The sequence below is a fragment of the Lolium perenne genome, chromosome 2 (genome assembly GCF_019359855.2).
Source record: "Lolium perenne isolate Kyuss_39 chromosome 2, Kyuss_2.0, whole genome shotgun sequence".
Classification (NCBI taxonomy): Eukaryota; Viridiplantae; Streptophyta; class Magnoliopsida; order Poales; family Poaceae; genus Lolium; species Lolium perenne.
The window spans coordinates 236,342,596-236,414,684 of record NC_067245.2 but is presented as its reverse complement, the minus strand read 5'-3'; the positions used below and the strand labels follow the sequence as shown (position 1 = coordinate 236,414,684).

Sequence of the window (72,089 nt, the reverse complement as noted above, 5' to 3'; positions counted from 1 at the left end):
GAATTTACACAACATATTAAGCTGCCCTAATCCATTTCCCATATATAAAAATGGAAAAAATTCGAGTGTTGATGAATTAAAAAACACATGAGTAGCCAAAAGTCGAGCAAAAATGTTACTCGCTACTGCTAGCTATGGTATACCACAGGCACTAATGTACCAATTCCAAAGACAAGACATACTTCCTCCGGTTCAAAATAATTTCTAAAAGATAAATGCATCTAGATATATTTTAGCTTATAGATACATCTATTTTAAAAAAAATATTTAAAGCTGGAGGAAGTACCATTTTTTGAAGAAAAAGAAATTATGTACCATTACATTCTCGCTGCTAGGATAATGGTATAGTTTGACGAGAACATAATATGAAACAAGGGAATATCTAGGAACCAACGTGTGGTTTGATGTTAGGATGGCCGTGACACCTTTAGCTCACAATAGTTTAAATCTCAGGTTTAATACTTTGGTGTCTAATAAAGACGAAATATTCTTCACTACGAGGCAATGTTCTCATCGATAGCGAAATCGATAGCGAAGTGCATGTGATGATTTCGTCAATCCCCAAACCCGCCAGATCAGTTTTTACACTCATCCTCTCCAATATACTCATAGGGGTATAGTGCGTTTATAGGAGTGAGTGTATGCACATAATTCTTAGCGTCTGCGTCCATGCTGTGTTTTTTTTTTAAATTAGGCCGTTGTTTGGATAGAAAAAGTAGGGGCCAGATCTACCCACAAGGAATACCTTGATGGGTGATGCTAGCTTATGGTCACCCAGCTGAACAGTTAAAATTCGGACTGCCCATAGTGACATAGGCATCCCAAATGGGCCTGCTGAAGATAGTACCCGGGGTTTGCTGAAGGCCCACTACCCGAAGAATAAGAAGATTCGGGAGCCCAAGATATATTAGGAAAGTTAGAGTTGTAATAGGAAGTGTTATTTGTAATCTGGCGGGATGAATTAGAAACCGTCCCGGACTCTGTAACTTGTACAACATGAATCCCTCGGCTCCGCCTCCTATATAAAGGGGGAGTCGAGGGACGAAGAGATCATCGAATCATTGTTTCAAACCCTAGTTTTCATAATCGTCGAGTACTTTTCGGCTGAAACCTTCGAGATCTACTTGCCCTCTACTTCTAACTAAACCCTAGCCTACAATCCATAGGCATTGACAAGTTAATACCTTGTCAATTGGCGCCGTCTGTGGGGACTAGAGGCGTAAGGATCTGATCTCGATGGCACGTTCAAGATCTTCGACATCATCAACCGCAAGCAACATAGTGGATCGAGGTAAACAGATCGCTGCTGGTCTTGTCGATTTTGTTCCTCACCCACCCTCCTGTTTGGATGCATATGCGTATCTGGCGGAGCCTATGGAGATGACGTTCGGAAGGTTTCGCTTTCGCGTCAAGAAGGAAGGATCGTATCGTGTCGAAATTCCGATTTCGTCGGGATCGTCGGCGGTCGATTCCGATTTTTCAAGCTATACATCGTCAACCGAATCAGGAAAAGACGAAACTTCGTCGACACGCTACGTCAGCGCCAGGGCAAGAGAGAAACTCGCCAAGATCTTCAGCGACATGTCGTTTGAGTCATCTGCGGACTCATATATAAGCGATGGCTCAAGCAATGTCGACAGTTATGACTTCATCGACAAATCTATCACAGTGGGCAAGGTCTTCATCAACCTCAACGATGATGTCACCAAACCCAACATAGATCTGAATACAAAATACCATCAGATTTATGCTATTGAAGATCAAGAGGAAACATCTGAGGCTTTCGACGATCTGGGAAATCCATACGTCGATCCCTCTGATCTGCGACGAGGCCTGGGCAATAAATACGTCGGGCCACAGCCGCGAGACAGAGTTCAACTTTCGCAAGCAGCGTGGGATAGAGCCGCGAGAGCTATGAACGGTACAGAACCAATGGCTACCACGGCCACACCAGAGGAATTACAAGCATATCAATATAGGCTCGCACGAGCTGCCAGAGAATTGGAAAAACAGACAGCTGAGTTAAACAGGAGAAAGGAGGCAGCTTCTGCATCCAGCAGGAGAAGGGCAGATCTAAGTCGACAATCTAGAACTTCGGGTGATAGCCACAGGGAGGCTCGGAACAGAGGGAGATCAAGGTTACAACACATATCCGAAGCAGAAAGAGAGCACTTGGTCCAAAACCTCGACATGTCCTTTATATCGATAGACACAAGAGGGAACATCATCCCTAAGACACCAGAGGCCGGGTATATGGCGACACAAGCTTTTATCCTCGCATCTAAACCACCTCCAGGAGATCCAAGAGAAACACTATACAATATGGCGATAGCAGGAGTTGGAGCTATGGGGACAGCGTTTGTATCAACAACTCCCGAAGGAGTGGCAAGGCAAAATAGTCCACGACCTGCAGCAGCAACAACGGCAGCCCCTGAAGGACCAAGTGGAGCAAGAGACACGGCAGCACAAGCAAGGGTCGACAGAGCGCGGCAAGGCAGAAGGGAACATCGGCAATCCCCAGAACTTAACGACGAAGATATGTGTGGTTTGCCGTGCTTCACGAGGAGAGTCCGAAAAACTCGAGTCCCTTCAGGATTCAAGTTACCCGACAACTTCAAGAAATTCGACGGCCTTCAGGATCCAGAGGACTGGTTAGTTGATTATCTCGAGACGGTGAAGCTCACAGGAGGAACTAGGGCAACAGCTATGCAAAGCATCCAGGTGCATCTGAGTGGAGCAGCACGATCTTGGATAAAGAAACTTAGCCCAGGATCTATCGACAGCTGGGAGAGCTTCGAGGACGTGTTCGTCAAGAACTTCCGGTCCACATGCAAAAAGCCTGCGTCGTTGGAGGAATTAAGAGCATGTCGACAAAAGCCGGACGAATCAATGAGAAAATATATCCAAAGGTGGAACATCATCAAGAACTCAGCAGAAAATATATCTGACGAGAGAGCGATAGATGCGTTTGTCGCAGGAATCGGACGTGGAGATTTTGTCGAGGACTTGGGAAGGACCAACCCAAAGACAGTATCCGCGTTAATGGAGATAGCCAACAGATGGGCAGACGGAGAAGATGCTGTTCACAACAAACGACACAGGTCACCAGAGGAGGACCGTGGTCGAAGTTATCAGCCGAGGCGACGATTTCCTCGGCAGTACCCGAACTATGACGCTCCAGGACAAATTTCGGCAGGTTTTCGGGCAAACACAGGAGGAAATAACAGAGATGATTATCAGAGAAGCAGCGAGCAGCGAGGCGATAACAGGGACGATTCTCGCAACAACAGGCAAAATAGCGGGCCTAGGTTCCCGAGGCCTTTCGTGTCCCCCGAAGAAATGATGAACGGGCCGTGCCAGATGCATTTTTTCCTCGACAGCAACGGAAAAAGACAGTCAGGACACCTGCAGAAAGATTGTCGCAATTTCCAGGCAATGTTAAGGTATGCAGAGCACGCTAACGCTCGGGCAGCACAGAGAAATCCTCGAGAACCCAGGAGCGAGATTCACTTGCCACCTCCTCCCGCGATTACAGACGACAATCGACATCAGCTCAGAATAGCGGCAGCACCTCCACCGCCACCTTATGTTGATCCTAATTCCAACGGAGTGGTGTCGATGATTCAGAAGGGAAGGCCATCTAATAGAGCTCAGAAAGTAATCTCACGACAAGTGTTTATGGCAGAAAAAATGCCTCCACCAACTGTCGAATATCTTAATTGGTCAGGGCAAGATATTGGCTTCACCATAGCAGATCACCCGCAGCAAGTTCCTCGACCAGGGCAGTCAGCACTTATTCTACCAGCAGTTATTGCGGGATTTGATGTCTCTCGAGTGTTCATAGACGGCGGCAGCAGCTTAAACCTTATGTATGCAGATACATTGAGGAAGATGAACATATCCTTAGCAAACTTGAAGCCAACAGACACAAGGTTCCACGGCATCACACCGGAGAAACCAAGTTATCCATTGGGGAAGATCAATCTCGACGTTCAGTTCGGAACCCGTGAAAATTATAGAATCAAGAGGCTGGAATTTGAAGTCGTGGATTTTCCGTCGCAGTACCACGCTTTGTTGGGACGACCAGCATATGCTAGATTTATGGCGGTGCCACACTATACATACCTGTTGTGGAGATTGCCTGGACCAAAGGGACCAATCACAGTCAAAGGAAGCTTCGCCTTAGCTGATAAGTGCGACAAGGATTTCCATCGGCTATCAGAAACTTTCGGGATGCAAGCTGAGTATTTAGCGTCAAAAAGTATGACTGACTACGACGTGCTGCCAGACGTTGGAAGGTCAAATAAAGAATCAACTTTCAATACCGAGAAAAATTCTAAGGAGGTGCCGATTCACCCGACAGACCCGAAAAAGACGACGTCCATTGCAACAAATATGGATATCGCATAGGAAAGCGCGCTCGTCAAGTTCCTCCGTGAGCACTGGAAAATCTTCGCATGGTGTCCAGCTGACATGCCAGGAGTACCCAGGGAACTTGCCGAGCACCACCTCAACTTGGATCCTCTCGCGAGACCAATCAAACAACCCTTGCGGCGTTTTTCGGAACCAAACCGCAAAGCTATGTTATCAGAAATAGATCGACTTAAAGATGCTGGTTTTATCAAAGAGATATCTACAGAAGCCACATGGGTAGCTAACCCAGTGATGGTGCCGAAGAAACACACGACAGTCCTTCGCATGTGCGTCGACTTTACGTGTCTCAATAAACATTGTCCTAAGGATCACTTTCCCCTCCCAAGGATCGATCAAATCATCGACTCCACGGTAGGATGTGAACATCTTTCCTTTTTGGATGCATACTCTGGTTATAACCAGATCAGATTAAAAGAAGATGATGAGGCCAAAACAGCGTTTATTACACCTTACGGCGTGTTTTGCTACAAAACAATGCCCTTTGGTCTAAAAAATGCGGGAGCAACATATCAGAGGATGATGCAGAAGTGTTTGGCGACACAGATTGGGAAAAACGTGCAAGTATACATCGACGATGTCGTCATAACATCAAAAAAGGGGGCAACGTTGATCGAGGATCTCAAAGAAACCTTTGACAACCTCGACAAATTCTGCCTAAAATTAAACCCGACGAAGTGTTCTTTTGGCGTCCCAGCAGGAGAACTTCTGGGGTTTCTAGTTTCAGCAAGAGGGATTGAAGCAAATCCCGACAAAATACAAGCTATAATAACAATGAGGAAGCCAACAAAGTTGAAAGAGATACAACAGCTAACTGGGCGAGTCGCAGCTTTGAGCAGATTCGTCGCCAGGCTGGGAGAAAAAGCGTTACCATTTTACGCTCTGATAAAACAAGGAGATAAATTCCAGTGGAACGAAGAGGCCGACAGAGCTTTCGAGGATTTGAAGCACACAATTTCGACACCACCAATTTTGGTGGCACCGAAGGAAAAGGAACCTCTCCTGCTGTATATTGCAGCCACGCCCCAAGTAGTTAGCACAGTGCTAGTTGTCGAAAGAGAAGAAGAAGGAAAACTCCATGGAGTGCAAAGGCCAGTATATTTCATCAGTGAAGTTCTGTCGCCCTCCAAACAGCGGTACCCGCAGTACCAAAAACTAGCATATGGAGTAATTGCAACTGCAAGGAAGTTGCTCCACTATTTTTCGGCACACCCGATAATAGTAGTCAACGAAGCACCCCCTTCAAATATACTAAACAATCCAGAAGCTACAGGGCGTGTCTCCCTTTGGGGAATAGAACTTTCCCCTCGGGACATCACGTATGAAAAAAGAAAGGCAATCAAGTCGCAAGTTCTGCCAGATTTCATTGCAGAATGGATGGAGCTACAAAACACGGGACCCCCAGATTTATCGAGAACCTGGACCATGAATTTCGATGGGTCCAAGAGAGTAGAAGGAGCTGGCGCAGGAGTAGTACTTATATCACCTGAAGGCGACAAGTTGAAATACATCCTTCGGATGACGTTCCCTAACGCATCTAACAATGAAGCAGAATATGAAGCCCTCATACACGGGATGAAGATGGCAAAAGCTTGCGGTGCAACTCGACTAAAAATCTTTGGCGACTCACAATTGGTGGCTCAGCAAGTTATGAACCAATGTGACGCAGTCAATGATAGCATGGTAGCATACAAGGAGGTGTACAATGAGCTCGAGAAGCTATTTGATGGATGCGAGGTAAATCACATCAGTAGATTGAGCAACGATGAAGCCGACGTCCTCGCAAACATCGGGTCGCAGTGCCTCTCAATCCCGCCAGGAGTATTTTGGGAAGAAATAGCGGAGAGATCCACGAAGCCAAAAAAGGTGCATAAAAAAGCAAAAGAGGAGAAAACTTCGACGATTCTCAAAGAAACCACGGAGGATGAAGAGGACCAAGAACTTGTGATGATGATACAAATTCCATGGATGCAAGCATATATATCATACATCCTCAGGAAAGAAATACCCGACGATCCAGTTGAAGCAAGGCGAGTTATTCGACGATCCAAAGCTTTCACAGTGATCAAAGGGGAATTATACAAGCGAAGTATTTCAGGCGTCCTCCAAAGGTGTGTCACACCCGAAGAAGGAAGAGTAATTCTGAAGGACGTGCACGAAGGGATATGTGGCCACCACGCAAGTAGTCGAGCTATTGCAGCCAAAGTCTTTCGGGCAGGATTCTATTGGCTGACAGCAATCGAGGATGCCAAGGAAATAGTAAGAACTTGCGACGCGTGTCAAAGATTTGCCGCAAAACCTCACTCTCCAAGCCAGAACTAGCACCAATACCATTGTCATGGCCCTTCGCCCAATGGGGACTTGATATGGTGGGCAAGCTGCACAAAGCTTCGCCAGGAGGATATGAGTACTTGCTGGTTGCTGTCGACAAATTCACCAAGTGGATAGAAGCAAAGCCGATAAATTCACCAGATGCAGCATCAGCAATAAAATTCGTGAAGGGCATTGTTTTTCGATTTGGAGTACCTCATAGCATCGTCACAGACAATGGCAGCAACTTCACGTCAAAGGAGTTCAAGGCGTACTGTGCAGAGGTAGGCATCAAATTGCACTTTGCGTCAGTTGCACATCCTCAAACCAATGGTCAAGTCGAGAAAGCCAATTGCATCATCTGCAATGGCATCAAGAAACGCCTGTTAGGACCACTGGAAAAAGCTCGACATACCTGGCCAGAAGAACTACCAAGTGTGTTATGGAGCATCCGAACAACACCAAATACAGCGACACAGGAGACCCCGTTTTTCCTTGTCCATGGAGCACAGGCAGTACTGCCAATAGAAATAGAGCACGACTCCCCCAGAGTCACAGAGTATAATGAAGAAGCTTCCAGGAAAGCATTGGAAGATGACGTCGACGCACTCGACGAAGCTCGAGACGAAGTATTATCAAGGGTAACCAAATATCAGCAGGACCTGAAAAATTACCACAGTCGACGTTTGAGACCAAGATCTTTTCAAGTCGGAGACCTAGTTTTGCGACTCAATCAAGAGCGCACTAAAAAACTCGAGTCGCCATGGCTTGGCCCCTACGTCATAACGGAAGTAATTGAAGGAGGAGCGTACAGGATAAAAGACAAGAAGACAGGGGTTCCCGAGAAAAACCCCTGGAACGTAGCACAGCTCAGGCGGTTCTACGCCTAGAGTCGAAATATAGTCCTTCTCTTTAAAAAATACAATGTACTGAAAGCCCGCGAGTTTTCAGACGCACTCTTTTCCTTTTCGGGGCACCGAGTGGGGCCGGAAAGGTTTTTAATGAGGCGGGCTCGCGGTGCTGCAATATAATAAAGATAGTGGAGATATATTTCTTATTCTTCGACACGCTCGGGGGCTCAACGCCTTCAAGTTTCAAAATACGTACAATATAGACATATTAGACTTACCAAAATATTTCGCCTTGGTACACTAAATACCTCGCCAAATATCGGAAGTTAATCATAAACATAGTGTATGCGCCAAAGAAACTTACTGCTTTGATCTAAGAACCTCGCAACAAAAATATAGAACTGTGATACCACGACACTCGGGGGCTACTCCCATCGGGAGCGCTGTTCGCGCACCCGAGAAATTGTAAAACTCCGGGAGAGAAAGGGAAATATGTCGGCATAAGGCGTGGAGCCTACACCCAAGTACAAGTCCTTGGCTGTAGCCTCGGGGGCTACTCCCATCGGGAACGCTGTTCGCGTGCCCGATGAAATTATAAAAGAAAGAAAGACAGAGAAAAAAGAAAGATAAAAGAGCAAAAGAGTATATTTCGAGTTATAACTAACTCTACATATACTCCCATCGGGAGAACAATATAAGTCATATTTGACTCGATAAAATGTGCCATTCCAACAGCCGGAAAAGCACTCGACAATATATTCTCAGAACGCCAAAGTTGCGATCAATTTCTGAATGCCGCAAATTTGCGAAGGTAAGACCCCAGATCCGTTCTGCTGGGCGTGGCATCGCCGAAGAATGCGCTCTGCTACTTTTATCCGTATCAACAGATACGAAGAAAAATCCTAACGGACGCGTTAGGTACCCGATAAATTTTACTGGGACTCGACAGAATGGTAAGACCTTAAGCGGCACCTGTCGAAGTTTACACCAGTATCCCGAGGTCATGTCCAGGGACGTGATCTTGAAGTAGGTTTTGCGGATTGCCACTAGAGCAGTTAACTAGTACCTGATCCGTCAGATGAACTAGCCCCAACTACCATTATCCCTGTACAATATAGAATTTTATGTAAAGAAATATAGAAAAGTTGAAGTTGTCGAATAAAAGTAAACAGTGGAGATTTTCCCTGACTCTACGATTCAAGAAAAATCTCGGGGGCTACTGACATAGGCATCCCAAATGGGCCTGCTGAAGATAGTACCCGGGGTTTGCTGAAGGCCCACTACCCGAAGAATAAGAAGATTCGGGAGCCCAAGATATATTAAGGAAAGTTAGAGTTGTAATAGGAAGTGTTATTTGTAATCTGGCGGGATGAATTAGAAACCGTCCCGGACTCTGTAACTTGTACAACATGAATCCCTCGGCTCCGCCTCCTATATAAAGGGGGAGTCGAGGGACGAAGAGATCATCGAATCATTGTTTCAAACCCTAGTTTTCATAATCGTCGAGTACTTTTCGGCTGAAACCTTCGAGATCTACTTGCCCTCTACTTCTAACTAAACCCTAGCCTACAATCCATAGGCATTGACAAGTTAATACCTTGTCACATAGTGCGCTTTTCTTGTCGGAACGGAAATGGGAGAAAGAAGAAGGCCAATGCCACCGTCGACCCTAGAGAGGAGGGGAAAGGAGCGTCGCCGCTGCCACCAAACTCCGGGCCTCTTCTGCCTCCGCAGCCAAGGCCGCCCGAACCGGCTGCCATCGCCACCCGTGAGCGTCTGCCATCGCCACCCGCGAATGCTACCTCACTGCCCTACCCTTCTTGAACCGCCACCTCCGCCGGTCTACCACCGTCCAGGCCATCCCTCTAGGACCAGAAGTCTTGTTTCTTCTCCGGCACCGGCAGACACTCCCGTCCCATCCCTAAGTTTTCTTCCTTGCCTCCATCGGCGCCGCCACCTCTGGCTCGGCCCATCCTCGCCATCGCTGTATTTACCGCAGATGGCCGTGGCGTCACCGGCTCCAGCTAGTGGACGGTTGTTGGCCTTCGCTTCAAACTCCGGTTACAGTCTCTCTCTCTCACGAGAAAGAAACGAGAAGACTCATGGCGGAAGAGATAAGGCGGGGAAAAGAGAAAAACGTGACCAAGTTGTTAATTAGGGGAGAGGAGAAAGGGGCCCACACAGGGAGACGCGCGGTCGTGCGCTAACCGTGCCCACAATAACCCGGTAACAGAGCTTGTTCTTACCTTGACATGGTTTGACATGTTAACAAGTCATGGTTGGATGGTTAGTAAGGCAGTGACACCTTACCTACAAGTGTGTTTGACACTTTAGTGTCTGATAGAGATGAAATATTCTTTCAGTGGGATACGGTGATCCCATTGATAGCGAAACGTTTGTGGTGACTTCGTCAATCTAAAGATCCACCGATTATCAGTTTGTTGACTCAGTCTCTCGAAGGTGGTTATAAGACAGGGCATGTCTGTGTCCGTTTATAAAAGTGAGTTTATGTGTGTATTTGTGAGCGTCTCCGTCCGTACTTTGTTCCAAATTAGTCTCATGCAAAGATCCTTGGGATTTGGGAGCATGGCGGAGAAGGAGTGAGCGGAAGGACGATGATCGTGACGGAGGCACGGAGCTCTGCCCGCTGACGAGGTTCTGTCCTGTGGTCAAGCAACACCTCGACAAGGGTGGCTAGTCCTTGATGAAGCTATCAGCTACATAGTTAGGCCTTATTTACTTCTAGTGTATTTGATGAGAGGGGATTATTTTGTATCCCGAAATCCCCATTAGTCTGTTTACTTCGCTGGTTTTGAACGAAATAATCCCGAGATATCCCTCTCATCCCCACATTTTTTGCCTACATTGAAAACTCTTCATCATATTAGTGTATTTTTTAAGAAGGGTATTTTAGGGGATTAGAGCATCTCCAGTCGCGTCCCCCAAAGCGTCCCCCAAAGGGATTTGGGGCGCGTCGGACAAAAAATGCGTTCCAGCCGCGTCCCCCAAAGCCCATTTTTGTCCGGCTCGGCCCGATACGGTGTCCGGCGCCCCGAGCCCGTCCCCGTCCCACAGGGGACGCACCGGGGACGCCGGACACACCAAAAAGCGAGGCGAACCGACGCGGGCCCGATCCGTCAGCGGCACGGAAGGCTAAAATCCCGTCGCCTACCTTTGGTCAAGCGACGTTAGTGGCGTCCCTGTTTTCCCAGGCGACGCAGGGACGCGTCTCGTCGTGCATGGCCGCGTGGCCGTCCGCGCCGGAGTTATTGCGTGCAACCACCCGCTGCCGCCGCTGTTTTAAGACGCCCTGCAGTTCTCGCCGCTCACAATCCTTCTCGTCGCCGCCGCCTCCCCCCTCCCAGATCTTCTCCTCACAAAAATGTCGAGCTCGTCCTCCCGCAAGATCGCCGCGGCGAACGGCTTCGGCCGCGGCAGCCTCACCGTGCCGGAGGCGTGGGCGCCGTACCACGCCCGGTATCCAGTCCCGCCGGACATGCGGCTGCCAAGCAGCGGCGGCTAGAAGATGGCCGTGAACGGCATTGGCGTTCCGCTGCCGCCGAAGCCGCGCACGGACAAATGGAGGGACGCCATCAAGGCCCGTCGGGCTCAACACACCGCCGAGGAGCGGTTGGATCCGACGTGGGCGGTCAACGACAACGACGCCTGGTGGACGACGTACTTCCAGGCGAAGTACAACGTCGAGATGCACATCACCGACAACCTCGTCGGCGGCCCCAACAGCTGGAACAGGGACGGCCGCGCCCTGTTCAGGGGCGTTCCGGGGCGCACCCTCGAGAACGTCATCCGCGGCATCCGCAACGGCGCTCCAAGGCTGGAGATGCCGTCGTCGCCGCCGCCGTCTCCTCAATGGCAGCCGAGGAAGACGACGTACTCGTCCTCCTCGCACTCTTCTTCCTCGGGACCGGCGCGATCGACGCCGTCCTCGTCTTACCGGTCGGCGCCCTACACCGTCCCCAAACGGGAGGTCAAGGAGGAGCCGGCGACGCCCGTCAACACGAGGCGTGGCGGCAGCGGCAGCGGCAGCCGACGGCAGCAAGGGAGGCGCGGCGGTGCCCTCCTCATCCCGAAGTCGGAGGTGAAGGAGGAGCCGGAGGAAGCGTCGCAGGCGGCGCTGCTGGCGGAGTACGAGCGGCAGCAGCGGCTCATCGCCAGCAGCGACGACCCCGAGAACTGCCCAGGGCTGCGGGCGACGTTCTTGGCGTCCATGGACGACAAGGACGCCTGGAGGGGCGACCTGGACGCGGCGATCGCCATGTCCATCCGCGACTCCGGCAAGCCGCTGGTGAACCTCTCCGACGACGGCGAGGCAGGACCAAGCGGCTTGGTGAAGGACGAGCCCGTCGACGAGCGCGTCAAGCAGGAGGTCGTCACCGACGACATGTACAACTTCCAGCAGTACTACGACGCCTCCGACCGCCGCAAGTGGTTCTAGATTAGGTTTAGTTTAAATTTAGTCAAATTTCGTTCGAATCTATGTAAGTTTGGATGAATCTAATCGAATCTCGTTAAGTTTAAAATTTCCGAAATTTTGTTTGGGGGACGCGACTGGGGAGCGACGTCCCCCAAACACGGCACGAACGAAACACGTCCCCCAAACGCTCAATCCGGCGCGGTTTGGGGGACGCGACTGGAGATAATGCTACGTACACTAAATCCCCTTCTATTCCCATACCGGGAGAAAAATACGAGAGAAGTAAACAATGCCTTAATAAGTTCTGACAGTGACAACGTTGCAGGCAAAGGAGTCAATCCCCTCGGACAGTTGACTGGAAGAACACCACCACAAAATTCCCCATCTCGTGCGCGCCCCTAGATTTCCGCACATCTCTGCACCACGCCGCATGTAATCTCCACCTGCAACCTCTAGATTTGGGTCGACGACCCGCGAAAATGGCTGGCGGCGACCTGCGCAGCCTGGCGTTGGTCTCGACCGTGGTCACCGCCGCCATGTGCTACGTCCGCTTCGCGGCGCAGCGCCTCCGCCCGGGCCTGCCCCGCCTCGCCGCGTTCCTCCCGGTGCTCGCCGTCCTCCCCTTCCTCCCCCTCGCCTTCCACGCCACCCATCCGCGCGCCATCTCCGGCTTCTTCCTCGCCTGGCTCGCCGAGTCCAAGCTCCTCCTCCTCGCCGCGGGCCAGGGACCCCTCCACCCGTCCCTCCCGCTCCCCGCCTTCGTCGCCGTCGCCTCCGGTCCGGTCCGTCTCCGCGCCGCCAAGGCCGCCCAAACGTCGTCGGGCCTCGGCCTCGTGTCCTCCGCCGTCATGGCCGCGCTGCTCGCGGTCATCGTTTCCCTATACCGCTACAAGGAGCAGATGAACCAGTACCTCCTGCTCACCCTCTACTCGTTCCACGTCTACCTCGCCCTGGAGCTCGTCCTGGCCTCCATGGCGGCGGCGGCGCGCGCCGTGCTGGGCCTGGATCTGGAGCCGCAGTTCGACCGGCCGTACCTCTCCGCGTCGCTGCGGGACTTCTGGGGTCGCCGGTGGAACCTGTCCGTGCCCGCAATTCTCCGGCCGTGCGTGTACCGCCCCGTCCGCGCGTGGCTCGGCAGCGCGCCCGCGGGGGTGCTCGCGACGTTCCTCGTCTCGGGCATCGTGCACGAGCTCATGTTCTTCTACATCACGCTGCGGCCGCCCACCGGGGAGGCCACCGCCTTCTTCGCGCTGCACGGGGCGTGCGCGGTGGCGGAGGCCTGGTGGGCGAGGCACGACAAGTGGTGGCGACCGCCGCCGCTGCTGGCGACCCCGCTCGTGCTGGCGTTCGTGATGGTGACGGCGTTCTGGCTCTTCTTCCCGCCCATCACGAGGCCCGGGGCCGACAAGGTGGTCATCGCCGAGTGCGAGGCGGCGATCGCGTTCCTGCGGGACGCCGGGGCCTGGGCGGCCGGCTTCGTCCGGCCGGCCTGAACCGGTCGCTCGTAGTGCGGACGACCGGTGCCTCACGCCTGACGCGACCGCATCCAGACAGATCATTTCTTGGTGAATTGGCGTGGGCACTACACTGACCAGCGATGACTGTTAATTACTACCTCGGTTTCAATAAATAAGATTTATGTTCTTTCTAAAAGTTAAATTACATAAATTGGATTAAACTTTACTTAGTCTAAGTTTTTCAAAAAAATGTACTGATTTATTATATGGAACGAAGCAAGTATAACACTAGGTAGGAAAGCGCTTGTTTGGCAAGTAGCTACGAATATATATTTTTGAAAAAAATATAAACTACATATAGTACAAACGATTATTTAACAATAAGGTAACAGTATGTTTTGTCAATCCATAATAGAGGTCAAGTTGAATCGTACATGCACAGAGAGGTGACCAAGGCAGAGTGTACGCATTCTGTTGCGTTGATAATCTCGCACAACACCAAAAAAGAATATTTAATTATACATTTCTGCTAATTCATAGCTAGCTGATTTGTAATTCGTCCACGAAGACTTTTTTTTGTCCGTCCATCTATCATTAAGATTCGGGTGGGAGACTCAAATGTCATTGTCATTCCGGGTCGGCTTTTTTGGGCTTTGGGTGTAAGAGCATCTCTAGCCATTGGGGCTTCCCACGCCATCCGACGATATTTTCGTTCGGATTGGACGAAAATTTGGTCTGGGGAGGCCCATTTTCCCAGCCGCGAGCCTAGGATGGATGTAAGTAATTTGACGTAATACGGCGAATTCAGACAAAATTGGGCGAAGCTCGTTCAAACATAAGCGAAATTTAATGATATTTAACATATAGAGGCGAGTTCGTACATAAATAGGCCGAATTCATACATATATTTGAATTCGGCGATTGGCAAACTAAAACTTAAACAAAAAAGTGGCCTCCTACATGCCGAAATGGCGGTAGAAGGCCGTGTAGTCGCCACCGTCATCGTCGTCGCTCGAGCCGGCGTCGTCCTGGGGCGGCGGCGCCTCGTACCAGCGGCTCGTACCCTGGCCAGCGTCGCCGGCGCGTGGCGGCGACGGACGGTAGATGTCGTCGTCGCTGCTCTCCTCCAGGTTGATCACCTCCCTGGGCGCGGCGTTCCTACCGGTGGATGGTGCGGCGGCGCGGGCGGCGAGATGACGCGCGGCGGCTAGATCCAGCAGCCGCCGCTGCTGCTCCGCCTCCTCGCGCTCCCAGTCGCGCCTGGACCACTCCAGTGCGGCGTCGATGGGGAGGCTGTTGTCGGCGGGCACCAGGTCCTTCAGCGACCTGGCGATCGCCTCCGCCACCGCGGCGTCCTCCACGCTCTTCGCCTCCTCCTCGGCGAGCTGGTTGGCGGCGGCCGCGGCGGCCTCCTTCTTCGCCGACTTCCTCTTCCGCCCGCGCTGCGGAGAGGAGGGTTGGTCGCGGATGACGAGGGCGCCGCTGCTGCGCCCTCTGGTCGGCGGTGGAGATGCCGGCTCCTTCTTGACGCGCGCCGGTGTCGACGGAGACGCCGGCTCCTTCTTAACGAAGACCGACGTCGAACCGCCGGACCTGGACGCCGACCTTGACGCAGACGAAGAGGAGGACGGCGCCATCCTCCTCAGCAGCCAGGAGCTACTGCTCCGGCGTGACACAGTAGCCGCCTCCGGCGGCAGCATTTGCAGAACGGGGGAATTCCCGCCCTCGATGTGCGCGAGCACATTCGAGAGGGTGCGGCCAGGCGTGCCCCACCACCGGCGGCGGCCGACGGCGTTGTTCCTTGCCGGAGGAGGAGGAGGGCCGTCATACGCGGCGAGTTCGCGCTCGTACCTACACCGGAAGAACTCGCTCCACGAGTCGTACGCGTCGGGGAAGAAGCGCGGCTCGGCACGCTGCTCGTCGGTGAATGTGGCGAGCACTGCTTCGATCTCGTCGTCCATGGCGCCCCAACCCATTGGCGGCGGGATCGGCACGCCGCCCGCACTAAGTCTCCATCCTCCCGGCGCGCGGAAGTCCAGCGGCGCCGGGTAGCCCGCCATGTGGAGGAGCCGTCCCTCCCATTGGTGGAGAGAGCGGCGGCCGAAGCCGTTGTTGGCCGCACCGTCGTTCGCCATTGCTGGTTCGTTCGAGATCGGGGAAGATTTGGGGGAAGGCGAGCGAGGTGAATATGGGGCAGACGCGGTAGTTCGACGATAAATAGAGGTAGGCGTGCGTGATACCGAGACGACGGCATTAACTCGCCGCGTGGAAGCTAAGCGGCCGGCGAATACTGACAGGCTTTTACAGCGCGCGGAACACGATGCGATGAGGACGACGATCGGTGTCTCTCGCCGACAAGTTGGGGCCACCAGACGCGCGGGAAGTTTCCTCGGCGTTTCCCGCGCTTTCGTTTCCTCCGGACTCCCCGAGCGCTCCCCGGGGGGCCGGGGATGGCGTGCGCTTGCCGGATGGATGAAGGGCCAAATCCGGACGAAAACGAGGAATCGGGGGCGCGACTGGGCCGAATTTCGCCGTCCGGATGACAAAACGCGGTCCTGGGGGCCTCGTCGGGGAGACGAGTGGGGATGTTCTAAGCCCGTTGGACTTGTTTCTTCTTTATTTTTTTTCTCAATTATTTTGAAGCGGGCTTCACCGCGTGTTTGTTTTGTTAGAACGGATAGGATCGAGTAGTGTGTAGTTCAAAAAGAGACAGAGAATTCAGCAGAAGAAACACGTGAAGGAACAGAGGAGCGAAACCTCGCCATCTTCATCCCCCTCAAGCTTCTCCGAAGGCTAGAACCGGAGGCAGGAGGGTTCCACGGCGACGAGGATATGTCTCCGCCCAACGCCCCCTCCACCATGTCGCGGGATGCGGCCATCTTTATCTTCTATTGTGTTTTTTTTGCATCTTCCGTAGCCAATTCGATACCATGTTCCAGAATCCAGCTACCTATAGGTCATCATCATCCGTGACGTCATCCTTTCTACCAACAACACCTTTCAATTTCCTCTGTTTTCTCCGGTGCATCTTTCACCTTATCCTTATATATCTTCTTCATCAAATCCATCATTGACAATGGCGTAGTGGTGCTGTGATGACCCAGCGTACCACTGCATGGTGTAGTACACAAGTCGTTGACATAACACAAGTGAAACACCGTTCCACTCATATTACATCTCTCAGAGTGGTACAACAGAAACATATGCGAGTCCAAGGTATGTCTATAGAAGTACACACGAACTGTTTACATAAGATCAACATAGCCTCCTACTTTACAGTGAGGTAAAACTTCAAATAAAGCTCCAGAAGAACGACTCGTAGTCTATCTGATTGCTAACTCAAGCTTAAGAGCTACTTGGCTTGCTATAGAAATCTAGCTACTTAGGTGCTAGGATTAGGGAAAGGTTCCCTTTTATTACTAGTCTAGGTTTCCATCATAGCTGATGCAGAAGTTGACTCCATTGACTTCTTTGACTGGATTCTTCATCTTGTTGCAGTTGACTCCTTTGTCTTCGAGTTCCACGGTAGTTTCTCCTTCGGTGCCTTGATCTAAGAAGGGGGTTCAAATGAGATAGAATGAGTACGAGCGTACTCAGCAAGTTCATATTAGGAAATAGGTGTATCATGCACTAGCTACAGCCATAGACCAGAAAGTCATAGGCCAATGCAAGTTTTCATAAACATTTCTTCAAAAGGTTTATTTTATTCTGAAAACTATGCCGTCGGTCTTCACGAGGTTGACTAGAACTTCGTGGAGTTCCTTTCTGCCCGCGTTCGCAGTTCCCTTCCCGGAACAGGGAGTGACAGTCACAATTCTTGATACCCTCTGCAGAGGTGCGTTACTTTACCCCACAAGAGATCTTAACTTTGTTGCCGGCCGAGAGTATGTCCCCGTCCACACTTCCTTGGGTGTGAGGCCCAGTATAAGATCCAAGCCAATCACTGCCTTCTCCGCGACCCTACAAACCCACCCTTTTGTCCAACCGTACACCCCCAGTAGACTTCTCCCGATAATACGGCTTTACTCACGGTGTACTCCGGACAATCCTTCATAGATCGTAGAGCTTATCATCACTAATGGATGGGGATTTAAAAGGATATCCCAACCTATTGCGGCGGTGCCTCCAACACCCCACCGGCTCTACAGATCCGTTGGCGTGCAGAAGGGAAAAGATACGGTGACTTCCCAGGCCATTATAGATCTTATGGATAACGCGATATGTACGACGCTAGAATCACTGGACGGCATTGGTACTTAGTCCTAGATGAGTAGTACCCATGCAATGGAACCTCCACCATATCAACACATACCATGGTTCCATTGCCCACCACATAGTCATATTCATAATTGTAAAATAATACTTTGTTTTTCAATGCATGAGTGATAAGTATAGTACTTTGCATATAGTTTGATACAAATAATCAAATGACATGAGCAAGCGATGAACTTGCCTTTCTTGACTGCAAGATTATGCAGGCAAAAGCTTCGATACGTGAGAACTCCAAATTCTGAAATACCATCATTGTCCGGTAAGGACAATGTTTAAAGAACTGGCAAAGATGCTATAATGCATAGTATGAGATGCAATCGTCCCGAGCGTAACCTAATCTCGATGATTTAGGATTGATGAGTTGTAAAGATTTCTTTAGGGTGTGTTGCACTTTTAGAATGGTTCTCAAACAAGGTTATTATTAGGGTTGATGATATTAATAGCATAAACAAGTAAGATAATGCATTGTAACAAGCATACACATGAATGACTTGTAGTTGAACAATATGTAAAGAGCAGTTGTCAATTTTAAGTTCTACAGAACATGGTTGATGATTACTTAAACTATACTTCAAAAGAATAACTTTTGAAGAACATGTTGTTTAAGGAATAATGAGTATTTCAAAGAAGAATTAGGGCTTCTAAGATTTTGATTGACATTTGTACTTTAAAAGAATAACTTTTGAAGAACAGGTTAAATAAGAATATATGCATAGGAGCTATGTAACTCTAGGGTTTACTATTGGGTTCATTTAGTTTACTAATAGGGACTAGTTGAGTTCTTAAGTAGAAGTGATCTACATGTAGCAAGTATTAGTAGGTTTATTACCATGGTTTCTCCTAGACATTATATCAAAGGATGGTCCAAGGTAATGCTATGAGTTAGGTGTACTATAACTTCTTATTTGTTTTACTAAAGAATCACTAATGGCTTCTAAACTAGGTGGTTTATTACTTCCTAAATAGGTTTAGTGGAATAGGAGCATGTGATGTGAATTGTTACACAAGGTTGGTACTAGGGTTTGATGATTGAGGTTGATTTCAATGGTGTGGTATGGTGATCAATGGTGCTAACATATTAACAAGCTAGGGTTTGCTCCTAAGTGACACTACTGGATCATATAGGTTTTAATTAAAAATAAAGACATGAAATGATAACCTTATGTGAATTGGTTGTATCCTAATGGATCATGAGCATGCATATATTGGTTACTTATCAAGGTTCTACATGTAAAGGTGAAGTGGATATGATCATATGGGCTAAACCCCTAGGATTTTAGGATTGCAACAATTAAGGATGAACACATAAAATAAAGGGGTTCAAGGTCTTACTTATCTTAGAACTAGGGTTTCTAAATTATGGTACAACTTTTAAAATGATAATTGACAATAGAAAAGTGGTCACTAATTACTTTGAAACAAAATTAATCATAGTTGGACATTTTATTAATTTTCACAAGAATTAATAATTAGGTAACTCCTAATTAAGTTTAATTAAAAACTAGGGTTTAACAATTGTTATTAGGTTTTAGAATAATTAACTTGTTAACTAAAGATGTTTGAGTTCACAATACTTAAGCTACCAAATTAATATTGTCCTTTAATATTTTCTTGATTTATTATTATCCAAGAAAATAGAAAATAGTAATTTGCAAATTAGGGTTTAGGAATTACCACTAATAATTAAGTTCATGCAAATATGATAAATAAAGCTAATCTTAATATTTTATTTAGTTACTGAATAGCTAATATTTGTTTTTGAAACTTCACTAATTATTGAATTCAAGTTGTATTCAAAACAATTGAAAAGGCATAATTAATAAAGTTAAAAATAAGTGAATTTTTATTTTGACACACATTTTTATTTTATATTTTATTTGAATAGAGTTTATTTTTGTGAGCATTTTGATATATTATTTATATTTTTATGAGTTAAAATGAATTTTACAAATTTTGGCAAAGTTTCAGATATTTCTGGTTTTAAAATTAAAACAGAAATACTATTTGTACCGATTCAGATCTACCCGCAGAGATAGACATGTGGGCCTGTTGACTGAGTCAATTGCCACGCGGGCAACGACCAGTCAACAGAGCTGAGGTGGCGATGCCACGTCAACCTCGCCGGAGAGAACGCCGGTGACGCTCCGGCGAGCGACGGAACAACCGTTAGGGACCTCCAGAGGCAACCTAAATAGGTGCGGTCGAACCAGTACTTGATGCGGAGCAAACGAGCGTGAATGACACCACCCAATGGTCACCGGAGCAACTCCGGCGAGCATCTCTGCGGCGGCGGGTTCCGGCCAACTATCGGTTGCGAGCTACAGACGGATCTAGGAAGCGAGATCTAGCTCATTAGATGCGCGAGCTCACCCTGAATACGACGGCATGGTCGACGACGACGATTGCTGACGGAGGCGACGGCGATTGGCGATCTCCGGCGATGTGCTGCAGAAGGGATCGATGCAATTGAGACGATTCCTAGCTCCCCTGGACGATTGCTTGCGCCCAGATGCTCCTCTCGACGAGGCGCTCCTCCTCGACCAAGCTACGAGCTCCGGGGTGGCTCCAGACGACGGCTTCATCTTCGACTCCGGCGACTGTGAGTGGATGAACGCGAGAGATAGAGGGTGACTGAGAAGAAATGGAGGGGCGGCGAGGTTCTAGGGTTTCCTGGAGAAGCTCCAGGCATATTTATAGGGCGAGGCAAGGTCTGGTTCGTCGGCTCGCCGGCGGTACTGGACGAGATGCACTGGCGATGGTGAGCTGCATTCGGGTGTGAATCTTGATGCGAATGGATAGACTCAGACTCGAGGACGATAGTGTGGAGCTCTAGAACCTTCTGCGGTGTCCTAGGCGTCCTTATCGTCGACGAGGTCGGCGTCTACTGGCGTTGCCGCGGTGTCGGCCTCGGAGAAGAAGACGACGACGACGGCCTCCTGTTTTAACGCGAAGCGGTACGCGGCTCGGGCTGGGCTGAAGCTGGGCTGTGGTGGTGGGTTGGTCCTGGGCTCAGCTGCTGGGCTGCACGGCCAGGTAAGCCAGGTAAGCCCCCTTTTCTTTTTCTCTCTTTACTATTTTCTATTTTGAATTTTCTATTTGAATTCAAATTTGAATTCTGTTTTGTTCTGCAGGTTCTAAATTATTTGAATATCAATACAATTTGACAATAATGCTCACTGTATAGTTTTATTGTTTAAATAAACGTTATTTTTTTAATTAGATTGGTAGTTTGTAAGGTTTAATTAAAATAGAAATGAGTTTTGATTTTTATCCCACTTCTTTTTATTTGAGAACCAAATCTATTTAAGTGGTTTGAAATATATGCATGAGGAACATGTTATTAGGTCTTGCTAGTACTTAAGAATATGGATTGCTTACATACTTTAATTATGGCTAGAGTTTAGGATAGATGGTAAGGAGAATGGAATTGTGTTATGATTTTATGTGGATAGTTATTTCTAAGGGTTTAGAGTTTTGCATACTCTTTATTAAGTTGCAATATAAGTAGGCATGAGGCATGGCAGGGTTATAATTATAATCCAAAGTAATCCATGGGTTGGAATTCACATGTACTTTAGGGTTTAAGTTGTGATCACCAATATGATACACAACTATAATTAGGATATGGGCATAAGCTTTGGTTATGTTTTATTGGCTAGCTAGGGTTACTCCTCCATACAAGGCATGAGGATTGGTCTGGGGTTAACTACTAGTGATATACTTATTATTTTATGTGATAGATGAGATCTAGTAATCATATGGTTTAACTTATCATCTATGTCTACAAGGTATGATCATGTATTAGACAAGAGTCACTCATTCCTCACTAATCCCTCTTTAATATTCCTCTCATCACACTCATCCTAAATTCTTAGGGTTTATAATTAATACCAAGTTTTGATGATTATGGAATTGGTTTCCTAAAGTATTGCTAATGGAATAGGGTTCTCACCTCCAAGATTAAATATTGACTTGAACAACTAGGATTAGTACTTCTCTAATATTTTTGTAGGAACATGGCTATGGTTAGTATTATAACTTCTCTCACTTCTCAATGTCTTGGAATATCCTAAGGTCCTACTTAAGAGATGATGATGTGATCCTCTAACTATATGGTTTGCCTAAGAATTCTACCTTGGTATCTTCTGTAGCTTGTTCTTCAGGAAATCTGATAAACCTGCATCTTGTGGTATGCCTCCACCTCCTAGCTTCTTCATCTTGTTCCTAGCTAATGCATAGAGTGGCTCTATGTGTGTGCTCCCTTGTTTCATGCTACAAGTGATCAAATGGATGAAGGGTGTGGCTCTATTTATAGGCTTGGGCAAGCTCTAGTATCATGACACATAGGTGGTGACTCTTGTGTTGTTTTGATGAGTAAGGTGCTTGGTTGTCATGCCCTCATCCATAGCAATCCTTTGAGCATGAGGTGGCATAGCTTGGAAAGCAAGTCATGTAGATATTTTCATCCCATGTGGCAAGATCATTATCCTCTCATATGATTTATTTTTGGATAGCCAAGTGGCATTTGCTACTAAATATCTTGTGGATGGTTTTATTATTGTTGATGAGTCACTGTATTATATTTGATTGGATTTATATTATAATATTGGTGAAAAGGTTAATGTTCAGGGTTATTTCTCAAGTTTGGATAGTTGGGGTTTGAATTCACCAAGGCATGATCATATGAGTTTCAAAATACTCATAGTTAGTTTTATTCAAATAGTTTGAACTATAATTCGTAATGTAAATGGATTTAGTTTTATGATATTCCATATACTTAATAAATTATGATTTAAATAAGAATGTGTGGCTTTTATGCACTTTAGACCCTGTGGTTTACCTTATTTATAGGTGAATTAAATTACACACAAAAGTAGTTGCTAACTTTTAAGTGTTAATAAGTTAGGGTTTGATTATTCAAGAATGTGTTGTTGTAAATCTAATTCCATTTGATCTAACCCATAGATCAAATCATCTCTACCCAAAATAAAGTTTTAGCAAAGATCACAGTGAAGTTTATAGCGCTTGACTTGATGATCTACTTCAATTCCAGCAAGTCAAGTGAAACTTCAGTGACTGTGGTAAGTTTTATTTGAAAGCGCGAAAATCCCCCGGATTTTCTATGCATGAATGCAATGCACACTTTGGTGTTCTCTCATTTTGTTGCCTCTAAACCTGGGATATTACAGGTGCCTTCATCGCTATTGGTAGAACCATCCTAGGGTATCTGCTAGGTTATTTTTTTTTTGAACAAACTGCTAGGTTATTTTGAATAAGGGAGATCCCAAAGGACCTAGAGTTGTGTCGTACAATTTACATTGAGTTCCCTAAAAAAAATAGCAACTACGACCTAGAGTTTTACATAAAGTACCCTGTAGCAAATTTGGGAAAAGCAATCAAGTCCAGAGAGAGACATAGACCACTCATCGTCTCATGTCACGAGGGAGTGGACGAAGATACTCTACATCTTCCTTTTGCCTAAGGGAAAAGCAAACAACAACATGCGGCTAGGAAGGCCTCCGCACGACCATGAGAGGCAGGGCAAGATTGCACCTGCCATCGTGAGTCCCTTGTTGAGTTTCTCTAGAGAACATCAGCAACTCGAGAACCTCTCCATCCAGAAGCAACCGCGTTAGCGAGCCTCAATCATCTTCTCCCTCGCCTCCACAGCCGAACGAGCGGACGAGACAAGCGTCGGTGTCGTTGTACTCTAGATCATGCCAACAATTATTGACAAAGCCCCGCACCAATCCTCTTCTCTAGCTTCCCCTTGGAAACTTGAAGAAGATGATCGATAACCATCCCTAAGCGACGTGTGTAGCCACCAGAGCAGACAGCTCCAGATCTCAACTATACTGGCGGAGATCCCTACGGCCATCCCTCCCTCCTGGACCTGCTCTTGCCACCGGAGAATAACAACAAGAAGTACAAACCCTACGACGCGCCAAATCCAACTGAGGATCTCCGAAAACCTACTCCCACGTGCCTTAGACTTCTTCGAGTGACATCGCAGCTCGGCCTGGAGTAGAGAGGAGACTCTCAAAGTATCGTAGCAAGGAGAGAAAGAAAGGATGGGAATAAACCCTCATGTATCCGCCTTTTTGAGTTTTTCTTTTCAGGGTGAGGATGTTCATATCCATGGTGGCCTAGTATGCTCGACTGTCTAGGTGCTTGATGAGTTTCATTGTGTTTGATGAGTTTCATTGGCAGGAGGCCACCGCTTTCTTCACGCTGCACGGGGCGTGCGCGGTGGCGGAGGCCTGGTGGGCGAGGCACGACAAGTGGTGGCGCCCGCCGCCGCTGCTGGCGACCCCGCTCGTGCTGGCGTTCGTGATGGTGACAACGTTCTGGCTCTTCTTCCCGCCCATCACGAGGCCCGGGGCCGACAAGGTGGTCATCGCCGAGTGCGAGGCGGCGATCGCGTTCCTGCAGGACGCCGGGACCTGGGCGTCCGGCTCCGTCCGGTCGGTCTGGACCGGCCGCTTGTAGTGTTCAAGAAATCAATAGTACTAGTTTGATGATACTCTTGACAATCCATTATTTGCCTTGCTTGTTTTCTATGTCGTTCCTGTTCTTAAGGGTTTATGATACCCCCACATTTGTATTTAGATACCTTTGGAATTATGGGTTTCCTTATAAATTCTCATTGCTCTCTTTGTTTCTGGGGTTTTCCTCCTTCAATTGCCAAATGAACCAAGGAAAAGGGAATCCTCCCGGGGAGGAGGGGATTCCGTGTGCACCCTAAAATTTCCTTTGGGGTTATGGTTGTTCACTTGTTCTGCAACCACCGGCTGTTGGAGGGGGGCACATCATAAACGAAGTAATCGAACAGAAAATGCACACCAAATTGCGTAAAGTAAATTTACATATTAGAAACGAAACTTCTATACGTACGACAGTGTTTGTCTCCGATGCATGTACGATGAGCTATTAGAAATAGGGAGGAGCTTCTTTATTGTTATAATTTCTGCAACCCTTGCCGGCTGGAAACTGCTGCTACTTGTGCAAGTGTATACACTACAATAGTGCAAATACACACTAACTTTGTATCTAGAGACCAACCTTCCAACTGCGGTGGGGTTACATCAAACTCTTGCCACTAGACCTTCTCGCCATCTACTCGAAGCTTGACTTTGAGGAACTTTGCAGCATGGAAGATTGCGTCGGCCGTAAAATGATGGGGCTTAAATTGCAGGCAAAGCGAAGTGGGTAGCCGGTAGACCCCTTTGAAGGTATAGTAAATAGGCATTAGATGGAATTTACTATTTTTGTAAGGATAAGCGTAATGTTAGCATACCCATCGTTAACAAAATTCTTGGCAACTTGAGCAAGTGCATGTTGAGCAACCTTAAAAAATTTAATTGCTTCAACCAAAAGGGCTTGTAAGGGCGGTGCATGCATATTCATGTCAAAACCAAGTGTTACAAGCACAAGGCGTTCCCCAATCAACAGAAGTTCCTTCTGCTGCTCATACACAACCTAGACACATCACAAATATCCCCAGCTACCGTTTTGGTAATAATTCCCCATGGAATAAAATTTACCAGGTATAAACAAAATTTTGCAGCTTTGTGAAATACAAGTGTATGGAAACACAGGTAGCTACGGCTACTGAATTTTCACAATAAAAAATCTCACCTTCTACGTAAATTGAGCAACTGAAGCAAGATCTTTTTTGTGGATGTTCTCATAAGAGACGAGTACAACATCCTTCATGAGCCCGAGTGTTTCTTTAACTTTACCCGCCAGGAACATGCAAAGTGTGCCTATTATCTGCACATTATAATGATGTTACATTAACAACAAGCAACAAGAAGTTGATAATAAGGAGAAAGTATTATATTGGACTATCAACCATACCAAGACAACATAGTCAATGCAGTAGCACACAGTGATCTTTCATTATTCATAAACATTCACAATACACATACTATAAGGACACATAAGACGAGGACCTATAAGTACTATACAAACTTGGATATTAGATGTTCAACCTAAAGGATAGTGTCAACCATTGTTGCATGCATGCCAATAATGAGTGGTCCCTAAATTAAAAAATCAATAATTATAGGACAAATATATTAAAAACTTATTCCTGAAAATGCCATGTGCTCATGAAGAAAAAAATAGATAAATTCCACTGGATTCACAGCTGAGCAGAAAAACCGATGTCTTGATAATTGAGAGCTTTACCATCAAATTATTTAAATCAATTAGTATAAGATCATCTCTAGATGTTGCCACCAAAAACAAGTTAGCAAACAAAACTAACAAGTTATATTGATTATGGATAACAAAAATGATAAAATACACATTGAAAGAATATAATACTAACAATTTCACAAATGCTTAAATGCTTAAGCAGAAGAAACACTGGACAAGTCAACCAGAAAATTATTAAATATCTAATATATTACATGTATCGCATGATAAATAAGAACGCCTAGTCCTTCTAAGTTGTAATAAAGTAAATGGCAGGTAAATCAAGACAAGTGGATGTAGATGAGAAATGATTAAACTGGCGCTCGAGTAGTCTCAGCATGCTTGGCAACCCTAATACATCATGTTCCCTAGATCACAGAGGTGATGTTTGTAATCTTCCAAATAACTTTTGCACCCCTAATACTCACTCCGGCTCACGGTAGTTATCTAAGATTTGTCAAATAAAAAACAGATTTATCTAGACACTATCTAGTACTTCCTCCTTACCAAATTAGATGCCTATAGTTTTCAGTCAAAGTCAAACCTTTTAAAGTTTGAGCAAGTATATACAAAAAAAATACTACCTCCATCTTAAGGCTTAAGGCCTATATTTTTTCCAGAAAGTCAAACTATGTCAAGTTTGACCAAGTTTTTATCAAAAAACATTAATATGAAAAGTACAAAATCATTATCATTAGATAGATAATGAAATATATTTTCATATGTTATCTACAAAATATCATATTTGTTCATAAATTCTTCTAAAAGTTTGGTCAAACTTTACTTCATTTGTCTTTTCAAAAAAATATAAGCCTTAAATTTTGGGATGGAGGTAGTATTAACATCTAAAATTTTAAATGCACATAATATGAAAATATATTTCATGATGATTCTAAAAATATTAATTTGGGAATATAAATGTTGACACTTTTTTCTATATAGTTGATCAAACTTTGAGAAGTTTAACTTTATCAAATATTATAGGCATCTTATTTTGGGATAGAGGGACTATGTGGATACATCTAAATTTAGACAAATCTAAGACAATTTTAGTGAGACAAAGAGAGTATCTTGTTTTTAGGGAGATTCACACAGTGTTTGTTTTCGGTATTTCCCCAATTAAATATTTCCACTAATGGCATGTTTGATTCGCCGCCTAAGAGTGTCTGAGCTTGGCACACACTTTGCCTACTACCTCCGTTCGCGTGTATTTCTAAGTTGTTTACTTGTCTAACAATATAATATTATTTGTACAATACAAAAAAATTATCATTAGAAAGTTAAATATCTAAACTTTCTAATGATATATATTTTATACTATATATCTTATATTATTGTTGCTGCCAAAACCCACCGGCGGGCAGCGACGGGCAACACCGTAGAGCCGGGAACAACCTAGGGCTGCGGCTGGCCGAGGTCCCTCCGAGCGACGGCCCGCAAAGCCTTCTGGTACACACGTCCGATGCTGATGCAAGGGCGTGCCACCTGACCTATACCTGGTCAGGAAGGTGATGGAGATGCCTCGCTTAGTTTCCTGCATGGCATACATGTAAACATTAAATACGAGCCTCGATCGGCTCTCAGGTTATCATGTGAATCGGCTCAGGGAGCCGATCCACCCATGATTCGTACGGGGTGCACGAATATATGGTGGTCCTGCTTGATCAAGATAAAGCTAATGAGATCTACAACGATTTAGGGTTTTCACCGCATAATCGGATCATCCTACTCAGGATTGGGCCTCGCGGCCACGCACGGTGATCGTAAGCCGATCCTAGACAAGGCCTAAAAACCAACACGAGGTTGATCCCCGGAACATCCTGTCTAGGACTAGCAAACGACACCCTACGTGCCGCTGGATCCTCCCGCCCTTTGTAAGGCCTAACTATTGCAGATATTAAACTAATCCTTGATGAACAAAGAGCAACCGTAACGGATCAGATCTACTAAATAATGATCAAGCGGGGTGCCGTCCCTACACCTAGGATAGGTGTAAGGGCGGCTAGATATGCAAGGGTTGCACTACAATAGCATGTTACGCGAAGAACTATGCTAACCCTAACACATCTATGATAACTACGTTGCTCGCCATCAACAAGGCTTCAGTACGAGCAACGCATGAACAACGTGGAGCTTGTGCTGCCTAGATCGCAAGATGCGATCTAGGCAGCATGTTGCTTACCGGTAGAAACCCTCGAGATGAAGGAGTTGGCGATGCGCCGAGATTGATTGGTTGGTTGAATGTTGGTTGTTGTTTATTCCATAAACCCTAGATACATATTTATAGTCCAGGGGACTTTCTAACGTGGGAATAATCCCCACCGTGCACGATACAAACTCTAACTTTTAATCTAAGATACAATCTACCATAATTAAAGATACACGGGCAATCTAGCCCAAACTCTTCGTGCAAGGCCGCTTCAGAGATCTTCCACGTGTAATCTTCCAAGCCCATCTCCCTTACGGCCCACCTCCTGATTTGGCCAAAATCTGGTGATAACACATGCCCCCTGGTTTTGGCAATGATAATTTCAAAACCACTCTGTTTTTTTTTCTTCAAAGGGTCATGTCGTGGCAGAGCAGACCTGTTGCAGTATTCTTCATCATGATGCCCTGTCTTTTCAGCTTCTCTGCAAAATTCGATAGCTTTGGCATCACTTCCTCGGAAACTGCAATGGCATTAAATTTCCACCAGACTTCTCATTATTTAACCGTGCCGATTGATTAGCCCTCTTCATCCCCTTCCTCTGTTCCAGCCATCGGCACCAAAAAACCCTCTTCCTCTGTAGCGATGCCTTCCTCTTCCTCTGTCTCCTCCGGCCTCTCCCTCTAGTCCTTCTCTTCGAGCGAGCCGGAGTGGAACTCCGACCACGCGCCAGTGGGCGACCTGCCTCTGACCGATGGGGAAGAGGACCTCAAGTTCCTCATCGATGGGGAGCTGATAAGCGAAAGTGAAGACGACCTCCATCCTTGGGCGAAACCCACCTCCCCCGACGGGAAGGGGGAAGAAGTAGAGGAAGAGGAAGGAAAAGATGAGGGCGGCCCCCTTCCCCCGCTAAGCTTCTGCCGGCCAAGCGATTCCGCGCTTGGGCGGACAGTGAGGACGATGATGATGACGAGGAGGAAGAGGAGGAGGATGAATCCTCCTCCTCCATCGGGTATCCGCCGACCAAGCGCTTCCGCTCCTGGGCGGACAGTGAGGATGATGATGATGACGAGGAAGACGAAGCTCCGGCCAAAGGCTGGGGTAGCAGCGACGAGGAGCTTCCTGGGAGCAGCGCCGACGACATCGACGACGGCGACGATGAGGACAGCGACGACTAGTAGAGTAGGACTAGTAGTAGCAGTGCACTAGGCACTAGATCCTTCTTTTGAGAGCCATCGGCTCTTTCTTGTAAAGCTGCTCCTTTGAATTAATGAAAATTGTTCTTTCAATTAATCCAATTTCATTCCTTCCGCCTGTCATGCCAAGACCGATAGCAACGTATCGGATTCCTTTTCTTTTTGGACGCCCGTGAAGCCGGACTCACATGTCGATTAGCCCGTCAGTCTAGCACTTCTCAAATTCAGGCTGCGATTTGATATCTGACCATAATTTTTCGCAATCCCTTAGCCGATGACTACTCATCGGCTATTTTGAGAATCCAGTCCCTTTCCTTTTCTTGCAGCGACAGGACGGTCCAAAACCTGTAAAGCCGGCGGCCTCCTTTTCCGGTTCCTCTCCGTAGCTTTAGCAGTTTTCTTTTGCAACACCTGAACTGCTTTCAGAGAAGATCACGATGCAGGGTCAGTCGATGCGACTCCAATCGGCTCCCAAAACAGAACATCTACCAAGTTAGCTGCCCCCCGAGCCTTAATCAAGGCGAGAATACCGGCGAGGATGCACAGATCGTTGATCAGCTTTCTTCCACTGAACGTCGATGTTGATGTGAACTTTGAGCACATAGCCAGTAGGTCTTGGTCTTTTTTTACTGGCCGATTTTTCCTAATCGGCTCCCAGTGTTTCACTGCACACATGTTTACACATGTTTATCTGCACATGTTCATCTGACTATATGCCCCCCGAGCCGAATCTGCCAGATGACTGCAGATATCGGCTTTTGTGGTTTAGCCAGGTGATACGTCTCCAACGTATCGATAATTTCTTATGTTCCATGCCACATTATTGATGTTATCTACATGTTTTATGCACACTTTATGTCATATTCGTGCATTTTCTGGAACTAACCTATTAACAAGATGCCGAAGTGCCAGTTCCTGTTTTCTGCTGTTTTTGGTTTCAGAAATCCTAGTAACGAAATATTCTCGGAATCGGACGAAATCAACGCCCAGGTTCCTATTTTTCCCGGAACCATCCAGAACACCCGAGAGCCGCCAGAGGGGAGCCCTGGGGGCCCCACACCACACCCTGGCGCGGCCAGAGGGGGGGGCCGCGCCGTCCTATGGTGTGGGCCCCCCAGAAGCCTTCCTGCGCCGCCTCTTCGCCTATATAAAGCCTCCGTCGCGAAAACCCTGATACGTTCGACGAAAACCACAGAAACCTTCCAGAGCCGCCGCCATCGCGAGGCCAAGATCTGGGGGACAGGAGTCTCTGTTCCGGCACGCTGCCGGAACGGGGAAGTGCCCCCGGAAGGCTTCTCCATCGACACCGCTGCCATCTCCACCGCCATCTTCATCACCGCTGCTGCTCCCATGAGGAGGGAGTAGTTCTCCATCGAGGCTCGGGGCTGTACCGGTAGCTATGTGGTTAATCTCTCTCCTATGTACCTCAATACAATAATCTCATGAGCTGCTTCACATGATTGAGATTCATATGAGTTTTGTATCACAATTTATCTATGTGCTACTCTAGCAAAGTTATTAAAGTAGTTCTATTCCTCCTGCACGTGTGTAAAGGTGACAGTGTGTGCACCGTGTTAGTACTTGGTTTATGCTATGATCATGATCTCTTGTAGATTGCGAAGTTAACTATTACTATGATAATATTGATGTGATCTATTCCTCCTGCATATGCATGAAGGTGACAGTGTGCATGCTATGTTAGTACTTGGTTTAGTCTGTTGATCTATCTTACACTAAAGGTTACTAAAATATGAGCATTATTGTGGAGCTTGTTAACTCCGGCATTGAGGGTTCGTGTAATCCTACGCAATGTGTTCATCATCCAACAAAAGTGTAGAGTATGCATTTATCTATTCTGTTATGTGATCAATGTTGAGAGTGTCCACTAGTGAAAGTGTAATCCCTAGGCCTTGTTCCTAAATACTGCTGCGTTACTACTGCTTGTTTCTTGTTTCTTGCGTTACTACTGCTGCAATACTACCACCATCAACTACACGCCACAAGCTATTTTACGGCACCGTTGCTACTGCTCATATATATTCATACCACCTGTATTTCACTATCTCTTCGCCGAACTAGTGCACCTATTAGGTGTGTTGGGGACACAAGAGACTTCTTGCTTTGTGGTTGCAGGGTTGCATGAGAGGGATATCTTTGACCTCTTCCTCCCTGAGTTCGATAAACCTTGGGTGATCCACTTAAGGGAAAACTTGCTGCTGTTCTACAAACCTCTGCTCTTGGAGGCCCAACACTGTCTACAGGAAAGGAGGGGGAACGTAGACATCAAGCACTTTTCTGGCGCCGTTGCCGGGGAGGAAAGGTAAAAGGTACTCACACTCCGTATCTCGGCTACTAAGCTATTTTCCGGCGTTGTAAGTACTCGAAGCTATTTCCTTTAGATCCTGCAATTGCAACTTTTTGTTTCTTGTTTACACTAGTAAGGCATAATGGACAACATCTGTGAGCTTTTTATTCTATTTCCTGAGTCAAGACATGAATGGTTTAATGCGAAAATTAAAAAACCCATGGAATCTTATTTGCATGCTAGTAGCAATGATATTAGTATGAACGCTTTGAACACCATTGTTGCTAATGATATGGAAAATTCTAAGCTTGGGGAAGCTGGCTTTGATGAGCATGATATTTTTAGTCCCCCAAGCATTGAGGAGAAAATTTTCTTTGATGATACTTTGCCTCCTATTTATGATGATTATAATGATAGTGGTCTTTTGGTGCCACCTACTATGGAGAGTAAATTTTGTTGTGATTATACAATGCTTCCAACACTTGATGAGAATAATAATGATAGCTACTTTGTTGAATTTGCTCCCACTACATCTAATAAAATTGATTATGCTTATGTGGAGAGTAATAATTTTATGCATGAGACTCATGATAAGAATGCTTTATGTGATAGTTATATTGTTGAGTTTGCTCATGTTGCTACTGAAAGTTATTATGAGAGAGGAAAATATGGTTGTAGAAATTTTCATGTTACTAAAATGCCTCTCTATGTGCTGAAATTTTTGAAGCTACACTTGTTTTATCTTTCTATGCTTGTTGCATTATGCTTCTTGAACTTGTTTATTTACAAGATTCCTATGCATAGGAAGTGGGTTAGACTTAAATGTGTTTTGAATTGCCTCTTGATACTCTCTTTTTGCTTCAAATACTATTTCCTGCGAGTGGATCATTAAAACTGCTGAGCCCATCTTAATGGCTATAAAGAAAGAACTTCTTGGGAGATAACCCATGTGTTATTTTACTACAGTACTTTGTTTTATATTTGTGTCTTGGAAGTTGTTTACTACTGTAGCAACCTCTCCTTATCTTAGTTTTGTGTTTTGTTGTGCCAAGTGAAGCCTCTAATCGGAGGTTGATACTAGATTTGGATTTCTGCGCAGAAACAGATTTCTATCTGTCACGAATCTGGGCTGTTTTCTCTGTAGGTAACTCAGAAAAATATGCCAATTTACGTGCGTGTTCCTCAGATATGTACGCAACTTTCATTAGTTTTGAGTTTTCTGATCTGAGCAACGGAAGTATTTATTAAAAATTCGTCTTTACGGACTGTTCTGTTTTGATAGATTCTGCCTTTTATTTCGCATTGCTTCTTTCGCTGTGTTGGGTGGATTTCTTTGTTCCATTACCTTCCAGTAGCTTTGAGCAATGTCCAGAAGTATTAAGAATGATTGTGTCACCTCTGAACATGTGAGTTTTTGATTATGTACTAACCCCTCTAATGAAGTTTATGAGAAGTTTGGTGTGAAGGAAGTTTTCAAGGGTCAAGAGAGGAGGATGATATACTATGATCAAGAAGAGTGAAAGCTCTAAGCTTGGGGATGCCCCGGTGGTTCATCCCTGCATATTTCAAGAAGACTCAAGCATCTAAACTTGGGGATGCCCAAGGCATCCCCTTCTTCATCGACAACATTATCAGGTTCCTCCCTTGAAACTATATTTTTATTCAGTCACATCTTATGTACTTTACTTGGAGCGTCTGTTTGTTTTTGTTTTTTGTTTTGTTTGAATAAAATGGATCCTAGCATTCACCTTATGGGAGAGAGACACGCTCCGCTGTAGCATATGGACAAGTATGTCCTTAGTTTCTACTCATAGTATTCATGGCGAAGTTTCTCCTTCGTTAAATTGTTATATGGTTGGAATTGGAAAATGATACATGTAGTAATTGCCATAAATGTCTTGGGTAATGTGATACTTGGAAATTTTTGTGCTCATGTTTAAGCTCTTGCATCATATACTTTGCACCCATTAATGAAGAAATACATAGAGCTTGTTAAAATTTGGTTTGCATAATTGGTCTCTCTAAGGTCTAGATAATTTCTAGTATTGAGTTTGAACAACAAGGAAGACGGTGTAGAGTCTTATAATGTTTTCAATATGTCTTTTATGTGAGTTTTGCTGCACCGGTTCATCCTTGTGTTTGTTTCAAATAGCCTTGCTAGCCTAAATCTTGTATCGAGAGGGAATACTTCTCATGCATCCAAAATACTTGAGCCAACCACTATGCCATTTGTGTCCACCATACCTACCTACTACATGGTATTTCTCCGCCATTCCAAAGTAAATTGCTTGAGTGCTACCTTTAAAATTCCATCATTCACCTTTGCAATATATAGCTCATGGGACAAATAGCTTAAAAACTATTGTGGTATTGAATATGTACTTATGCACTTTATCTCTTATTAAGTTGCTTGTTGTGCGATAACCATGTTTCTGGGGACGCCATCAACTATTCTTTGTTGAATATCGTGTGAGTTGCTATGCATGTCCGTCTTGTCTGAAGTAAGAGAGATCTACCACCTTATGGTTAAGCATGCATATTGTTAGAGAAGAACATTGGGCCGCTAACTAAAGCCATGATCCATGGTGGAAGTTTCAGTTTTGGACATATATCCTCAATCTCATATGAGAAAATTATTAATTGTTGTTACATGCTTATGCATAAAAGAGGAGTCCATTATCTGTTGTCTATGTTGTCCCGGTATGGATGTCTAAGTTGAGAATAATCAATAGCGAGAAATCCAATGCGAGCTTTCTCCTTAGACCTTTGTACAGGCGGCATAGAGGTACCCCTTTGTGACACTTGGTTAAAACATGTGCATTGTGATGATCCGGTAGTCCAAGCTAATTAGGACAAGGTGCGGGCACTATTAGTATACTATGCATGAGGCTTGCAACTTGTAAGATATAATTTACATGATACATATGCTTTATTACTACCGTTGACAAAATTGTTTCATGTTTTCAAAATAAAAGCTCTAGCACAAATATAGCAATCGATGCTTTCCTCTTTGAAGGACCATTCTTTTACTTTTATTGTTGAGTCAGTTCACCTATCTTTCTCCACCTCAAGAAGCAAACACTTGTGTGAACTGTGCATTGATTCCTACATACTTGCATATTGCACTTATTATATTACTCTATGTTGACAATATCCATGAGATATACATGTTACAAGTTGAAAGCAACCGCTGAAACTTAATCTTCCTTTGTGTTGCTTCAATACCTTTACTTTGAATTATTGCTTTATGAGTTAACTCTTATGCAAGACTTATTGATGCTTGTCTTGAAGTACTATTCATGAAAAGTCTTTGCTTTATGATTCACTTGTTTACTCATGTCATATACATTGTTTTGATCACTGCATTCACTACATATGCTTTACAAATAGTATGATCAAGGTTATGATGGCATGTCACTCCAGAAATTATCTGTGTTATCGTTTTACCTGCTCGGGACGAGCAGAACTAAGCTTGGGGATGCTGATACGTCTCCAACGTATCGATAATTTCTTATGTTCCATGCCACATTATTGATGTTATCTACATGTTTTATGCACACTTTATGTCATATTCGTGCATTTTCTGGAACTAACCTATTAACAAGATGCCGAAGTGCCAGTTGCTGTTTTCTGCTGTTTTTGGTTTCAGAAATCCTAGTAACGAAATATTCTCGGAATCGGACGAAATCAACGCCCAGGTTCCTATTTTTCCCGGAACCATCCAGAACACCCGAGAGCCGCCAGAGGGGAGCCCTGGGGGCCCCACACCACACCCTGGCGCGGCCAGAGGGGCCGCGCCGCCCTATGGTGTGGGCCCCCGAAGCCCTCTGCGCCGCCTCTTCGCCTATATAAAGCCTCCGTCGCGAAAACCCCGATACGTTCGACGAAAACCACGAAACCTTCCGAGCCGCCGCCATCGCGAGGCCAAGATCTGGGGGACAGAGTCTCTGTTCCGGCACGCTGCCGGAACGGGGAAGTGCCCCCGGAAGGCTTCTCCATCGACACCGCTGCCATCTCCACCGCCATCTTCATCACCGCTGCTGCTCCCATGAGGAGGGAGTAGTTCTCCATCGAGGCTCGGGGCTGTACCGGTAGCTATGTGGTTAATCTCTCTCCTATGTACCTCAATACAATAATCTCATGAGCTGCTTCACATGATTGAGATTCATATGAGTTTTGTATCACAATTTATCTATGTGCTACTCTAGCAAAGTTATTAAAGTAGTTCTATTCCTCCTGCACGTGTGTAAAGGTGACAGTGTGTGCACCGTGTTAGTACTTGGTTTATGCTATGATCATGATCTCTTGTAGATTGCGAAGTTAACTATTGCTATGATAATATTGATGTGATCTATTCCTCCTACATATGCATGAAGGTGACAGTGTGCATGCTATGTTAGTACTTGGTTTAGTCTGTTGATCTATCTTACACTAAAGGTTACTAAAATATGAGCATTATTGTGGAGCTTGTTAACTCCGGCATTGAGGGTTCGTGTAATCCTACGCAATGTGTTCATCATCCAACAAAAGTGTAGAGTATGCATTTATCTATTCTGTTATGTGATCAATGTTGAGAGTGTCCACTAGTGAAAGTGTAATCCCTAGGCCTTGTTCCTAAATACTGCTGCGTTACTACTGCTTGTTTCTTGTTTTCATGCGTTACATCGCTGCAATACTACCACCATCAACTACACGCCAGCAAGCTATTTTCTGGCACCGTTGCTACTGCTCATATATATTCATACCACCTGTATTTCACTATCTCTTCGCCGAACTAGTGCACCTATTAGGTGTGTTGGGGACACAAGAGACTTCTTGCTTTGTGGTTGCAGGGTTGCATGAGAGGGATATCTTTGACCTCTTCCTCCCTGAGTTCGATAAACCTTGGGTGATCCACTTAAGGGAAAACTTGGTGCTGTTCTACAAACCTCTGCTCTTGGAGGCCCAACACTGTCTACAGGAAAGGAGGGGGAACGTAGACATCACCAGGGCACTGCACTTGCACGTCGGCTCTGCGAGGATTCGTGCTGACTTTCATCCACCGACGTGGCCGCTGCCCAGTAGCTCGATGCTGAACACAAGCAGAACATGTGGTGAAGATAATTTTAGCCGATTGCTGGAATCGGCCTCCATATCGATTGAAGCGTTGACTGAAGGTTCTGTAATGCTCCTTCATAATTTTTGGGGCCGATCACAAGGATCAGCCTCGCCACGTTTGCTCATCGCTTTGCTTCAGCTACTTGGTCAGGCTGGTGGATAAAACCAGCCCAACCTCTGACTTGATGCGCTTGCTGTCGTCCACCTTGAGTGCATCGTAGAATCGTGGAACACTAAGCTCCGTCGGAAGGACGAGCACCATGTTTGTACCAGCCGATGTTTCATCATCGGCTTTCCTTTGCTTGGGGCGCCACTCCATTTTTCATGGACGACCCTCTTCATCCAGGGTTCGCTGAACTTTCGCAGCCAGATCAGGTCGTGCCTTCCTTAGCGTATGCAAGTATAACCTTTCGGCTTCCTCCAGGCCGCGCAATCGCTGAACCCTGCGCTTTTGTGAATGGCTGAGTCCATCAGGGCACCACCTTGGCCGATGGTACCTGTCTTCTTCTTCTTGTCCCTCGTCTTCTGAATCCTCGAGATCTGCCCGCCGAGGGGACTCAGCGCGTTTGCTTTGTGGCGGGAGAGGCCCTAAGCGCCTGAACACAGACACGTTGGCTGCCTCCTTCTTCTTCTGGTTGCATTCTGGGCAATTGCCGATTGTGGGCAATCGGCTCATTCCTGAATCCCAGCAGTGTCTGAAGAAGGGGCAGTCCCAGTGCCTGTCGTTGTCATCTTGCTCCCTTGATTCTCCTTTGGCACGGCGCTCGTGCTCCTCCTCATCGTGATCGTGCCGACGATATCTTCTGGCTTCTCTAGCCAGACGATCTCTTTCATCATCATAGCTGGACCGTCGGCGTTGGTCATACTGACTCACATACTTGTTGAGGAGGTGATCAGAGAGGGGTCGCTGATATCTTATGTTCTTCACTTCTCCCTCTGTGACGTAGCGCTTGCCATCATGACGGAGCCGATCGCGTGGAGCGGCCTCCTCTGTGTCCTTGCTACGAGAGCAGCTGCCCTCGTCTCCATCTTTGCCAGAGTGGTGCCCAAGTCCTACCATGTTGATGCTGAACGAGGACCCTGGCTGGCAACCTTCAGGGTAAGTGCATTCTACCATGTTAACGGCGGGGGAGGGTTGGGTGTCGACCTTCATGGCGTACTGATTGAAAATCAGACGCCCTTTTTCTATCGCCGCTTGGATGTGCTGACGCCACACCCTGCAGTCGTTGGTGGCATGGGAGAGCGAGTTATGCCATTTGCAGTATGGCTTTCCGTTCAGCTCTTGCACCGTGGGGAATTTGAGACCTTCGGGAATCGTCAACTGCTTCTCCTTGAGCAGGAGGTCGAAGATTTGCTCAGTTTTGGTCACGTCAAAATCAAACCCCCTGGGCGGGCCTGGTGGCTTTACCCATTTGCAGGACACGGGGGTTCCTCCCCGAGTCCATTCAGCCACTGCTATCTCTTGATCTCCCGCAGAAACTTCGTCTTCCTCTGCCTCGGCCAGGGCTACTGCACGCTTGAATTTGTCCTGGTACAGGTCCGGGTGGCGCTGTTCATATGCCGACAGTTTCTGAACCATGTGCGCCAGTGAGGGATAGTCTGCTTGGGAGGCCATGTCCTTGAGCGGTGTTGCGAGGCCCGCTACTGCCAACTCGACTGCTTCCTTTTCAGTTATACGAACCGAATAACATCGGTTCCTAAGATTCCTGAAGCGCTTGATGTATTCTGTCACAGTTTCTCCACGCTTCTGACGTAATTGTGCTAGATCGGCAATGCCGGACTCGGAAGCCTCTGAATGGTACTGCATATGGAACTGTTCTTCCAACTGCTTCCACGTCCGGATGGAGTCTGGTGGCAACGAGGTGTACCACCCGAAAGCCGATCCCGTGAGGGACTGTGAGAAGAGCCTCACGCGTAGTTGATCCGACACTGAGGCCGGTCCTAGTTGTGCCAAATATCGGCCTACGTGCTCGATGGAGCTGGAACCATCTGATCCACTGAATTTGGAGAAATCAGGGAGCCGATATTTGGGTGGTAGCGGGATCATCTCGTAGTCGTCGGGGTACGGCTTGGAATAGCCGATTGCCCTCCTTTTCGGCACCATGCCGAACTGACTCTTAGTATGGTACTGATCTGATCCGCTGTGCTGGCTGCAGGAGTTGAACTCTGAAGATTCGCCGGGGTGGCGTACTTAGCCAGCCATGTTTGCTTTTCCAGCTCTGAGCCAACTGCAGGAGCTGAGCTCTGGAGGTTCGTCGGGGTGGCGTACTTAGTTAGCCACGTCTGCTTCTCAAGATCTGTCGCTGACGCCCCTCCTGTTTTCCCAGGAGTTCCTGATGTTGTGGCCTGGTTTGTGAGCGCCCAGTTACCGCAATCTGGCACATACGTGCACGTGTACCCGTGAGGGATCTCCTTAGGCGCCTCAGGCAAGAACTGGTAGTCACTAGGGTCACCACCGATCTTGTAGACGACGAATGCCGGTGAAGCCGGCACTTCTGGTGCTGCCAACGCAAATGGCAGCGGTGGACGGGACTGGAGTGGCAACTCTCCTTGATGCGTCCCGAGAGCTGGTCCTGACGGCGAGTACTGGTGCCTCATGATCTCCTGGATCACGCGAAGAGCGACACGCTCCAACGTGTTGACCAGGTTCTCAGAGTGGCGGTGTAGCGAGTGAGCCACCAAGTAGTTGATCTCCTACCGCAGGGACCTGGTGCGTTCTTCCGACGGGGCAGAGAGGTCTATCCCATCTGGTGCACCATTAGGCGAGAACCCCTTCCACCTGATGCCATGTGAACGGGTTCTGTGGAAAGAGCCGATGAGATCGGCTTCGAGGATGACTTTGATCTCGTCATACTTCTTCTTGAGCTCGTCGGTCAGATCCTCGTACGTGACTGGCGTGCCGTCCGCCATCTCAGATGTAGATGGCGATGTGGTTGATGTAGAAGCTGGTCCCACCGGGCGTGACAGAATGTGTTGCTGCCAAAACCCACCGGCGGGCAGCGACGGGCAACACCGTAGAGCCGGGAACAACCTAGGGCTGCGGCTGGCCGAGGTCCCTCCGAGCGACGGCCCGCAAAGCCTTCTGGTACACACGTCCGATGCTGATGCAAGGGCGTGCCACCTGACCTATACCTGGTCAGGAAGGTGATGGAGATGCCTCGCTTAGTTTCCTGCATGGCATACACGTAAACATTAAATACGAGCCTCGATCGGCTCTCAGGTTATCCTGTGAATCGGCTCAGGGAGCCGATCCACCCATGATTCGTACGGGGTGCACGAATATATGGTGGTCCTGCTTGATCAAGATAAAGCTAATGAGATCTACAACGATTTAGGGTTTTCACCGCATAATCGGATCATCCTACTCAGGATTGGGCCTCGCGGCCACGCACGGTGATCGTAAGCCGATCCTAGACAAGGCCTAAAAACCAACACGAGGTTGATCCCCGGAACATCCTGTCTAGGACTAGCAAACGACACCCTACGTGCCGCTGGATCCTCCCGCCCTTTGTAAGGCCTAACTATTGCAGATATTAAACTAATCCTTGATGAACAAGGAGCAACCGTAACGGATCAGATCTACTAAATAATGATCAAGCGGGGTGCCGCCCCTACACCTAGGATAGGTGTAAGGGCGGCTAGATATGCAAGGGTTGCACTACAATAGCATGTTACGCGAAGAACTATGCTAACCCTAACACATCTATGATAACTACGTTGCTCGCCATCAACAAGGCTTCAGTACGAGCAACGCATGAACAACGTGGAGCTTGTGCTGCCTAGATCGCAAGATGCGATCTAGGCAGCATGTTGCTTACCGGTAGAAACCCTCGAGATGAAGGAGTTGGCGATGCGCCGAGATTGATTGGTTGGTTGAACGTTGGTTGTTGTTTATTCCATAAACCCTAGATACATATTTATAGTCCAGGGGACTTTCTAACGTGGGAATAATCCCCACCGTGCACGATACAAACTCTAACTTTTAATCTAAGATACAATCTACCATAATTAAAGATACACGGGCAATCTAGCCCAAACTCTTCGTGCAAGGCCGCTTCAGAGATCTTCCACGTGTAATCTTCCAAGCCCATCTCCCTTACGGCCCACCTCCTGATTTGGCCAAAATCTGGTGATAACAATTATCTTAACTAAATTTATGATATAGGAATACGTGCAAGCCCTATAAACCGAGCTGAAGGGAGTAACTTGGTCAAAGTAGCCTTAATGGCCTTTGACAAACCGTGGGAGGGTTTGGCTTGCCACTAAAAAAGCCTTGATATTCTATCTGTAAAGGTACAGATCATACTCGTGCACAGTGGAGTACGTCAACCGTAATCAACAGAATGTACTCATTTATGCTTTAGGCGTGCAGCAGACTTTCCTATAATTTGGAAAATAGAATGAGGACGACATCAATCATAAATTATTTCAGATATTCTTAACTGCAAAGAAATTAAGCTATCAGATAACTCCCAGTTATCTACAGAAACTAGAAAAGAACTGTTATATTTCCTGGAAAATAATCAAATAATACATCTAAAATAGCTGTTATATTTCCCAGGAAAAGAAGTACCAATAAAATATTTCATGGTTCAATATATTCTCACACTTTAAGCCTCATCTCGAGATCCTGAAGGAAAGTGCAGTATGACTTGCGAAGGTCTGATTCCTTCAAATCAATACCATCTCTCCTTTTTTTAAAAAAATAACTCTCTCCTTGAAAGGGGATTCTCCTCGATCTCTTTTCTACTAAAATACCAGGAAGCACCAAGTTGGCCACCTTCCACATGTCTATCATAGGGAATTTTATAAGCATGTTCTCTAGAATTCCATGATAGTCACTTGTCTGCATGATATCCATGTATGATTCTCTCTTTTCTTCTAAAAAAGCTGACAAAAAGAGATATAAGGACACCCTTGCAAACTTAACATCACAAGCATAATTACACGGGACAGGAAGTGCAGCCACGTGCGTACCTAAATGCATATACTTTTTAAATTTAACATACAGTAAGTTGCGAGGAGCTAAAGACAGGCATTAAACTGTGTATACATGCAAAGGGTGGGTACTACAACATATCCATAATGCTTCAGTGAACTGCATGTTCTGTCTTTCATGGAAAGCCCCACAATTCAACAAATTTGTCACATATGGATGATAACAAATGAAAGGGTTTTCTTAATTACAACAGGTCAACGCATTACCTACGTTTGCAAAGATAATTACTAGTTAAGAATATGCAGATCCTTCATGAAACTAGTACTCTAGTAGTGACATGAATGAAAAATGTTGCATGCAATTGAAGACCACCATACAGGTTAGTAATATTGCCCTTTCAAGGTTAGTAGTATTGCACAAGCGAAAGAGGACGGCCAGGTTAGCGGTTTGATACCTCATTTAGTCGATGGGGCTCTCTCAATTCTGCAATATGCATATGATACTATCTTTTTCACGGAACATGATTTAGAAAAGGCCCTTAATATGAAGAGTATTTTATGCATTTTCGAGTAGCTCTCTGATCTCAAAATAAATATTCACAAGAGTGAGTTATTTTGTTTTGGAAAAGTGAAACATGATTAGAGAGAGTATAAAAGCATTTTGGATGTGACATAAGATCGCTTCCATTTAGATATCTTGGAATTCTTTCATTTTTCGGAAATGGGAACATAGTGAGTGGAAGGCGATAACGGATCGTTTTGAAAATAAACTAAGTTGTTGGGTGGGCAAGGTGCTTTCCTATGATGATCATCTTATTCTTGTAAATTCAGTCCTTACAAGTTTGTGAATGTTTATCTTGTCCTTCCTAGAGATTTCTATAGGGGTAGGAAAGAAACTAGAATTTTTAGATCCCGCTTTTTTGGCAAAGCAATGGCCACAAAAGGAAGTATAGGTTAACAAAAATGGGATTGAATTGTGGACCGAAAGATCACCGAGGTTTAGGAGTGGAAGTGCTAGAATTAAAGAATAAAAGTTTACTTAGCAATTGACTATATATAAACTTATGAATGAAGGAGTGTGGCAAGAGTTACTTCAAAACAAATATTTAAAACCTAAACCTCTTTTCCAGGTTACAGCGAAGCCAGCAAGCTCTCCATTTTGGAACGGATTATTAATGTCAAAGATGACTTCTTCAGTAGAGGTTCTCTTGTGGTAGGAAATTGGTAGAATACTATATTATGGGAGGACACCTAGCTATGTGATTCACCTCTAAATGATCAATATACGAATCTTTAAAACATTATTAACCATTCGAACGTTACTGTGGCGAACGTTATGGGTTCGAATCCTCTAAACTAGGGTTCAGGAGAGTCCTATCGGGTAACAAATGGGATATATGGGTTCATATTGTTATTCGGCTCACGATGATCTAGTTGACCGATATTGAGGAATTTTTTAGGTGGTTGTTAACCACTTCAGGCTCTTTCACCGTTAAATCATTGTCTCTTACCTTGGTTAATGGACACACTATTTATCTTAAAAAATAAATTTAGAAGATCAATGTCCCACTTAAAATTACAATTTTTATGTGGTTCCTTCATAACGAAGTGATTTTAACTAAAGATGATCTCATCAAACGGAATTGACATGGTTCTACTAACTGTTGTTTCTGTGATCAAGAGGAAACAATACAACATCTTTTCTCTTCATGCCCTTTTGCTAGAATCCTTTGGGGGATCATTTATATGACTTTTAATTTACCTCTTTCATCTAGTGTCTCAAATTTATTTGGAAATTGGTTAAATGAAGTAGCAAACAAGGATAAAAGCCACATTAGAGTTGGTGTGTGGGCTTTATTGTGGGCCATATGGACTGCCCGTAATAATTTTATCTATCGCTTTGGTCAAGCATTGGATCCATATGTGGTCTTTTCTACAGCAGGCGGAGTAGCGATAGGACATGAATATTGGGTGCAATTATTTGGTGATGGTAGCACAAGATTTTAACAACCGGTGCGGCTGGCGGTCAGAGAAGCCGCTCGCGCCATGATGCTTACTCATTTGTTTCTTTTAGTCATCTTTAGGTGGTTTATCCTTGTTGAGACTCTTTGTGATCCATTGGCTGTAATAATTTAATTGTGTAATATACTAATATGATAATAAAGAGCCGTGTGCATGGATTATGCAAGACTGGGCTACCCATTTCGAAAAAAATGCGGTGTGGTGCACTTTGGCCTAGGCTAGCAGATTATCAGCTATGTTGTTAGGGCATCTCCAGCGGCGCGACGCAAACGGTCGCTGAGCGACCGTTTTCGTCCGCCGTGACTGGAAATGCGTCTGGGGCCTGTTCCAGCGGGGCGACGCAAAGTGACCGGGCCGTCCGCGGAGACGCAAACCTGGCCCAAATATGCGCCAGGTTTGCGTCTCCGCGGATGCTCAGCGGTCGCGCGGAGCGTCCTCCATTTCTTACCCGGTCCCGCATGTTAGGGACAGCGAAATCGACCGCTTCGATTTGCTTCTTGTTCCCCTTCTTTCCTGCCCTAGTGCGACGGCACCACCCCCACCCCTAGCGCTGCCGTACGGCCGTAGCGTCGCAGTAGTCGGCGTCGGCTCCGTTCTTGCCGCGCGGGAGAGCAGGAGCGTGCTCCGCCGCGTACGTGCCGACTGTTCTCGGCCGAAACGCTCCCGGTTGCGCCACCCTTCCGTGCCGCCCACGACCTGTTCAGTCAATTGCGCTGGTAGGTTTCTACTCGTGTTTTTGGCGCTATTGTGCGCGGCCATTGATCCGCAGTTTGTACCCACGCAGATGGACATGTGGCAGATGTTGGACAAGTTCCGCGCGGAGGTTGTCGACTCCTCTTCCGACGAGGAGTCCGATGAGTCCACGCAGACATTGGCAACTACTGCGGCCTCCATGATCCACGAGTTCACCTCTAACCCGGGGCCGCAACACCGGGGCTCTGTGAAGGGGCGCTCCAAAAACCTACCGCGCAACAGAGTGGAAGGGCAGGCCCGCCTCCACAAGGACTACTTCCACCTCACCAATCCGATCTTCCCGGAAAAAAATGTTTCGGCGCCGATACAGGATGTCAAGGGATCTGTTCTTGGTCATTCTACGGGGCGTCAGAAACTACGACCCCTACTTTCAATGCAGGCGCGATGCAACAGGTGCGTTAGGCTTCACCTCGTACCAAAAATGCTCCGCGGCTATTCGCATGCTCTCATATGGAATGGCTGCGGATATATTCGATGAGTATCTTCGAATGGGTGAGAGCACCTGTCTTGAGGCCATGTACAGGTTTTGCCGAGCCGTGATTGCCGTGTTCGGAGAGTATTATTGTAGGGAGCCAACTGTTGAGGATACAAGGCGCCTCCTGTCTATCAACGAGTCTAGAGGCTTCCCAGGAATGATTGGTAGCATAGATTGTATGCACTGGCAGTGGAAAAACTGTCCATTTGGATGGCAGGGTGCGTACAACGGGCATGAGGAGGGAAAAACTGTCATTCTTGAAGCTGTCATATCTCAAGATTTATGGATTTGGCATTCATTTCTTGGCATGGCCGGTTCCAACAATGACATCAATGTGTTGCACCGATCACCGGTTTTCAACCGGCTCATGCAAGGCAAAGCTCCCCGGGTGAGCTATGAGATCAATGGAAATGCATATGACAAGCCATATTATCTTGCTGATGGCATCTACCCTGACTGGGCCACATTGGTGAAGACTGTCCGTAATCCAAACTCCGAGAAGACGAGAAGGTTTGCGAAGATGCAAGAGGCTTGCAGGAAAGATGTGGAGCGCGGGTTTGGTGTGCTCCAAGCTCGGTGGGCAATTGTCCGTCACCCAGCAAGAACATGGTCGCTGAAGACCATGCATGAGGTGATGACATGCTGCGTGATCATGCACAACATGATCGTTGAGAATGAGCGTCCTGATGACCGCAATGAGAACCACTGGGAATTGCAAGGTGAGCTGGTTGCGCCACTTCCTGGAGCTTCATCTTGGCAGGATTATCTACATAGGAATGTAGAAGTCACTGACGAGAACGTCTCCAAACAGCTGCAAACGGATCTGATTGAGCATCAATGGACATTGGCTGGCCATGTAGATCATGCCTAGAGGAGTACTATCTTATTTGCATGCAGACTTTTTAAAATTTAAATGTAATAACTATGACTTCGTTGAATATTATTTTGTTGTTTCGAAACTTCATATTTCATGCAAACGCGGAAATGCGTCGCGCCGCTGGAGCCACCCCAAGGTGCAAACGGACGCGCGGACAAAAACGATCTATCTCGCGTCCGCCGCGCGACGCAAACGGACATTTTGAACGTCCGAAATGCGTCGCGCCGCTGGAGATGCCCTTAATCAGTAAGGACAGCGATGCAGGCAAATGTGTCGATCAGCTTGGACAGTTGACTAGAAGAACATCATCACAAAATTCCCCATTTCGTGCGCGCCCCTGGATCCCGTACACCTCCACACCACTCTGCGTGGAACCGCAACGATGGCCGGCGGTGACCTGCGCAGCCTGGCGTTGGTCTCCGCCGTGGTCACTGTGGCCATGTGTTACGTCCGCTTGGCAGCGCGGCGCCTCCGCCCGGGCCTTCCCCGCCTCGCCGCCTTCTTCCCGGTGCTTGCCATCCTCCCGTTCCTCCCCCTCGCCTTCCGCGCCGTCCAACTGCGCATCATCTCCGGCTTCTTCCTGGCCTGGCTCGCCGAGTTCAAGCTCCTCCTCCTCGCCAACGGCCAGGCCCCCCTTCACCCGTCCCTCCCGCTCCCCACCTTCGTCGCAGTCGCCTCCGGCCCCATCCGACTCCGCACCGACAAGCCCGCCCAAACCTCGCCGTGGGGCCTCGGCCTCGTCTCCTCCGCCGTCATGGCCGCGCTGCTCGCGGTCGTCGTGTCGCTGTACCGCTACAAGGAGCGGATGAACCATTATCTCCTGCTTTGCATGTACTCGTCCCACATCTACCTCACCCTGGAGCTCGTGCTGGCGTTCATGGCGGCGGCGGCGCGCACCGTGCTGGGCCTTGATCTGGAGGCGCAGTTCGACCGGCCTTACCTCTCCTCGTCGCTGCGTGACTACTGGGGCCGGCGGTGGAACCTGTCGGTGCCCGCCGTGCTCCGGCCATGCGTGTACCGCCCCGTGCGCACGTGGCTCGGCAGCGCGCCCGCGGGGGTGCTCGCGGCGTTCCTCGTCTCCGGGCTGATGCACGAACTCATGATCTGCTACATAACGCTGCGGCCGCCCACCGGTGAAGCCACCGTGCTGTTCGTGCTGCACGGGGCGTGCGCGGTGGCGGAGACGTGGTGGGCGAGGCACGACAAGTGGTGGCGCCCGCCGCGGCTGGCGGCGACCCCGCTTGCGATGGCGTTCGTGAGCACGACGGCGTTCTGGCTCTTCTTCCCGCCCATCATGAGGCACGGGGCCGACAAGGTGATCATCGCCGAGTGCGAGGCGGCGGTCACGTTCCTGCGGGACGTCGGGGCCGGGGCCGCCGGCTCCGTCCGCTCGGTCTGGACCGGCAGCTCGTAGTGCGGCGACCGGTGCGTCACGCCTGACGCTCCCGTGATCCTGAGATCGTTACTAGAGTAAACAATTGGCGTGCCAGCGTGGGCACTACACATGAACGTCATTGCGTGCACCTTGGAGATTTTTTTGCTATTACTCCCCCATGATTTTTGTAACGACTTTGACATCCATTATTTGTCTTGCTGGTCTCCTCTGTTTTTTTTTGTTTGGTGTGGGGAAATGTCGGTATTTCCTCCGATTCAAATTAGTTGACTCAATTTTATCTACATATGAATGTGTTAGACGCATTTGTTGATTGGATACATTCATATCTTAACAATGGTCCATCCATTTTTATTTGACGAACGATGGGTGTCTGCCGGCCGTGTTTCCTACGGTCTCATCTACTTCCTGCGGCTAATGAAACATGTCTTAATTTTATCTAAACTTACATGTATTTAGACATAAAATAGTATATATATATCTATATCTAAATTTAGAAAAAGTTAAGATAAGTATCATGGAATGGAGGGAATACATAAAAACTCCGAATGGAGGTAACATCCTAGGTATTAGGGCAAACGAGGGGTAGATCTGAAAAGGTTGTGTGTCTGCATCTCAAAACGGAGAATTTTTTCGCGCATTAGAAATGGCACTCAGGGGGTCGAAGTCTCTCGCTATGAAGTAGGGATTAGTTGTGGGAGGGAGCGATGGATTTCGACATGACCTTTGTGGACTTAGGGTTTTGGGGGAAATAACTTCAATTGGATTCAAATAAAAACAGTTGGAATTTAAATTTGAGATTTGAAATAAAAGATTAATTTGAATTTAAATCATAACCTTTAAACATGAATTGAAACAACATTTGAATTTAATATAATATTGCAAGAATAGGGGAATTACAATTTTATTGATATGAACACATAATAGAATGTCTTTAGAGTATTCAAATATAATTACAGCTTTAAAATAAAGAAGAACTTACACGAAATAAATAGAAGCAAAACCCTAATCCAAAACCTAGCTACCATCTTATTTTCTTCTATCCTATCTTCTTCTTCTTCTTCTTCTATTTTCTTTGCTCCTGGATCACCTGCAAGCATGAAAAATAGAAAAACAAATGGAAATGGCAAGTGGCATTCAAAGTTAAAACCAAACAAAGATAAAGATCAGTGTCGAATCCTATCCAAGGTAGCTTATCCACAACAACCTACCAAACAGGTTGGTAGCTCATTCAAAAGGCACAAAGGGAGTCACATGGGCAGATGTCGACCAAGCACAACAGTGAAAATTTCTATAAAAAGGTTTAAGAGAGTACACCACTAAGTCATCGACTAGGACAACCATCAGTTTACCACTAGAACCAGTAGTTCATCGTCAATTCATCACTAGAAATAATAGGGCATCACAAGTTCATTCCGAGAACCATTACTTAAATCCTTGAACCAGTAGTCCATCATAGTTCACTACCAAAGTAGCAAAGCAACCAAATCAACTAGAGCATCTTGTTTATCAACCAAACATCATCAAACCACCACCGGAACCAAGACAATCACTTATAGCATTATGAAATAGATCAGGAGGCTAGGAGGTACAGGTTGTCCACAAGAAGAAGGAAACAACAGCAGCAACAACAACTAGAAGCCAAAAGGGCTACTCTACAGCAACATGTATAACCTTGCCAAAGAGAAGCATACTATGTACTGGTCCAACTCAACGTGCATTTGTCCGAGTGATGTCTACGCACGCTTCTATTCCTGTAGACAGTGTTGGGCCTCCAAGAGCAGAGGTTTGTAGAACAGCAGCAAGTTTCCCTTAAGTGAATCACCCAAGGTTTATCGAACTCAGGGAGGTAGAGGTCAAAGATATCCCTCTCAAGCAACCCTGCAATTACGATACAAGAAGTTTCTTGTGTCCCCAACACACCTAATACACTTGTCAGATGTATAGGTGCACTAGTTCGGCGAAGAGATAGTGAAATACAAGTGATATGGATGAATATGAGTGGTAATAACAATCTGAAATAAATATGGCAGCAAGTAAACATGTAGCAGAACTTGTTGGAAACGGTGTTTCAATGCTTAGAAACAAGGCCTAGGGATCATACTTTCACTAGTGGACACTCTCAACATTGCAATCATAATTGAATATAAATAAGCACTTCACTATGCTATTCTGAATTACTCTCTGGCTGGATAACGAACACTAATTCACCGTGTAGGGCTGCAAAAGCAAACCTTAAAGATGTATTCCCAAGTACTAATAAACACCCCACGATGTCACTGTGAGCATTCAAAGGAGGTACTAACACACCACAATTTCATAGAGACATCCGACTCAAATCATAACCCAGTGAACAAGTATTCTGTGAAATATAGCCTAAGAGACCCACACGGTGCACACACTGTCACCTTTACACACGTGGGACAAGGAGTCTCCGGAGATCACATAAGTAAAATCCACTTGAATAGCATAACGACATCTAGATTACAAGCTCATCATATGGATCTCAATCATTTAAGGCAGCTCATGAGATCATTGTATTGAAGTACATGGGAGAGAGAGATTAACCACATAGCTACCGGTAAAGCCCTTAGCCTCGGGGAAGAACTACTCCCTCCTCATCATGGGAGACAGCAGCGGCGATGAAGATGGCGGTGGTGTCGATGGAGATGGCTTCCGGGGGCAATTCCCCGTCCCGGCGGCGTGCCGGAACAGAGACTTCTGTCCACCGAACTTGGCTTCGCGATGGCGGCGGCTACGTAACTTTTCTCGTCTCGTGGCTTATGTTTTTAGGGTTTTCGCGACTGAGGTAATATATAGGCGGAAGGGCAGCCTCGGAGGGGCAACAGGGCTCCCTCACCACATGGCGGCACGGCCAGGGTGGGACCCGCACCCCCCTATGGTGTGGGTCCCCCTTGGCCCCCCTCAAGCCCCTCTTCGGTGCTCTGGAACCTTCCGTGAAATATAAGATCGTGGGTATTAATTTCGTTCAATTCCGAGAATATTTCCTGTGTAAGATTTCTGAAACCAAAAACAGCAGAAAACAGGAACTGGCACTTCGGCATGTTGTTAATAGGTTAGTTCCGGAAAATGCATCAAAACGATATAAAGTATGAATAAAACATGTAGGTATTGTCATAAAACTAGCATGGAACATAAGAAATTATAGATACATTGGAGACGTATCAAGCATCCCCAAGCTTAGTTCCTACTCGCCCTCGAGTAGGTAAACGATAACAAGGATAATTTCTTAAGTGACATGATACCAACATAATCTTGATCAATACTATTGTAAAGCATATGAAGTGAATGAAGTGATTCAAAGCAATAGTAAAGATAATGACTAAACAAATGAATCATATAGCAAAGACTTTTCATGAATAGTACTTTCAAGACAAGCATCAATAAGTCTTGCATAAGAGTTAACTCATAAAGCAATAGATTCAAAGTAAAAGGCATTGAAGCAACACAAAGGATGATTAAGTTTCAGCAATTGCTTTCAACTTGTAACATGTATATCTCATGGATATTTGTCAACATAAAGCAATATAACAAGTGCAATAAGTAAACATGTAAGAATCAATGCACACAGTTGACACAAGTGTTTGCTTCTAAGATAGAAAGAAGTAGGTAAACTGACTCAACATAAAGTAAAAGAATGGGCCCTTTGCAGAGGGAAGCATGGATTACTATTTTTGTGCTAGAGCTTTTATTTTGAAAACATAGAAACAATTTTGTCAACGGTAGTAATAATTCATATGTGTTATGCATAAGACATCCTATAAGTTGCAAGCCTCATGCATAGAATACCAATAGTGCTCGCACCTTGTCCTAATTAGCTTGGATTTACATGGATTATCATTGCATAACATATGTTTCAACCAAGTGTCACAAAGGGGTACCTCTATGCCGCCTGTATAAAGGTCCAAGGAGATAGATCGCATTTGATTTATCGTTTTTGATAAATCTCAACCAAGGACATCCATACCGGGACAACATAGAAAACAGATAATGGACTCCTCTTTAATGCATAAGCATTCAACAATAGATAATATTCTCATAAGAGATTGAGGATTAGTGTCCAAACTGAAACTTCCACCATGGTTCATGGCTTTAGTTAGCGGCCCAATGTTCTTCTCTAACAATATGCATACTCAAACCATTTGATCATGATAAATCGCCCTTACTTCAGACAAGACGAACATGCATAGCAACTCACCTGATATTCAACAAAGGTGTAATAGTTAATGGCGTCCCCAGAAACATGGTTACCGCTCAACAAGCAACTTATAAGAAATAAGATACATAGCAACATATTCAATACCACAATAGTTTTTAAGCTATTTTCCCATGAGCTATGTATTGCAAAGACAAGGAATGAAATTTTAAAGGTAGCACTCAAGTAATTTACTTTGGAATGGCAGAGAAATACCACATAGTAGGTAGGTATGGTGGACACAAATGGCATAGGTTTTGGCTCAAGGTTTTGGATGCACGAGAAGTAATCCCTCTCAATACAAGGCTTTGGGTAGCAAGGTTGTTTGAAGCAAACACAAGTATGAACCGGTACAGCAAAACTTACATAAGAACATATTGCAAGCATTATAAGACTCTACACTGTCTTCCTTGTTGTTCAAACACTTCACCAGAAAATATCTAGACTTTAGAGAGACCAATCACGCAAACCAAATTTCAACAAGCTCTATGGTAGTTCTTCATTAATAGGTGCAAAGTACATGATGCAAGAGCTTAAACATGATCTATTTGAGCACAACATTGCCAAGTATCGAATTATTCAAGACCATATACCAATTACCACATGAAGCATTTCCTGTTTCCAACCAAATAGCAATTAACGAAGCGGTTTTCAACTCCGCCATGAACATTAAAAGTAAAGCTAAGAACACCAGTGTTCATATAAAACAGCGGAGCGTGTCTCTCTCCCACACAAAGAATGCTAGGATCCGATTTTATTCAAATGAAAACAAAAACAAAAGCAAACAGACGCTCCAAGTAAAGCACATAAGATGTGACAAAATAAAAATATAGTTTCACTAGAGGTGACCTGATAAGTTGTCGATGAAGAAGGGGATGCCTTGGGCATCCCCAAGCTTAGATGCTTGAGTCTTCTTGAAATATGCAGGGATGAACCACGGGGGCATCCCCAAGCTTAGACTTTTCACTCTTCTTGATCATATTGTATCATCCTCCTCTCTTGATCCTTGAAAACTTCCTCCACACCAAACTCAAAACAAACTCATTAGAGGGTTAGTGCATAATCAAAAATTCACATGTTCAGAGGTGACATAATCATTCTTAACACTTCTGGACATTGCACAAAGCTACTGAAAGTTAATGGAACAAAGAAATCCATCAAACATAGCAAAACAGGCAATGCGAAATAAAAGGCAGAATCTGTCAAAACAGAATAGTCCGTAAAGACGAATTTTTCTGGGGCACTTAACTTGCTCAGATGAAAAAGCTCAAATTGAATGAAAGTTGCGTACATATCTGAGGATAACGCACGTAAATTGGAAGATTTTTATGAGTTACCTACAGACGGGGCTGCTCAATTTCGTGACAGTAAGAAATCTGTTTCTGCGCAGTAATCGAAATCTAGTATCAACCCTACTATCAAAGACTTCACTTGGCACAACAATGCAATAAAATAAAGATAAGGAGAGGTTGCTACAGTAGTAACAACTTCCAAGATGCAACAAAACAATAGCAAAATAAAAACATGGTTTATCTCCCAAGAAGTGCTTTCTTTATAGCCATTAAGATGGGCTCAGTAATTTTAATGATGCACTCGCAAGAAATAGGAGTTGAAGCAAAAGAGAGCATCAAAAGCAAATAAGAAACACTTTTAAGTCTAACCCACTTCCTATGAAAAGGAATCTTGTAAATAAACAAGTCATGTAAGCATAATGCAACAAGCATAGAAAGGCAACACAAGCGCAACTTCAAGATTCTCAACACAAAGAGGGGAAACTTAATATTATTAAGATGCATATAACCATGTTTCCCTCTCTCATAATAACTTTCAGTAGCATCATGAACAAACTCAACAATATAACTATCACATAAAGCATTCTTATCATGAGCAACATGCATAAAATTATTACTCTCCACATAAGCATAGTCATTACTATTAATTATAGTGGGAGCAAATTCAATAAAATAGCTATCATTATTATTCTCATCACCATAATCATCATATATAGGAGGCATATTGTAATCATAATTAATCTTCTCCTCAATAGTAGGTGGACTGAAAATATCATATTCATCATTGTAATCATCATATATAGGAGGTAAAGTATCATCAAAGTAAATTTTCTCCTCAAAACTTGGGGGACTAAAAATATCACAACCAGCTTCCCCAAGCTTAAATTCTTCCATAGCATTAGCAATAATAGTATTCAAAGAGTTCATGCTAATAACATTGCTACAACTATTTTGCAAACAAAGTTCCATGGGGTTTTTAATTCTCTCTTCAAACACATCATGTCCTAATTCAATATAAAGTTCATAAAGATCTCTAATTTTTTTGTTGTTTTCCATTAAGCCTAACTAGTGAAAATAAAAATAAGAACCAAAAAGATATAATTGCAGAATCTAAAGGAGATACCTTCGAGCACTCACACACCGGCAACAGTGCTAGGAAATAGCTTAGTAGTCGGAGGATGCGAATACCTTTTACCTTACCTCCCCGGCAACGGCGCCAGAAAATAGCTTGATGTCTACGCACGCTTCTATTCCTGTAGACAGTGTTGGGCCTCCAAGAGCAGAGGTTTGTAGAACAGCAGCAAGTTTTCCTTAAGTGAATCACCCAAGGTTTATCGAACTCAGGGAGGTAGAGGTCAAAGATATCCCTCTCAAGCAACTCTGCAATTACGATACAAGAAGTCTCTTGTGTCCCCAACACACCTAATACACTTGTCAGATGTATAGGTGCACTAGTTCGGCGAAGAAATAGTGAAATACAAGTGATATGGATGAATATGAGTGGTAATAACAATCTGAAATAAATATGGCAGCAAGTAAACATGTAGCAGAACTTGTTGGAAACGGTGTTTCAATGCTTAGAAACAAGGCCTAGGGATCATACTTTCACTAGTGGACACTCTCAACATTGCAATCATAATTGAATATAAATAAGCACTTCACTATGCTATTCTGAATTACTCTCTGGCGGGATAACGAACACTAATTCACCGTGTAGGGCTGCAAAAGTAAACCTTAAAGATGTATTCCCAAGTACTAATAAACACCCCACGCTGTCACTGTGAGCATTCAAAGGAGGTACTAACACACCAGAATTTCATAGAGACATCCGACTCAAAACATAACCCAGTGAACAAGTATTCTGTGAAATATAGCCTAAGAGACCCACACGGTGCACACACTGTCACCTTTACACACGTGGGACAAGGAGTCTCCGGAGATCACATAAGTAAAATCCAGTTGAATAGCATAACGACATCTAGATTACAAGCTCATCATATGGATCTCAATCATGTAAGGTAGCTCATGAGATCATTGTATTGAAGTACATGGGAGAGAGAGATTAACCACATAGCTACCGGTAAAGCCCTTAGCCTCGGGGAAGAACTACTCCCTCCTCATCATGGGAGACAGCAGCGGCGATGAAGATGGCGGTGGTGTCGATGGAGATGGCTTCCGGGCGCAATTCCCCGTCCCGGCGGCGTGCCGGAACAGAGACTTCTGTCCCCCGAACTTGGCTTCGCGATGGCGGCGGCTGCGTAACTTTTCTCATCTCGTGGCTTATGTTTTTAGGATTTTCGCGACTGAGGTAATATATAGGCGGAAGGGCAGCCTCGGAGGGGCAACAGGGCTCCCTCACCAAATGGCGGCGCGGCCAGGGTGGGACCCGCGCCCCCCTATGGTGTGGGTCCCCCTTGGCCCCCCTCTGGCCCCTCTTCGGTGATCTGGAACATTCCGTGAAATATAAGATCGTGGGCATTAATTTCATCCAATTCCGAGAATATTTCCTGTGTAAGATTTCTGAAACCAAAAACAGCAGAAAACAGGAACTGGCACTTCGGCATCTTGTTAATAGGTTAGTTCCGGAAAATGCATCAAAACGATATAAAGTATGAATAAAACATGTAGGTATTGTCATAAAACTAGCATGGAACATAAGAAATTATAGATACGTTGGAGACGTATCACCGAGTCATCTATTGCACACACACATGGGTGTAAATCATCCACGGGGTTGTTTTTATGGTGCGCATCATCATTTGATCCACTATGGTCATTTCCTATGAAAACCTAGCCTAGCCATCTTCATTTACATGTCTAGATATAGGAGGCATCTTGTTCTTCAGAGAATTAGCAAGAGCAACCAAAATCCTATAGCTAGCATCATATGAGTTGATAAACTAAGATTAACCTAGAAACTATCATGGACAATCCATTACATAATTATTAAATCTCATAAGCTTCCTAGTGTCAACAAAGCAAGGTCTGTATGAAATAAATTCCATATATCTGTCAACAAATGAAGAGCAATAATAAGTAGATTTAAATCCACTACATATCACTCAAGTCATGTGTACATGCGCATTAATTAAGCATATCTGCAAATCAAGTGAATCACCACTATAACTAGATCATGCCAAGGCAGTATCATGGGGAACAATTGAAGAGTAAACCAACTCAATTAAACTCTAAGGCTAACGCAAACAACATTAGCCAAATCCATCAAGGAAATCAAGTTCTTAAATGATCAATAGCATGAACTAGAACCCTATCATAAGTTCACCAATTATTGAGAATAGGCAACATGACGAGTCCCTCAAGCACAACTATTAGCAAAATAGGAATCAATCAGAGGGCCAAGCTAGAAGCTACTAGAGTTGCAGTAGGCCAACTAGTAGAACAAGAAGAGGGGAGGAGTACCTGGTAGCAATAGCTGGTGCGAACATCGCGACTGTACAAGGGAGGCATGGAGTCGCTGTCTCCACAAATCCATGACCTGGTGTGCTTGCCAACACAATCCAGCATCACCACCGGGGCACGAGGAGGAGAAGCATCACACTCACCGGCGAAGAGCCACCATCACTGAACCCTAGCTAGGGTTAGGGTTGTGTGTTCATGGGCAAGGATGTGGGCCAAGATCGACGTGGAACAATCGACTAGATGGAGAGAGGCACATCAAACGCACCCCATGTCGATGCTCAGAGCAGCAAGAGCTTGCCGGGGAAGGGCGACGATGGTGTAGATGACTCAGAGTCTCGGGAGGTGGCAAAGGGAATTAGGGTTAGAGTTGAGTGTGTATTAACCCGCGGGTCACACTAGGCGAGCCGGTTCGGCTTAACCCGAATAGCTTAGCCTGACTCGTGGGCCTAGAGGCATTTCAGACATTTTACAATTTCCAGAACCATAAAATCCTAAATATACCAAACAAATGCCCAAAAGATTAATACAAATTGGGGAAATGTATAACTAAATATTGTGTACAACATTAAGTTATTTGTTGACAATATTGTTGGAAAAATAAAATTTCCATAATTTAAAATAATTTTAAGAATTCATTAAAAGTTTTTTCTTAAGTATTAAAATAAATCTGGAATTTAAGAAAAAATAAAAATAACATGTAACCTAAAATTCCATTTTCTTGGAAAATAACTTAAAATAAAGTTCGAAATTTTATAAAAAGATTTCCCTTATTAATTGAAGGAATTGTGAGGAAATCTGAAAAAACCCTAAAAATTAATTTATGAACTAAATTCTCATTCCTTTTTTAATTCATTCAAATAATTAACCATTATTCTTAAATTAATTTAACTTGTCATGTATCCTTTATAAATGAAAATTTAATAACAACCATAACACAAGGGGGATAATATAACTGCACTAAAGCATATCATCATCATTTAGATCTTTAACCATTGCCCTTACCGAAGAAAGATGCTATTTTCCAGAACCCGAGGTCCCAAGTTAGTCTAAAGCATCCAACTGCACTACCTTGCAGTATCCAGAAAAGTTCATCGCTTACTCATGTCATTTAATTAATTTTATCAAATTACTTGCGAAGTAATACTCGTAGCATTCCTGCATTCAAAAGCAAAATATTACTTTTATAAGTATGAATATGAGTATATGGTGGGAAATGGAACCATGGTTTGAGTTATCGTGGAGGTTCCATTGCATATGGGTTTATATTTATATAGCAGTAGGACTAACAACAAATATTGTCTAGTGATTCTTGCGCCGTAAAACCCGTGTGAACCATAAGCTCTGGAGTGGGACGGGGAAGTCAGCTTCTTCCTTTCCAGAACCATAAGCTATTGGCGTCCTGCTGGGATCAATATGAGGGTGGGGCATCGTAAATTTCCCATGGTACTAGTGATCTATGATGGGTTGTAGGGTGTGGCTAAAGGTTAAGCGCCTGAATGGTAAGCAGCCAAGGTGAAGTCGGAACCTATACTTCAGACGACATGACTACAATAATAAGGGTGGGTATGCGGGGTCATGAAGAAGAGTAGTGTCTTGGACCTTAGACTTCACCGCACACTAAAAGAAGTGTGGACGGGAAAGTACGCCCTATTGTGCAATAAGGCTAAGCTCTCTTATGGGTAAAGTTACGACCTCTGCAGAGTGTGTCAAACTGTGACTTGTCACTCCCTGTTTTGGGAAATAACAGTGAACACAACAGGAAAGGAACTCCATGAAAAACTAGACACACCCTATGAATGCTAACGAATATAGCTTTTCATAATAAAAGCAACGTTTTGTAGAAATGATTATGGAGACTTGCATTTCCTACGACTTTCTGGTATGTGGATGTAGCTAGTGCGTCAAACACTCATTCATTATATTGAACTCACTCGTACACTTCCTTCTTTTGAACCCCATGCTTAGACTATGAGAATACTACTGAGGAGGCAAACCAATGACTCGAAGGGAACGCAAATATCTTCTATGAAGAGCCAGACCTATCTACATGAGTTGAAGGTGTCGACTACATGATAGCATATGTCATCGAAGAAATCAACAAGGAGACCGAATAGTAGAAGTAACACCCTGGATAGTTAGTCAAGCAACATCGAACCTTATAGAATGAAGTTGCTCAAATCGTCATGGTTCTTAGTTTACTTCTGTGAGTTGTTATTAACTTAGGTCGAGTCAAACTAGAGTTACCGATCTACCCTCTCTGGACCAATGAGGAAATCGAAGTTGATGTACAAATATGGCTTGTAATCTTAAGTGCTTGAATAAAGACATGCAATGTTTCTGTTGTACCACTCCGAGGGATGTAACATTTGTGAAGTGGTACTTCATGATTGTTATATCAATGACTTGCATACTACAACATGGAGTGGTTTGTTGGGTCACCTAAATTCTAGGAAAAAAATCCTAATTGGTTGCAATAAAATGCTAAAAAAGAGTGTGTCGATGCGTGGGACTTGAAAATCTAAAGTATGAAATGAATGCCAACAACATATAATAATCACATTTGCAGCGTTCGAGAATCCCATTTGAAGAATCATTACATCATGATACTCATCCTAACATAACAAAAATCATACATAGTCACAACATGTCGAGACACCCCTTTACAACATCAAAATCTTCCAAATCACTAACCTCCACCATGTAGAATGGCAAACACCAACCACGCCACTCCTTACTCGCTGGTAATGGAGCTCGCTTGCTGGAGCCCTCGAGGTTGCAACCTCTAGTTGTGCCTGAAATTATTCCCTCCAACCTCCTTGTCCAAGTTTGACTCTTTCAATGTACAAGCCGTGGCAATGGAGCAAGCCCCCCCCCCCCCCCCCCCAACCCAGCATGTACCTATCCCTTTTGTCAAAGACAAGAAGAGAATGATGATGGACCACGTTTTCCCACATAGCTGGACCACACTTGCTCAAATCCTACATGTCACACTCCCACTCTTTGTATAAGAGAGAGGGAACCCTAACCCAATCTCCCACTTTCACAACCTATCCCCACACACTGGCACATTTTCTTAACACTGTCCCCCTATTAATTAATAAGCGAATTGTATGATGTGAACCAAGCTGTGCCGGATCTGTATCCGTATGCTTCTTCTGTCTTCTTATCTGCGACTTAATTGTTCATCCTATCACACATTCTGTTGCATCTTGTTCATCTGCATCTGTATGCTTGTTCATTTGTCTCGTTATTAATCATTGATGTTCCTCTTTCAGATCCATGCCGAGGTTGTCTACTTAGGCATGCACAAGATGTTGTGCAGATGCGTGGTGGCGATGATGCCTTCATCTAGTTTTCGGATGATAGGATGTAGATTAGTCAAAGACGTTGCAATCCATAACTTGTGCAGAATAGAGAGAAGATCAATAGGTCTAGAACTAATTGATAGTTTGCTTTCTAGTTAGTTTGTTAGATCTAGATGTGCTGAATAGTGAACAGCTCAAGAGGCTATCTCTTTTCCTCTCTTTATTTATTTATTACATAATTCATATCCGCCATTTGAATGTGTTTTAGTGGTTGCAGTATAATTTTATGTAATTGAATGGAAATATTTGATTTAATGAAGTGAGAAACCTCTATTTAGTGAGGTCTTGTTAGCCCTCATTGCGAAATTTTTATGCCATCGATATATGAAGGAAACAAGACAAAAATATTCCGCCGCCACTTATCTGTGCACGAGACTAAAATTATCCGCGGTATGTTAATGGACAAAGGCATTTCCGCCACGCACGAGAATGTGGGACATATCGTGATTTGCCTAGGGAAAAGTGCTTTTTATTTAGTTTTCCCGACGCAGTTATCCCTGGTGGCTTCTTTTGCCGTGCTAGTGCGAGCGCAACGGCTAATCCAACGCGCCTCGTGTGTCGTGTTGTAGTGACTCCCTCTGTCCCAAAATATAAGGCTCCCTTAAATATTTCTATGCAAGAGAACATTTTTCAAATTAGCGTGTTGTCAACGGTGGTGGTTGCCCCCAATCATTTTGTTGTGGCTATGTTTGAATAATTCAACGGGTCAAGGTGATGTCACTAAATTTCAGGTGTAGCTCGTGACTAACACAAATCTTAAAGCAATTCAACGGTCTAGATTATTTTTTCAGTTGCAAATCATGTTGCATGTAGTAAAATCTTAGCTGCAACCTTGTGTGCAATTGGGAAAACCTCAGTTGCAACTCATGATGCAACTCAATTAGCATGAATCACGATGCAATCCAATGGCGTGGGTGTCGACTTAGAACTAAGCTTGTTCTCAATCGACAGAGAACTAGCAAAACAATTGTCTTTTTACACTACAAGAAAAGTTGCCATGGCCGACGAAGTTGAAGTCGTGCCGTGGTTGCTGGTGACCATGGCCGACGATTTTTGGTCTCTCCATTGTGCATGTCAAAACGTTTTTTTCTCGTTTTTGAGGCCACCTAGCCCGACGAAAAGGGCCAAAATGTCGCGTATGGTGGCCCGGGACGTGGTGCATCTCGAAATCTCGGGTTCGCCGGCCGAGTCAACGCAAATCCGCACCACCGAGGGATGTAGGGCCCAGATGGCGGCCTCTCTGGCATTGTTTTTTTTCTCGATCGCGCCATCTCGTTCAACGTTCTCCGATCGAGCCGTTTACGATGCAGGATCATGGGTCCCGCATGTCATCCTCTATGAACCAAAATTCTTTCTATTCTTGGATTTTTGGCTACTTCCTTTTACTTTTGATCCCTTGCCGCCTTGGAAACGTTGAGACCGCTGCTGCTAAATGGGACCCGCATGTCATCCTCTATGTGCAATCAACTTTATTTTCTTGGAGTTTTTTTGGCACCTCATATTTGGTCACTTGCCTTTTTCTTTCGATCCCCTGCCGCCTCTCAAACGGTGATACCGCTGCTGCTAAATGGGACCCGCATGTCATCCTCTATGTACTATAAAACTTTCTTTTCTTGAATTATTTTTGGCTCCTCATATTTGGTCACTTGCCTTTTTCTTTCGATCCCCTACCGCCTCTCAAACGGTGATACCGCTGCTGCTAAATGGGACCCGCATGTCATCCTCTATGTACTATAAAACTTTTTTTTCTTGAATTATTTTTGGCACCTCATATTTGGTCACTTGCCTTTTTCTTTCGATCCCGTCCCGCCTCTCAAACGGTGATACCGCTGCTGCTAAATGGGACCCGCATGTCATCCTCTATGTACTATAAAACTTTCTTTTCTTGAATTATTTTTGGCTCCTCATATTTGGTCACTTGCCTTTTTCTTTCGATCCCGTGCAGCCTCTCAAATGGTGATACCGCTGCTGCTAAATGGGACCCGCATGTCATCCTCTATGTACAATCAAGTTTCTTTTCTTGAATTATTTTTGGATCCTGATATTTGGTCACTTGCCTTTTTCTTTCGATCTCATGCCACGTTTGAAACGTTGAGGAACCTGCAGGCTCATGGGACCCGCATGTCATCCTCTATGTACTATAAAAGTTCATTTTCTTGGTTTTTTTTCACCCTCTGATTTTTGGCAATTTCCTTTTTCTTTTGATCCCCTGCCGCCTTTGAAACGTTGAGGACTCTGCTGGCTCATAGGTCCCACATGTCAGCCTCTATGTACAATCAAGTTTCTTTTCTTGAATTATTTTTGGATCCTGATATTTGGTCACTTGCCTTTTTCTTTCGATCTCATGCCACGTTTGAAACGCTGCTGGCTCATGGGACCCGCATGTCATCCTCTATGTACAATCAACTTTCTTTTTCTTTTGATCCCAAGCCGCATTTGAAACGTTGAGACTGCTGCTGCTAAATGAGACCCGCATGTCATCCTCTATGTACAATAAAGTTTCTTTTCTTGGATTATCTTTGGCTCCTGATATTTTGTCACTTGCCTTTTTCTTTCGATCTCATGCCGCCTTTGAAACGTTGAGTAAGCTGCTGGCTCATGGGTCCCGCATGTCATCCTCTACGAACAATAAAAGTTTGCTTTCTTGGAGTTATTTTTGACCCCTAATTTCTGGCTATTTGCCTTTTTCTTTTGATCTCCTGCCCCCTCTGAAACGATGAGGACGCTGTTGGCAGGTCGGTCCCACATGTCATCCTCTATGAACAATAAAAGTTTCCTTTGATGGATTTATTTTGAACCCCTAATTAATTTCTGGATATTTCCCCTGCCGCCTTGGAATCGTTGAGGATGCTGCTGCCTCATGGGTCCCGCATGTCATCCTCTCAGAACGGTAAATGTTTATTTCTTAGATTTTGTTGACCAAACGATTTTTGGCTTATTTTTTCTTTCGATCACCTGCAGCCTTTAAAACGTTGAGGACGCTGCTGGCTCACGGGTCCCACATGTCAACCTCTATGAACAATAAACGCTGAGGATGCTGCTGCCTCATGGGTCCCGCATGTCATCCTCTCAGAACGAAAATGTTTCTTTTCTTGGATTTTTTACCAACAGATTTTTGGTTTATTTTTTCTTTCCATCCCCTGCCGCCTTTAAAATGTTGACGACGCTGCTGGCTCATGGGTCCCCGATGTCAGCCTCCTCGTACAAGAAACATGTGATATCTTGATTATTTTGCAGACAATAAACAGTGTATTTCGCTCTGAGCTATTGCAAACGGATAAATTAAATCTTTATTTTTACATAAACAAACTTATATGTTGAATCTCCTTGTTTTGTGTTTTTGCGAAGCATAGGACTTTCCTGTTTTTTTTTAGAAAAATCCGAACTTTCCTGTTTTGGAGTGGGCTGAAATTGTACGAGTCAAAAGGCCCAGCAGGATAGTTCGAAGGCCCAGATGTCCAGATGCAGCCCAATTGAAATCTTTCTTTTCTTGGATTTTTTTCACCCCTGATTTCTGGCTACTTCATTTTTCTTTTGGTCCTGTGCCACCTTGAAAACGTTGAGATCGCTGCTGCAAAATGGGACCCGCATGTCATCCTCTATGTACAATAAAATTTCTTTTCTTGGATTATTTTTGGCTCCTGATATTTGGTCACTTTCCTTTTTCTTTCAATCTCATGCCGACTTTGAAACGTTGAGGAAGCTGCTGGCTCATGGGTCCCGCATGTCATCCTCTGTGAACAATAAAAGTTTCCTTTGTTGGATTTATTTTTTACCCCTAATTTCTGGATATTTGCCTTTTTCTTTTGATCCCCTGCCCCGAAACGATGACGGCGCAGCTGGCAGGTCGGTCCCACATGTCATCCTCTATGAATAATAAAGGTTTCCTTTGATAGATTTATTTTTGACCCTAATTAATTTCTGGCTATTTCCTTTTTTTATTTTGATCCCCTGCCGCCTTGGAATAGTTGAGGATGCTGCTGCCTCATGGGTCCCGCATGTCATCCTCTCAGAAAGGTAAATGTTTCATTTCTTGGATTTTGTTTACCAACTGATTTTTGGCTTATTTTTTTTGTTTCGATCTCCTGCCACCTTTAAAACATTGACAACGCTGCTGCCTCATGGGTCCCCAATGTCAGCCTCCCCATACTGCAAATCCTCTTTCTGCAAAGGTTGTATTTCTAGCTAGATAGCTAAGGTGGATTCGAATCTGCCGTGGTTCAGGCAGCTCAGGTAAGCCTTCTTGCACTGATTAATGGAACTAGTGTATAGCAAGGTCAAGACATGTGGCTCGGTGTAATGAATCTATTTGAATCGTGTTGTGGATTCAATCTGATAGTTCTCTAACAGGTCAGCCAAAATAGAAATTAAGTTTTTTTCTAAAATGAAAATGCCAATTAAGATGAACACAAACATTAGTTATCATAATAGCTGATCATACATACATACTTGCTAAGAGCAAAAGCTTGCCAGAGTTTTACCACCCATACAATTAATTAGCAGTTCAGATAAGATAACCTTATATAAGTATAACTACAAATGCATTTGCTATGGGCTCATGGGACAACATAACTAGACAACCACAAACTTTATGACCAGCATGTCACAGCGGCATCGAAAGATCTTGACCTTCAACTTTGATCCAATGCGAAGTCTGGCACCGTCAATGAACTTTTTCCACCTGGAAGTAACAGCCAAGCGGCCATCTGTGGGACTGACGGAGTACCGTCCCTCCACGGTGAGACCTTCACTCTCCATGACGAGGGAAATCTTGCCCCTTCGGCCAGCATTGAGATCCTTGGAGATACTTTTAGGCAATTTCTGATTCAAAGCAAGAGATACCACCAAAAATTAGTCAATGGCACCAATGCACTGAAGACTGAACCATGTGAGACTTTGAGTAGAGAAGACATCAAGATAAGAGCAGTTATGCTGTCATATACTCACGAACATAGCCTTCAGATGCGTCCTGGTCACCACACGGGTGGCCACAGCAATGAGCTGAGACCTCGGTGATCTGGCTGGGGCAGGTGCAGGTGACATAGGCATCCCCAATGGGCCTGCCAAAGATAGTACCCGGGGTTTACTGAAGGCCCATGACTCGAAGAATAAGAAGAATCGAAAGCCCAAGTTGTTATTAAGGAAAGCTAGAGTTGTATTAGGAGATGATGTTTGTAATCTTGCGGGATGAGTTAGAAATCTTCCCGAACTCTGTAACTTGTACAATACGAATCCCTCGGCTCCACCTCCTATATAAGGGGGAGTCGAGGGACAAAGAAAGCATCGAATCTACTGTCAACACAACCCTAGTTTTATATTCGTCGAGTACTTTTCGGCTGAAACCTTCGAGATCTACTTGCCCTCTACATCTAACTAAACCCTAGTCTACAATCCGTAGGCATTGACAAGTTGATACCTTGTCAATTGGCGCCGTCTGTGGGATCTAGAGGTGACAAGGAGCTGATCTCGATGGCACGTTCAAAATCGTCGACTTCATCGGTGGCAAGCAACATCATGGATAGAGGTAAACAGATCGAAACTGGTCTAGTTGATTTTATACCTCACCCGCCCTCCCGTTTGGATGCATATGCGTATCTGGAGGAGCCCATGAAGATGACGTTTGGAAAGTTCCACTTCCACGTCGAGAAAGAAGGAGCGTATCGTCTCGAAGTTCCGATCTCGTCGGGATTATCGGCGGTTGGTCCTAACTTCTCAAACTCAGTATCATCCATCGAGTCAAGCGACGAGGAGATTTCGTCGCCACGCTTCATCGGCAGCAGGGCAAGCGAAAAACTCGCCAAGATCTTCAGCGACATGTCCTTCGAGTCATCTGCGGACTCCTATATAAGCGATGATTCGAGCGACACCGACATCTTCGACTTCATCGACAAATCCATCTCTATTGGGAAGGTCTTCACCAATCTCTATGATGGTGTCACCAAACCAAGCAAAGTGAAAACTCCAAAATATCACCAAATTTATGCCATTGGAGAAGCAAGTCGCGATCAAGAGGAAACATCAGAGGCTTTCGACGATTTAGGAAACCCCTATGTCGATCCCTCAGATCTAAGGAGAGGTTTGGGCACTAAATATGTCGGGCCCACACCACGTGTCAGAGTTCAACTTCCACAAGCAGCATGGGATAGAGCTGCGAAAGCTTTGGATGGCTCTGAACCAATGGAAACAACTGCCACGGTAGAAGAACTGCAAGCATATCAATATAGGCTCGCCAGAGAAAGAAGGGAATTGGAAAAACAGACAGCTGCTCTTAATAGAAGAAAGGAAGCAGCTTCCGCGTCAAGCAGGCGAAGAGCGGAGTTAAGTCGACAGTCAGGAACTTCGGGAGATAGTTACAGAGAAGCTCGGAGGAGAGCAAGATCTCGGCTGCAAAATATACCGGAGGCTGAAAGAGAAACTTTAATCCAAAACCTCGACATGTCCTTTATGTCAATCGACACGAGGGGGAATATTATCCCAAAAACACCAGAAGCAGGGTACATGGCGACACAAGCTTACATCCTGGCGTCCAGACCACCTCTCGGAGATCCAAGAGAAGCGTTGTATAACATGGCCATGGCAGGATGTGGCGCCATGGGAGCAGCGTTTGCAGCTACACCTCCCAAAGGAACTGCAAGGCAAAATAGTCCGAGACCTACCGCAGCAGTACAAGATCCACCGAGAGCGAGTGGAGCCAGAGACACGACGACTCAGGCCAGAGTGGATAGAGCGCGACAAGAAAGAAGGGAACATCGGCATTCACCAGAACTTGCTGAAGAAGATATGTGTGGACTCCCGTGTTTTACACGACGGGTCAGAAAAACTCGAGTTCCATCAGGATTCAAGCTACCCGATAGTTTCAAGAAATTCGATGGCCTGCAAGATCCCGAGGATTGGTTAGTCGATTACCTTGAGACAGTGAAATTGATAGGCGGAACAAGAGCAACAGCCATGCAGAGCATTCAAATACATCTGAGCGGAGCCGCCAGATCGTGGATAAAGAAGCTTCCCCTAGGCTCCATCGACAGCTGGGAAAGTTTTGAGGATGTGTTCATCAAGAATTTCCGGTCAACCTGCAACAAACCTGCGACACTAGAGGAGCTGAGGTCATGTCGACAAAAGCATGATGAATCAATGAGGAAATACATCCAAAGGTGGAACATTATCAAAAACTCGGCAGAAAATATATCCGACGAGAGAGCGATAGATGCGTTTGTAGCAGGAGTTCGACGAGGAGATTTCGTGGAGGACTTGGGAAGGACAAACCCAAGGACAGTATCAGCATTAATGGAAATAGCAAACAGATGGGCAGATGGTGAAGATGCAGTACATAACAAACGACATAGGTCCCCAGAGGAGGACCGCAGTCGAAATTTTCAAAATAGACGCCGATTTCCTCGACAATTCTCAAATTACGACGCACCCGGCCAAATATCGGCTGGTTTTCGAGGAAACAATGGAGGAAACAATAGAGATGATTACCAAAGAAGTAATGTTCAGCAAGGCGACAATAGAGATAACAGGCAAAATAGCGGATCAAGGTTCCAGAGATCTTTCATAACCCCCGAAGATATGATGAACGGGCCATGCCAGATGCATTTTTATCTCAACAGCAATGGGAAAAGGCAATCAGGACATCTGCAGAAAGATTGCCGCAATTTCCAAGCAATGTTGCGGGCCGCAGGGATGGCTAATGCTCACGCAGCAAATAGAAACCCCCAAGGGCCCAGGAGTGAAATCCACTTGCCACCTCCTCCCGCGATCACGGACGAAAATCGACATCAGCTCAGAATAGCGGCAGCACCACAACCACCTCCATATGTTGATCCGAACAATAATGGTGCGGTCTCGATGATTCAAAAAGCTAGGCCATCTAATAGGGCTCAGAAGGTAATCTCGCGGCAAGTGTTTATGGCAGAAAAGATGCCTCCACCAACGGTTGAGTACCTAAATTGGTCAGGGCAAGACATTGGCTTCACAATAGCGGATCACCCGCAGCAAGTTCCTCGACCAGGGCAATCAGCACTTATCTTACCAGCAGTAATTGCAGGATTCGACGTATCTCGAGTATTTATAGATGGAGGCAGCAGCCTAAACCTCATGTACGCAGATACGCTAAGGAAGATGAATATCTCCTTAGCAAATTTGAAACCAACCGACACACGTTTCCATGGCATCACACCAGAGAAGCCAAGTTACCCATTGGGGAGGATCAATCTCGACGTTCAGTTTGGGACCCGAGAAAATTACAGGATAGAAAGGTTGGAATTCGAAGTTGTCGATTTCCCGTCGCAGTATCACGCTTTGTTGGGACGCCCAGCGTATGCCAGGTTTATGGCGGTGCCACACTACACATACCTGCTTTGGAGGTTGCCTGGGCCCAAGGGGCCAATCACAGTCAAAGGAAGCTTCGCGTTAGCCGATAAATGTGACAAGGACTTTCATCGAATATCAGAAACTTTCGGGATGCAAGCGGAGTATGAAGCGTCAAGGCTCATGACTGATTATGATGTGCTACCAGATGTAGGGAGACCCAACAAGGAGTCAACTTTCAATACCGCAAAAGATTCTAAAGAAGTGCAGATTCACCCGACAGATCCGAAGAAAACGACGTCCATCGCAACAAACATGGACCTCGCATAGGAAAGCGCGCTCGTCAAGTTCCTCCGTGAGCACTGGAAAATCTTCGCATGGTGTCCAGCTGACATGCCAGGAGTACCCAGGGAACTTGCCGAGCACCACCTAAACTTGGATCCAATAGCGAGACCAATCAAACAACCTTTGCGACGTTTTTCAGAACCAAACCGCAAAGCCATGCTGTCAGAAATTGATTGACTCAGAGAAGCTGGTTTCATCAAAGAAATATCTACAGAGGCCACTTGGGTAGCTAACCCAGTGATGGTGCCAAAGAAAAACACGAAAGTCCTTCGCATGTGTGTCGACTTTACGTGCCTCAATAAACATTGTCCAAAGGATCACTTTCCCCTCCCAAGGATCGATCAAATCATCGACTCCACGGCAGGATGTGAACGTCTTTCCTTCTTGGACGCATATTCTGGTTACAACCAGATCAGATTAAAAGAAGATGACGAAGCCAAAACAGCGTTCATCACACCGTATGGCGTATTTTGTTACAGAACAATGCCTTTCGGGTTGAAAAACGCGGGAGCAACATATCAACGGATGATGCAGAAGTGCTTAGCAACACAGATTGGGAAAAATGTACAAGTGTACATCGACGACGTCATCATCACATCAAAAAAGGGGGCAACATTAATCGAGGACTTGAAGGAAACTTTCGACAACCTCGACAAATTTTGTCTCAAGTTGAATCTGACGAAATGTTCTTTCAGCGTCCCTGCAGGAGAACTTCTCGGGTTCCTAGTTTCAGCGAGAGGGATTGAAGCAAATCCCGAAAAAATCCAAGCTATCGTAACAATGAGGAAGCCAACAAAGTTGAAGGAAATACAGCAGTTAACTGGGCGAGTCGCAGCTTTAAGCAGATTCGTCGCTAGGCTGGGAGAAAAGGTGCTACCGTTCTACGTTTTAATCAAACAAGGAGAGAAGTTCCAGTGGAACGAAGAAGCAGATAGGGCCTTCGAGGATCTCAAACGGAAAATTTCGACACCACCAATCTTAGTGGCGCCAAAAGAAAAGGAACCACTCCTGTTATACATTGCGGCTACACCACAGGTGGTCAGCACGGCACTAGTTGTCGAAAGAGAAGAAGAAGGAAAACTCCATGGAGTACAGAGGCCAGTATATTTCATTAGTGAAGTATTATCGCCTTCAAAACAGAGGTACCCGCAGTACCAAAAGCTAGCATATGGAGTATTCACAACCGCAAGGAAATTGCGGCACTATTTTTTGGCGCATCCGATAATAGTGGTCAATGAGGCGCCTTTATCCAACATACTCAGCAATCCAGAAGCTACAGGCCGTGTCTCCCTTTGGGGAATAGAACTTTCTCCTCGGGACATCACGTATGAAAAAAGAAAGGCAATAAAGTCGCAAATTTTACCAGACTTCATCGCAGAGTGGATGGAGTTGCAAAACACAGGACCTCCGGATTTATCGAGAACCTGGACTATGAACTTCGACGGGTCCAAAAGGTTAGAAGGAGCTGGAGCAGGGGTGATACTCATATCGCCTGAAGGCGACAAATTGAAATATGTTCTGCGGATGACATTCCCAAACGCATCTAATAATGAGGTAGAATACAAAGCCCTTATACATGGGATGAAGATGGCGAAAGCCTGCGGCGCAACTCGACTAAAAATATTTGGCGACGCACAATTGGTGGCTCAGCAAGTCATGAACCAATGTGATGCGGTCAATGATAGCATGGTGGCGTACAAGGAAATGTATAATGAACTAGAGAAGCTGTTTGATGGATGCGAGGTAAACCACATCAGTAGGTTGAGCAATGATGAAGCCGACGTTCTTGCAAACATCGGGTCACAGTGCCTCGCAATCCCGCCAGGTGTATTCTGGGAGGAGATAACAGAGAGATCCACAAAGCCGAAGAAATCAACAAAGAAGGAGAAGAACGAGAAACCCTCGGGGGCTGCGAAAGAAGCATTGGAAGAAGAAGAAGAGGAACAGGATCTAGTACTGATGGTGCAAATCCCATGGATGCAGGCGTACATATCATATATCCTAAGGAAAACAATACCCGACGATCCAGTTGAAGCAAGGCGAGTTATCAGACGATCAAAAGCTTTCACAGTGGTTAAAGGGGAGTTGTACAAACGAAGTATTTCGGGTGTGTTACAAAGGTGTGTCACACCCGAAGAAGGAAGGATAATCCTAAAGGATGTACACGAAGGAGTGTGTGGCCATCACGCAAGTAGTCGAGCTATCGCGGCCAAGGTCTTTCGAGCTGGATTTTACTGGTTGACAGCAATTGAAGACGCAAAGGAAATAGTGCGAACTTGCGACGCGTGCCAAAGATTTGCCGCAAAACCCCACTCTCTGGCGGCGGAATTGATTCCCATACCCTTAACTTGGCCCTTTGCTCAGTGGGGTCTCGACATGGTGGGAAAGTTACACAAAGCCTCGCCAGGAGGATACGAGTATATGCTCGTCGCGGTAGACAAATTTACCAAGTGGATAGAAGCAAAGCCGATAAATTCACCGGATGCAGCGTCAGCAATAAAATTCGTGAAGGGCATCGTTTTTCGGTTTGGAGTACCTCATAGCATCGTCACGGACAACGGCGGTAACTTCACATCCAATGAATTCAAAGCGTACTGTGCAGAGGTAGGCATCAAATTGCACTTCGCGTTAGTTGCACATCCTCAAACCAATGGTCAAGTCGAGAAAGCCAACGGCATCATCTGCAATGGCATCAAGAAGCGTTTGTTAGGGCCACTTGAAAAAGCTCGACACACTTGGCCAGAAGAGCTGCCGAGCGTGTTATGGAGCATCCGAACAACGCCAAATACAGCGACACAGGAGACTCCGTTTTTTCTGGTCCATGGGGCAGAGGCAGTGCTGCCGATAGAAATAGAGCACGATTCTCAGAGAGTCACGGAGTACAATGAAGAAGTCTCCAGGAAAGCATTGGAAGACGACGTTGATGCACTCGACGAAGCTCGAGACGAAGTATTATCAAGGGCAACGAAATATCAGCAGGACCTGAAAAACTACCACAGTCGACGATTACGACCAAGATCCTTTCAGGTGGGAGACCTAGTCTTGCGACTCAACCAAGAGCGTACTGAAAAACTTGAGTCGCCATGGCTTGGCCCTTACATCGTCACAGAAATCATCGAAGGAGGAGCGTACAGGATCAAGGACAAGAAGACAGGGAATCTCGAGAAGAACCCCTGGAACGTGGCACAGCTAAGGCGTTTTTATGCTTAGTGTCGAAATATAGTCCTCCTTGTAAAAATACAATGTACTGAAACACCCGTGAGTTTTCAGACGCACTCTTTTCCTTTTTCGGGGCACCGAGTGGGGCCGGGAAAGGTTTTTAATGAGGCGGGCTCGCGGTGCTGCAATATAATAAAGATAGTGATGACATATCTTTTTCCGTTGACATGCTCAAGGATTTACGCTTCGAAGTTACAATATATATACAATATAGATGAGTTTAGCTGACAAAGTTATTTCGCCTCGGCACCAAATACCTCGCCAGATAAAGCAAAGATACAAAATAGCAGTCAAAACAGAGCAAAATACTCGAGGTCTAGTACCCGCAAATATAGTTCGGTTGCCTTGGTTTAAAAACCTCGCATACACGATAAAAATACACCTCTGAAATACTCGGGGGCTGGATGAAGGAAAATAAATATATTCTTTGGCTTTACAATATAGAATATGTTTACAACACGCAAGATGCAATTCCTGAGAAAGTTCGACAAGTTACAAGGAAAAATATCAATCCCTACCCAATATGCTATCTATGGACAACCCTTTGTTATTTGCAGCAGTCGTCGTATGTTCGGCATAACTTCCTTTGACAAAGAATTCAGAATCCATCCGAAGAAGCTCGTCCATCATTTCCTCGGCTACAGGAGTTACAATATCATTGATCTTGTCGATGTTCCTTTTTCTCTTCGACTGCTTAGCCAGGCACTTGGAGACAATCGTCGTCAGGTCTAATTTTCGATAGCAGATCTGTATCATAATCAT

The 72,089-nt window shown here is 45.5% G+C and overlaps 2 protein-coding genes, 1 long non-coding RNA gene and 1 pseudogene across 3 annotated transcripts; 3 read left to right on the top strand and 1 right to left on the bottom strand.

Annotated features, from left to right (window-relative positions):
* The first annotated feature begins 12,320 nt into the window (after positions 1-12,320).
* Positions 12,321-13,680, top strand: LOC127321849 (probable long-chain-alcohol O-fatty-acyltransferase 4). The gene has a single exon (XM_051350819.2). It carries the CDS (start codon positions 12,507-12,509, stop codon positions 13,518-13,520), a length of 1,014 nt encoding a protein of 337 aa, XP_051206779.2. The 5' UTR covers positions 12,321-12,506; the 3' UTR covers positions 13,521-13,680.
* A 9,514-nt stretch (positions 13,681-23,194) lies between these two features.
* On the top strand, positions 23,195-24,396 carry LOC139835293 (uncharacterized). The gene is made up of 2 exons (XR_011751085.1): positions 23,195-23,876; positions 23,967-24,396. It is a non-coding gene; the product is annotated as an uncharacterized lncRNA (long non-coding RNA).
* Positions 24,397-24,714: 318 nt separating this feature from the next.
* On the bottom strand, positions 24,715-41,563 carry LOC139835762 (cyclin-T1-3-like; annotated as a pseudogene).
* Positions 41,564-46,030: 4,467 nt separating this feature from the next.
* LOC127321848 (probable long-chain-alcohol O-fatty-acyltransferase 5) lies at positions 46,031-47,462 on the top strand. The gene has a single exon (XM_051350817.2). The coding sequence runs from the start codon at positions 46,150-46,152 to the stop codon at positions 47,179-47,181; it is 1,032 nt and encodes a 343-aa protein (XP_051206777.1). The 5' UTR covers positions 46,031-46,149; the 3' UTR covers positions 47,182-47,462.
* Positions 47,463-72,089: the final 24,627 nt, after the last annotated feature.

What these genes read in the sequence shown, in the direction of transcription:
- LOC127321849 (XM_051350819.2), top strand. Translation starts at nt 12,507, where the DNA reads ATGGCTGGCGGCGACCTGCGCAGCCTGGCGTTGGTCTCGACCGTGGTC.
- LOC127321848 (XM_051350817.2), top strand. Translation starts at nt 46,150, where the DNA reads ATGGCCGGCGGTGACCTGCGCAGCCTGGCGTTGGTCTCCGCCGTGGTC.